This window comes from Coregonus clupeaformis, unplaced genomic scaffold (genome assembly GCF_020615455.1).
Source record: "Coregonus clupeaformis isolate EN_2021a unplaced genomic scaffold, ASM2061545v1 scaf1446, whole genome shotgun sequence".
NCBI classification, from domain to species: Eukaryota; Metazoa; Chordata; class Actinopteri; order Salmoniformes; family Salmonidae; genus Coregonus; species Coregonus clupeaformis.
Window position 1 is genome coordinate 1 of NW_025534900.1, and position 55,688 is coordinate 55,688.

Genomic DNA, 55,688 nt, shown 5'->3' on the forward strand with positions numbered 1-55,688 from the left:
AGAGAGAGAAAGTGTCTCTTATTTGCGTAATTCCATCATGGAAATTGACTTTTAAATATAATATTCAATTTCTGCACTCCTTGAGCACACAAGCGAGCCTTGCTTTTTTTTGTTAATAATAATAACAAGATAATGTGCTTGCGACATAAAAGCAAATGAGGAGAGTAGGGCTTTAGAAGGTGGGGGAAGCATTTCCATGCAACACAAACAGAGTGTGACGGCCTTCTGAATCAAGAGAATTAGTTCCACCCTGGCCTTTCAGAACAAGCCAAACCTCTGAATATCAATGAGACATGACTGCTGCAGACAGACAGCATGCTGTACGGATATATGGAGGTACACTGCAATACCCATTGTGATTAGGATGTATATCCAACAGATATTGTATATAAAAGCCCTATGGATGACTTTTGAACAGAGTAAGTAGGCTTTTACATGCATTGCTCAAAGCAGGCAATGAACCTCATCTGTCTGTCTCTGTGTGTGTGTGTGTGTGTGTGTGTGTGTGTGTGTGTGTGTGTGTGTGTGTGTGTGTGTGTGTGTGTGTGTGTGTGTGTGTGTGTGTGTGTGTGTGTGTGTGTGTGCGTGCGTGCGTGCGTGCGTGCGTGTGTGTGTAGAAGGAGCCTGCAGTCTGGCAGAAAGCTAGGTTATTGATCCACCATAGAGAGTTAACCCATCAGAGTCTAAGCCAGACTGCAGGCTCCCTCTACTAAGCTATATAGAATTGTTTTAAGAAGGTCATACCAAGGATCATTTAGCTATTTGAGTTTGAATTTTAAAACCCCTTGAAGTATCCCCCACCCAAAAAAAGTATATATATATACACTGTATATAAAGAAATTGGCCTTACTGCTATTAGCCCGTACAAACGCATTGAATAACAGATTCACTACATGGAACAACAGATAGTCCCCAAAATATATCAAAAGGAAGTGTGTTCTGAAGTGACTCTCCTATATCTGAGCGATATAAGAGAGATCAGGAAACATTGTATTTTCTTATTTTATTTTTTTTACATGTATTTAACCCCATATTTTTCGCATTAAACAGTTTCCATATATACTTCCATTAATTTTTTCAACTGTACCGGGGGATGAGTCTTCTGAGGCCTGTGGGCGTCCTAGAGCAAAACAACTGACATGTACATGTTCATCAGAGTATCACCTTTGTACAAAAGGGTCATATGTGTGTGTAGCCCAAACAGTTCGGACGCTACAGACAGAAGTTGGCATATTGGCTGTACCGACTTCAGACGAGTCTCCTGACGCTTGCGGAGGTTGTAGAGCAAAATGGAGAACACCATCGTGTTCGTGAGAGTCGCATCTTTCCATAGAGGGGTAGTTTGTAGGCCAAACCGTTTGGACGCTACAGACGATTTTGTGAGAAGACCAAATTTCGGGATGTCTCATGGTCGAACAAACACCGCTCGAGCTCTGTCACCTTTCACCACGGATGCGGTGGATTGAGATGCATCCAATGATATCTCTAGCTTAAATTGATGGATTTTTATGGGGATTTTTGTATTATGCTGATTAGATTGCCGCGGGGGCGTGGACATCGATCTTAGGGTTAAACAGTCTCCTCAGTAAGGTTCCTAATCACTAGATTATCCCACTCAATACCTCATTACACACTAATGATACAAGTAACTTGGTCTTACTTACCCAGTAAGTGGGTCAGGTGAGGTGACAACACAGCCGATCGATCACTTTGATCGATAAATCAAGTGCAAGTGAACCCTGCAAACACACACACACAAAGGTCCCTTGAGGCCGTTTGCTTCAGCATGAATAAACACAGTAAAAACAATGACCCACTTAACTCCTGCAGCAGAATCGATGCGAGCGCTCACACACACACACACACACACACACACACACACACACACACACACACACACACACACACACACACACACGTCCCTTACAGCAGAATCGATGCGTGGTCCATATAAAACAAACAAGATATGATAGATCTCCTAAGCACATATACAGACTTGTTGCTATGCTGTTACCATGAAACACAGGTGCAGCACTGGTTCAGGTCGTCACAGAAACACACACTCTGAGCTCCAGCGGTAATCAGAGTGTTTATACGGAGTGTGGGGAAAACCTGGGGTCACTGACAGAGAGAGAGAGAGTTGGGAGAGGAGAGGAAGGCAGGGATAACAGGCCTAGACCCCACAACCATCTGGTATCCACCACACTATAATACCATAGCCACAGCAGGGTTCCCCAACTGGCAGTGATTTTATTTAAGTTTTCTGTGCGAAAATAATAATATATATATACAGTGCATTCAGAAAGTATTCAGACCTCTTGACGTTTTCCACATTTTGTTACGTTACTAAAATTGAATAAATTAACATTGTTCCTCATCAATCTACACACAATACCCCATAATTACAAAGCGAAAACAGGTTTTAAGATTTTTTTGCACATTTATTAAAGATAAAAAAAACAGAAATACCTTGTTTACATAAGTATTCAGACCCTTTGCTATTAGACTCGAAATTGAGCTCAGGTGCATCCTGTTTCCATTGATCATCCTTGAGATGTTTCTACAACTTGATTGGAGTCCACCTGTGGTAAGTTCAATTGATTGGACATGATTTGGAAAGGCACACACCTGTCTATATAAGGTCCCACAGTTGACAATGTCAGAGCAAAAACCAAGCCATGAGGTCGAAGGAATTGTCCGTAGAGCTCCGAGACAGGATTGTGTCGAGGCACAGATCTGGGGAAGGGTACCAAAACATTTCTGCAGCATTGAAGCTCCCCAAGAACACAATGGCCTCCAACATTCTTAAATGGAAGAAGTTTAGAACCCCCAAGACTCTTCCTAGAGCTGGCTGCCCGGCCAAACTGAGCAATCAGGGGAGAAGGGCCTTGGTCAGGGAGATGACCAAGAACCCGATGGTCACTCTGAAAGAGCTCCAGAGTTTGTCTGTGGAGATGGGAGAACCTTCCAGAAGGACAACCATCTCTGCAGCACTCCACCAATCAGGCCTTTATGGTAGAGTGGCCAGACGGAAGCCTCTCCTCAGTAAAAGGCACATGACAGCCCGCTTGGAGTATGCCAAAAGGCACCTAAAGACCCTCAGACCATGAAAAACAAGATTCTCTGGTCTGATGAAACCAAGATTGAACTCTTTGGCCTGAATGCCAAGTGTCACGTCTGGAGGAAACCTGGCACCATCCATGAGGTGAAGCATGGTGGTGGCAGCATCATGCTGTGGGGATGTTTTTCAGCGGCATGGACTGAGAGGATCGAGGGAAAGATGAACGGGAGCAAAGTACAGAGAGATCCTTAATGAAAAACCAGCTCCAGAGTGCTCAGGACCTCAGACTGGGGCAAAGATTACTACAAAGGAGAGACCTGGAAATAGCTGTGCAGCGATGCTCCCCATCCAACCTGACAGCTTGAGAGAATCTGCAGAGAAAATGGGAGAACCTACAGTGTGCCAAGCTTGTAGCGTCATACCCAAGAACACTTGAGGCTGTAATCACTGCCAAAGGTGCTTCAACAAATACTTATGGAAATGTGATATTTCAGTTTTATATTTGTAATACATTTGTAAAAATGTCTAAAAACCTATTTTTGCTTTGTCATTATGGGGTATTGTGTGTAGATTGATGAGGGAAAAAAACTATTTAATCAATCTTAGAGTAAGGTTGTAACGTAACAAAATGTGGAAAAAGTCAAGGGGTCTGAATACTTTCCGAATGCACTGTGTGTTATTAAATTTTTAATTTTTGGCCATAAAATACTGTAAAAACACCAGCAAATCCACGCATAATAGAGAGATATACACTGAGTATACCAAACCTTAGGAACCTTCCTAATATTGAATAGCACCCCCCTCTTTGCCCTTAGAACAGCCTCAATTCGACGAAGCATGGACTCTACAAGGTGTTGAAAGCGTTCCACAGGGATGCTGGCTCATGTTGACTCCAATGCTTCCCACAGTTGTTTCAAGTTGGCTGGATGTCTTTTGGGTGGTGGACCATTCTTGATACACATGGGAAACTGATGAGTCTTGACACAAACCGGTGCGCCTGGCACCTACTACCATACACCGTTCAAAGGCACATAAATATTTTGTCTTGCCCATTCACCCTCTGAATGGCACATACACAATTCATGTCTCAAGTGTCTCAAGGCTTAAAAATCCTTCTTTAATCGGTCTTCTCCCCTTCATCTACACTGATTGAAGTGGATTTAACAAGTGACATCAATAAGGGATCATAGCATTCACCTGGTCACTCTATGTCATGGAAAAAGCAGGTGTTCTTAACCGTATACAAATGCAAGCAAGGTTTGAAATTATTTTGTTTTACTATATCTGTTTGGGCTTCTTGCGGTCAATTTGCAGTCTACAAATGATTTGTAATTATGTTCCAGCCCCCTGCCCTGACCATCCGCACAAGAAGAAAGAAATCCTGCGGCTGAATCTAGTTGATGATCCCTGGCCTACAGTAACGAAGACTGATGGAGGGAACACAGACAGGGGAGAGAAGACAGAGACAGAGGAGTCAAACATAGAGTGTACAAACGAAAGGGTGGAGGAAGCGGAGAGTAACAATGAGAGGAGGAAGCAAAGGGATGAAGTCCAGGAAGACCCTGACAGATATGAAGGCTTTCCCTTCCTGAGAGGTAATATAGAGAGATTAGTGAGAGAGAGAGAGATAGAGTGAGAGAGAGAGAGAGAGAGAGAGAGAGAGAGGTGAGAAGGGGAAAGCAAGAGAGAAAATTCAAAGAAAAATATGGGATTGGAAGTAATGTAAAAAAAATATATTATGTTCTGAAAAAACCCAAACACTTCTATTTTTTTTGCTCTGCCATGAACATTCTCATTCTCTCTTTCTCTCTGCCCCTTCCTGCTCTCCTTCTCTCTTTCTCTCTTCCCCTTCCCGCTCTCCTCTCTCTTTCTCTCTGCCCCTTCCCGCTCTCATTCTCTCTTTCTCTCTGCCCCTTCCCGCTCTCATTCTCTCTTTCTCTCTGCCCCTTCCCGCTCTCATTCTCTCTTTCTCTCTGCCCCTTCCCGCTCTCATTCTCTCTTTCTCTCTGCCCCTTCCTGCTCTCCTTCTCTCTTTCTCTCTCTATGTCTCTGATATGTTATGTTCTCTCCAGCCAACAAATAAAGGTGTAATTTATGTCTGTGGGGCTGGTTCTCTGTGTTTTATGGCTCTGCTGCATGGAAGCCGCAGCAAAAGCTACATGACAAACCAGACCACTTATTTAAGGGCTGGACACACACACACACACATGCCCACGCCCACGCCCACACACGCACACGAACAGATCCAGACCAATTGTTTGAAAGGTTGGTACTCTGGGTAAATCTGTGAGGAGGTGGAAATGTATATTTTTTCTGTCTGTCTCACTACACACTCAGTCAGACACACATACACAAACAGGACTTTACAGTCACCAGCCAGTGAGGGGTGAAGGAGGGTTGGAAAATCATATTTCTCCAGACACAGGTTTATGTGAGGGACTTCAGCCCTTCTGCTGGTTAAAGAAGATGGGAATAAACAGCCTGTTCAGAAGACCTGGCTGTGTGTGTGGAGATCTGGGGCCATATCCACAAAGCGTCTCAGAGTAGAAAATGTGTCATAAGTGCTGAGAATAGAGACATTTTACTCCTACTCTTATGGGTAAAAATAAAAGCTATGCATGAGTCCTCTCTAGTCATGACTTCCACCTAGTCGACAGATACTGTATTTAGGAGACCTCGTGAGCTGTCCTAACCAGTTAAGCGTTACCAGCTGGTGTGTTGATTATAGAAAAAGGTCAGTGGTTCCTGCACCATAGTTGTTGAAATAATGTTTAGATATTCTTATATGATCAACCCATAAATAATCTAGACCTACATGCGACAGTAGCCTATTTCTTGCGCTTTTGACAATGATTTCAAATTAGGCATAATTCACATGATATGCCTAAATACTAGGCTAATAATCACATATTTTTATTTTTATTATTTTTTACTTACATGTTCAAGTTATCCATCTGAAGCACAATGCCACATTGTTAAAAAATATGCCTATATTGGGTATGCATATAAGTTAGGCAATTGAAAGCATCTACGGCCTATGTTAACTTAAATTATATTCTGTAAAAATGATAGACCTTTAAGCGTTTTATGCAACATTATCAGCAAGTGACTTGATGCCTACTGTGCCAACGTGAACGGGAGTGACTAGTGTGTTGATATAACGGTAATATACTCAAAATTCAGTGCAATATGCCAATCACATTATAAAAAATATCAGAACTGGTTAAAAAAGGTTTTGCATGCCAACATATTATTCAAGAATTAAGAGTAGGCAAAGTGACCATGTCAGGGAAAAATTATATCAAACGTTGTACCATTACAACATTTGATGTACTGTCATATTCACCGGGTTGTCTGTTCACAGCTGGCGATGCCTCATTGAAATTGGTTATTCCCCATCCTTTACAACTTGGCCAATGAGTGTCATCACTTTCCTTTGCGGTAGCTCAAACTGTCATGATTCCCAGCTGAGATAAACTTTTATGAGTTGATTTTACTCCTGGATCAGTGTTTTTCTGAGCAGTATCTTAACATCATCCTAAAACCTACTCTCAGCTAGGAGTTATTTTAGTCTTAAACCAGGTGTTAACAGGATTCCTAAGACTTTTTCTGAGACACTTTGTGGATACGGGACCTGGCCAGCAGCATTACATGCGATTGCAAGAAATCACTTGGTTCACCTTTATTCCTCTCAAATGTATGGAGCACAGACATACTCAAAACACACACACACACACACACACACACACACACACACACACACACTTCCATTGCATGTTCTTACATTCCTTTACACCATCAATTGAATGAATTACACTTGATATTACAGAACGTTATTTACCTGATAGGTCTATTGTACTGTCATAGTTTAACGCTATAGAATTCCTACATCATGTTTCACCAGGCGTATGAAAACAGGTACACATTACAGATGAAGCCATTTGAATATAATCACACCTGTCTGTCCTGATGAGAGTCGGCCTACAAATGACGAGTTAGTCAGAGAGGGAGAGAGAGCACACACACAGACAAGGGGGCTTCATTGGCTGAAGAGCCTCTCATCTTCCATCAGTGTACTCTGCAATCTGCCTGTCTGTCAGACTCTCTCTCTCTCCTCTCTCTCAACTCACACGCCTCCCAAGTCCCACGCTCTTTCCATGAGTAATTGTACCTTGTGCTTGTGATGATATTGATATTGCTCTTGTATATCTTACATTGACATATTACCATTTTGGAATCGTATGTTGAAGTAATTAATAGACAAATTGTGACATTGAAATTGAAAGGAACATCGTAAATATCATTAGATGCTGTACATGTACATGATAGCCCCAGGAGTAATGGCTCAGTTGAGTCACTCACTGTAGGATAACATTAAATAATCTAACAGGACAGCTGTACTCTCACTCCCTGCACATTCTCTCGTGTTTATTTGGATTCACTGTTCATTACATACACTCCACGTGTATGACTGTGACTGTATGACACTCTATGTGTACTTGAGCCAAGTTTAGCCCCCCTATTTCAACTGCCACAACAGACTTTTATTGGTGCCGATTTGAAGGGGTACTACTGTCAGTGGCGACATCACACACACAAGCAGCAGCAGTAGAGTAAGGCATTAACATAAATTCATTAGAGGGCCTGGGCAGTGTTTATAAACACGTAGAGATGTTGTTTAAAATGTCTGGCTGAACAGATTACTGATATAAACGCTTGCTGGAGGAAACAGTCAAGACATACTCCATGTTTACACTAGGAGATGGAGAGGGAGGGCGGAAGGGATGAGAGCGGGGGGGGATAGAGAGGTGAGGGGGGAGTGGAGAGATGGATAGAGAGGTGAGGGGGGAGTGGAGAGAGAAGGGGAGGGAGAGAGATAGATGGAGAGGGGAGGGAGGAAGATGTAGGGGAGGGGAAGAGAGGGGAGGGGATGGACAGAGAGGGGAGGAAGAGGTATGGAGGGGAAAGATATGTGGGTTGGAGGGAGAGCGAGAGAGAGGGGGGGGTAGAGAGAGGGAAAAGCGGAGGAATGAGTAAACATATCACTCCCCAGGTCTCTGAGTGGCATGTTTTACAGAGTGAAATAAACATCCAATAAAATATACACCAGTGCACTCTGCTCTGCATTGCTGCCCCGCGCTGGACTGGACTGGACTGGGCTCCATTGGGCTGGGCTGGGCTCTACTGGGCTGGGCTGGACTGGTCTCTACTGGGCTCCACTGGGCTGCACTGGGCTGGACTGGGCTGTGTGCCACTGGGCTGGGCTGGACTGGGATCCACTGGGTTGGGCTGGACTAGGCTGGGTTGGGCTCCACTGGGTTGGGCTGTACTGGGCTGGACTCCACTGGGCTGGGCTGGAATGCACTCTGGGAGACCACAGGAAACCTACCTTTTTGTTTATGTGTGTCTGAGGAGGAGTGTTGGATGCAGGGTGGGAAAGGATGGTTGAGGGGTGCACGAGAGAGGGGAGGGAGTTGGTTGGTGGTTTTGGGGCACTTACCTTTGTGTCTCTGCCTCAGATGGGGGTGCTGCTGGAGGAGGTGGTGGTGGGGTAGTTGTTGAGGGGGCGAAGGGTGCAGGGTGGGGTGGCTTTGGTCTCTGGTTTCCAGGAGTCTGTCTGTACACCCTCTCATCTGTCAACCCCTCTGGTGCTGCCGGGGAAAAACACTGCTGGATGAGTTTCAAAGCTGTTTCTTTTGGTCACCGCAAACACACACACAGTAATGCTGAGAGAGAGAGAGAGAGAGAGAGAGAGAGAGAGAGAGAGAGAGAGAGAGAGAGAGAGAGAGAGAGAGAGAGAGAGAGAGAGAGAGAGAGAGAGAGAGAGAGAGAGAGAGAGAGAGAGAGAGAGAGAGAGAGAGAGAGAGAGAGAGAGAGAGAGAGAGAGAGGGGAGAGAGAGAGAGAGAGAGAGAGAGAGAGAGAGAGGGAGAGAGACAGAGACAGAGACAGAGAGAGAGAGAGAGAGAGAGAGAGAGAGAGAGAGACAGAGAGAGAGAGAGAGAGAGAGAGAGAGAGAGAGAGAGAGAGAGAGAGAGAGACAGAGACAGAGACAGAGACAGAGACAGAGACAGAGACAGAGACAGAGACAGAGACAGAGAGAGATGAAGTTACAGCAATAATGGAAGATGCCTTTAAGGCTGTGAGGAGGCCTCTTGGCCCGGCACTAAGGGAAGCATACTAAAGCAGCACTTCAGAGGGGGAATAAAACTCACACTCAATTAAGGCAAAGACATAGTTAAACCCACAGATAACACCTGGCGACAGCTACAGGTACTCCCTCAAGCTCCAATCATCTCAGTAGTGAAGGGGGGTATGTGTGAGTGTGTTACAGTTATTCCAGTGACTCATACGACAGTCAATACTGTCCCATACCTAACCGTAAGAGACAGGGTGTGCTGTGGGAGAGAGGGAGGAGGAGGAGGAGAGAGGGAGAAAAAGGAAACGCAGACAGGTTGTTCTGTGAGAGCACACAGACGCACTTTGTTTAATGTCTCCCTGACATTTCTGCAGCCCCCCTCTCTCCCCTTTTCTCACCCACTCTATGGAGACAGATGGGCAGAAGGGAAAATGAAAGGGGAAAAGAGATCCAGACAGGCTTAGAGGTCAGGGTTCACAGCAGGGCCAGCCAATCCGAGGGCAGCAGAGAAGGTGGGATCAGGTTTCACTCATGATGATGCTTTCTCCCTCTCTCTTTTCTTCTCTCATACTTTCCCTCTCTGCTCTTTCTCTCTCTTTTTATTCATTTTTTTCTTCTTCTCTCTCTCTCTCTCTGACTCATCCTCTCAGAATCTTTCCCTCCTTCTCTCCCCCTCTCTGAAGCCTACAGCTGCTATCTGAGAGGGTCTTTCAAAAGCATCTTGATCCTTGTCTACTGGAAATACTCCACAGTACAATAAATCCAATCCCTTCTGTAGTATCCTGCCTTCTTCTATAGGGCAGCTTTTACGAGAGGCTACCTAATATGCTTTCCTGAAAGTCCTTGAGTAAATTCTTGGTGCATTCTGTCACTCGCTTAGCGATTGTGTTCCCCTGCTGTCACTAATGCAAGTCTGTTGTTAATTTCACTACTTTGAAACAAACAATTTGTGTCTAACTGACAGACCTCGCTACACAGAAATACCTAAGGTAACACTTTATTTGGATAGTCAGTCCATATGTAGATGCTCTACAGACTATCTACAGTCTATCAGTAACATGTCAACTAACTATCTAATAACCCTTACCTTACCTTAAGTCTAACCTTAACCCTTACCCTGTGGTGTTTCAATCAGTGGTGGGTTTAAGAGGTTAAATCCAGTGGCCTCGCATTGATAGACTATCACAGTCTAGTATTTAGCACATTAAACTACAGAGGAGGAACCTCACCCCAGTGAGCAGACAAGCTGCCGTCCAGCTGTTTTTGGGCCACGTCCCAAACCAAACAACTGAAACTCAGAGCCTGCCCTCCACTTTAACCCTACATAGTGTACATACCTGGCCTGGCCCTGAAATCTACCTGGCTCTATCAATACCAGTCAGCAAAGTAGGATGAAGTTGCCCCTAGATGCTGACCTTAGATGAGTTTTGCATTTAAAAACTTGAATGGTTAAGGTGAGGATTTGGGGAGGGTAGCTGAGATCTAGCTGATCCTAGATCTGTGGTTACGAGTAACTTGAACATGGAGCCTTTTACCTATTGACGCCAGTGCTTCTCACCTGTCAAAGCCCTGGCACTAACACACACACTACACCCTCAACACCCTAGTCCTACTGCAGACACTTTACATAACCTGCACCATAACAAATAGTGGCCTGATTGCTTCCCCATGTCCCATCTGGGTTCCACTTTGCAGAGGGGGGTTTTGAAACATGCTATTGACCAGGCAGGGGCAATTACTGCCAATAGGCACTGTTGGCGGGACCGCTTTCCCCCGTCAATAAAATATTTTTGTTGGGACGGCTCGGAACAGTGTTGAGCAGAGCCGGAGCCAGAGAGATGCTCGCCCAGAGTTCTGACATTCCAGATCGGAAGCATGCAGCGTTTCAAAGCTGGCAAATAAAGAACCCTCTGATTTAACAGAGGAAATCCAGGAGAATGTAGCCACAGTCTGAACGAATAAACTGTGTGTGTGTGTGTGTGTGTTTGTGTGTGTGTGTGTGTGTGTGTGTTTGTGTGTTGTTTGTCGTTTACAGTGACACTGCTTCCAAATGCAAAACAAACTCCACTTAGTGTGATGTTTCTTTACTCCTGACAGTCTTTGGCCCTGCATCCTCTAATGTTATAACCCAAAACCAAATTGCCCCTAGACTCTGATCTAAATGCAGTTTGGGCTTTTCCCCCTGATGGTAAAGGTTAGGATTTGGGGACAGTAAGCTGATCCTAGATTTGTGCCTGAGGACCACCTCTTACATCTGGGGCTGTAAGGAGGGCCACCTGATTTAACCCATAAACTCTGACCCCTTACCCCTGACACCTAACCCTCCACCTGTTTGTGGTCAGACTGTTTGTACAGGCCACAACAGCCAAGTGTTCCATGACAACAATATTCTGATTCACATTCGTACTAGTACTGAATTGTCTTAGAGCTTTTTAAGCCAACATGGTGTCCATGAAAATGATGTATCTCAATCAGAGTAAGCCCAAACTCTCTTGGGCTCTAGTCCAAACTGCAGGATACCAATGGTACTCGGTGACTTGGTGAAAATGTTTAACCATTACCTATAGGATTGTCATCATGAGGAGCACTAGTGCGTTACAAACACTGAGATTGTATTTTATTCAACTCAAACTGCAACCACGAAACAAAAAATCCCTCTCAATCGCTGGTATGTAAACATTATTCCCACTCTCACTCAACCCTCCACATGCATAGAGTCAAACTAAAATTGGGTTAGAGTTAGGCCCTCTGTCATCCTTCCCTCCACTGACTCTTCACCACCACTTACCCACAGCACCACCTTCTGGCCATCCTAAGCATAACAACAGGCTATAAAAACAGGCATTTATGCAATCATAGCCTCCAGTCGGTTCCAGTTCAAAAGTTTAACTTATCACTTTTCCCCCCAATACAGTATGTCATTTTTCATTCTCTGTCCAGACATGCATGTAAGAAAACATGCAGGCACAGTTCCTATCCTCCTTCCTCTCCCTCCCTCTCTACCATATCTCCCTTTACCTCTCACCATCTACCCTCTCTCCCCTCTCCCTCTCTTCGTCCTCTCTCTCTCTTTCCCTCTCTCTCCCTCCCTCCCTTCTTGGCCTGTCTACAGTTCACTGCCAGGAATCTTCCAAACAGCAGGACAATAACAACTGTTTGTTGTCACCATGGATACACACTTCCATCCCTGAGCGTTTTCTGGGAGCATCTGGCTATTGTTAGCCGTAGCTGCCATCTCCCTAACCCCGGACTGCCTGTGTACTCAGCATGTGTGTGTCTGTTTCTATCTTTCACCTGAGACAGATAGCCAGGATTAAGGCCTGATAAGGACGGTGTCTGTCTCTGTCCCTGGCCACACTGCCCTCTCCTCTGTCCCTGGCCACACTGCCCTCTCCTCTGACACACACACAGGTGGCTGGTGCCACCTTAATTGGGCAGGACTTGCTCATAGCAATGGCTGGAACAGAGTGAATGTGTTTGATACCATTCCATTCACACCATTCTAGCCATTATTATGAGCCGTCCTCCCCTCACCAGCCTCCTGTGACCAGGCACGTGCACAGATGGGGCTCTACCTGTGCAGAGCGCATGCCCCTTTGCCCTTCCAGTCTCCAAAGTGCCCTTTTTGGGCATTATTTTTTGGTATTAATGTTTTCACATTCAGAATCCGTCGTTGTCAAGTTCGCCACACCCACCCTATCCTTTAGTTGTGCCTGTTCTGGAGCTTGCGCACCCGGTTGCGCCTTTTACCCAGTCTGCCCTGTATGGAGATTGCGCACTCGGTATCCAAACATGCATGGCTTGAGAGATGCGGTCGCTGGTCAGTGTGTGTAACTAGCTACCTAGTTTAAATATCTACAGTACTGCCACAGAAGCATACCATTTGATTAACACTTGATAACACTTGATTTAGCCTACATCATCATCAATATTGGGTCTGGTTGGCTGATATGCGCAGCAGAGAGACTGAGAGACAGAAAGACATAGAGAGGAACGGCTGCATCAACGACTCTTCTTCAGTCGTGAGTTGCACATGTGTGTCAGGGAAGCAGAAACAAAGGCAGTCTACAAGCTAACCACCATATACTAAAATATCCACACAAGCCACGAGCCAGCCAGCCATATATCATGAGTTAGAAGATTATGAATATTATATAATGAAGTTATTACTTGATAGGAGCATTCAGATTAATCAATCAGTAAAATAAATGGAGCTAGCTAACAGCAGCGTTACATCAATCATCAACGTCAATTATCAGTTTATAGCCCACCCTCTTTCCTGATGTCAATCATGGCTTTGGAAGCACTGTAACTAGCTTGCCTCCAATGTGTGATGATTATGATGAGTGAGTGTGTTGTTGTTGTTGTTTTTGGGGTTATTTTTTTCTCGCAAATATATACAGTGGGGAGAACAAGTATTTGATACACTGCCGATTTTGCAGGTTTTCCTACTTACAAAGCATGTAGAGGTCTGTAATTTTTACACGACCCATCTTCAATGCTCATATTGAGGGAAGGAGGTTGTTGGCCAAGATCTCGCAATACATGGCCCCATCCATCCTCCCCTCAATACGGTGCAGTCGTCCTGTCCCCTTTGCAGAAAAGCATCCCCAAAGAATGATGTTTCCACCTCCATGCTTCACGGTTGGGATGGTGTTCTTGGGGTTGTACTCATCCTTCTTCTTCCTCCAAACACGGCGAGTGGAGTTTAGACCAAAAAGCTATATTTTTGTCTCATCAGACCACATGACCTTCTCCCATTCCTCCTCTGGATCATCCAGATGGTCATTGGCAAACTTCAGATGGGCCTGGACATGCGCTGGCTTGAGCAGGGGGACCTTGCGTGCGCTGCAGGATTTTAATCCATGACGGCATAGTGTGTTACTAATGGTTTTCTTTGAGACTGTGGTCCCAGCTCTCTACAGGTCATTGACCAGGTCCTGCCGTGTAGTTCTGGGCTGATCCCTCACCTTCCTCATGATCATTGATGCCCCACGAGGTGAGATCTTGCATGGAGCCCCAAACCGAGGGTGATTGACCGTCATCTTGAACATCTTCCATTTTCTAATAATTGCGCCAACAGTTGTTGCCTTCTCACCAAGCTGCTTGCCTATTGTCCTGTAACCCATCCCAGCCTTGTGCAGGTCTACAATTTTATCCCTGATGTCCTTACACAGCTCTCTGGTCTTGGCCATTGTGGAGAGGTTGGAGTCTGTTTGATTGAGTGTGTGGATAGGTGTCTTTTATACAGGTAAAGAGTTCAAACAGGTGCAGTTAATACAGGTAATGACTGGAGAACAGGAGGGCTTCTTAAAGAAAAACTAACAGGTCTGTGAGAGCCGGAATTCTTACTGGTTGGTAGGTGATCAAATACTTATGTCATGCAATAAAATGCAAATTAATTACTTAAAAATCATACAATGTGATTTTCTGGATTTTTGTTTTAGATTCCGTCTCTCACAGTTGAAGTGTACCTATGATAAAAATTACAAACCTCTACATGCTTTGTAAGTAGGAAAACCTGCAATATCGGGCAGTGTATCAAATACTTGTTCTCCCCACTGTATATATATATATATATATATATATATATATATATATATATATATATATATACATATACATACAGTGGGGAGAACAAGTATTTGATACACTGCCGATTTTGCAGGTCAATGGTCAATGACCTGAAGAGAGCTGGGACCACAGTCTCAAAGAAAACCATTAGTAACACACTACGCTGTCATGGATTAAAATCCTGCAGCGCACGCAAGGTCCCCCTTTCAAGCCAGCGCATCTCCAGGCCCGTCTGAAGTTTGCCAATGACCATCTGGATGATCCAGAGGAGGAATGGGAGAAGGTCATGTGGTCTGATGAGACAAAAATATAGCTTTTTGGTCTAAACTCCACTCGCCGTGTTTGGAGGAAGAAGAAGGATGAGTACAACCCCAAGAACACCATCCCAACCGTGAAGCATGGAGGTGGAAACATCATTCTTTGGGGATGCTTTTCTGCAAAGGGGACAGGACGACTGCACCGTATTGAGGGGAGGATGGATGGGGCCATGTATTGCGAGATCTTGGCCAACAACCTCCTTCCCTCAGTAAGAGCATTGAAGATGGGTCGTGTAAAAATTACAGACCTCTACATGCTTTGTAAGTAGGAAAACCTGCAAAATCAGCAGTGTATCAAATACTTGTTCTCCCCATACAGTGAGGGAAAAAGTATTTGATCCCCTGCTGATTTTGTACGTTTGCCCACTGACAAAGAAATTACCAGTCTATAATTTTAATGGTAGGTTTATTTGAACAGTGAGAGACAGAATAACAACAAAAAAATCCAGAAAAACGCATGTCAAAAATGTTATAAATTGATTAGCATTTTAATGAGGGAAATAAGTATTTGACCCCCTCTCAATCAGAAAGATTTCTGGCTCCCAGGTGTCTTTTATACAGGTAACAAGCTGAGATTAGGAGCACACTCTTAAAGGGAGTGCTCCTAATCTCAGTTTCTTACCTGTATAAAAGACACCTGTCCACAGAAGCAATCAATTAATCAGATTCCAAACTCTCCACCATGGCCAAGACCAAAGAGCTCTCCAAGGATGTCAGGGACTAGATTGTAGACCTACACAAGGCTGGAATGGGCTACAAGACCATCGCCAAGCAGCTTGGTGAGAAGGTGACAACAGTTGTTGTGATTATTCGCAAATGGAAGAAACAGAAAAGAACTGTCAATCTCCCTCGGCCTGGGGCTCCATGCAAGAGCTCACCTCGTGGAGTTGCAATGATCATGAGAACGGTGAGGAATCAGCCCAGAACTACACGGGAGGATCTTGTCAATGATCTCAAGGCAGCTGGGACCATAGTCAACAAGAAAACAATTGGTAACACACTACGCCGTGAAGGACTGAAATCCTGAAGCGCCCGCAATGTCCCCCTGCTCAAGAAAGCACATAAACAGGACCGTCTGAAGTTTGCCAATGAACATCTGAATGATTCAGAGGAGAACTGGGTGAAAGTGTTGTGGTCAGATGAGACCAAAATCGAGCTCTTTGGCATCAACTCAACTCGCCGTGTTTGGAGGAGGAGGAATGCTGCCTATGACCCCAAGAACACCATCCCCACTGTCAAACATGGAGGTGGAAACATTATGCTTTGGGGGTGTTTTTCTGCTAAGGGGACAGGACAACTTCACCGCATCAAAGGGACGATGGACGGGGCCATGTACCGTCAAATCTTGGGTGAGAACCTCCTTCCCTCAGCCAGGGCATTGAAAATGGGTCGTGGATGGGTATTCCAGCATGACAATGACCCAAAACACACGGCCAAGGCAACAAAGGAGTGGCTCAAGAAGAAGCACATTAAGGTCCAGGAGTGGCCTAGCCAGTCTCCAGACCTTAATCCCATAGAAAATCTGTGGAGGGAGCTGAAGGTTCGAGTTGTCAAACATCAGCCTCGAAACCTTAATGACTTGGAGAAGATCTGCAAAGCGGAGTGGGACAAAATCCCTCCTGAGATGTGTGCAAACCTGGTGGCCAACTACAAGAAACGTCTGACCTCTGTGATTGCCAACAAGGGTTTTGCCACCAAGTACTAAGTCATGTTTTGCAGAGGGGTCAAATACTTATTTCCCTCATTAAAATGCTAATCAATTTATAACATTTTTGACATGCGTTTTTCTGGATTTTTTTGTTGTTATTCTGTCTCTCACTGTTCAAATAAACCTACCATTAAAATTATAGACTGATCATTTCTTTGTCAGTGGGCAAACGTACAAAATCAGCAGGGGATCAAATACTTTTTTCCCTCACTGTACATATACACATACATACATATAAATACATATACATACATATACAGTGGGGAGAACAAGTATTTGATACACTGCCGATTTTGCAGGTTTTCCTACTTACAAAGCATGTAGAGGTCTGTAATTTTGATCATAGGTACAAAAATCCAGAAAATCACATTGTATGATTTTTAATAGTGTTCTATTGTTTCCAGTACTTGCCTTATATTTTCTCCAATGTATCGTCCATGTAAAAAACCTGTCTGATTAGAATGAATAATGTCCGACAATACCTTTTTTATTCTATGCGCTATACATTTTGCTAGAATTTTTGCATCATAACACTGAAGTGTAAGGGGCCTCCAATTTTTTTAATGGACTGGATCTTTATATTTCCACTTGTATCCTGTTTCAGTAATAATGAAATCAGACATTCTTCTTGAGTGTCTGATAATCTGCCATTTACATAAGAGTTGTTAAAACATGCTTATAACGGTCCTCTGAGTATATCAAAAAAGGTTTGGTATACATCAACTGGTATGCCATCCAACCCTGGAGTTTTCCCGTACTTAAAGTCTTTAATTGCATCCAGAAGTTCCTCCTCTGTAATTTCACCGTCACATGAGTCTTTCTGTATGGCTGTTAATTTTACATTATCAATAGAAAATAAATCTCTACAATTAGCTTCAGTTAGAGGAGATGGAGGCGACTGAAATGAAAACATATGCTTAAAGTACTTTGTTTCCTCCTTCAAAATATAATTTGGTGAATCATGGTTGACTCCATTATTTGTAACCAGTTTCAGTAAATTATTTTTGGTAGCATTTGTATGTTGAAGATTTAAAAAGAATTTGGTGGATTTTTCCCCATATTCCATCCAGTTTGCTTTATTTTTATAATATGCCATGCTCAGTTGGCGCTTGCAACGCCGGGGGTTGTGGGTTCGATTCCCAAGGGGGGCCAGTATGAAAAATGTATGCACTCACTAAGTGTAAGTCGCCCTGGATAAGAACGTCTACTAAATGACTAAAATGTAAATGTAATGTTACACTTGATCTTTCTTGAATAAGTTTCTCCATTTCTTTTTGTTTTTCCTCTAATTTATTCTGAGCCTCTATGTTACAGTTTTTATTGCTATATATCTGTTCTAGTTAGACCTTCTATTTCCTTTGTTAGTATGGACTCTTTTGACCTAAATTGCTTTTGTTTTCGAGATGAGTACTGAATTGCATGGCCTCTAAAGGCACATTTAAAAGTGCCCATACAATGAGGGGATTTGCTGTACCTATGTTATGTCGGAAAAAATCAGTTATAAATTCCTCTGTCCTAGTTAAAAACAAGTTATCATCCAATAGGCTTTGATTACATTTCCAATATACCTTTCCTCCACAATCAACCATAAGATCAGATGCTCAACGGTTGTTACATCCCAGAACCAAACTCAAGAAAGGACCTGATTTACGAATGCATATACAGTTACAGCTGTTTGAGAAAGCATGCAAGATAGAGCAAAAATTGACAACAATGTGAGATTTGATTAATCTATGTAAAGTCCTAGGTGATGGAGATCAGATCCACCCTCTTCCCCTGAGACACAAACACTCTGGTCCCCCGAGTGAGTGTGTTGTTGCAGAAATAAATAGGCATATGCAACAACAAAAAATGCTACAGAGGCATTTGATATGCTATGAATTTTGAGATATGAATTATGAAAGTAAACTTTTTTTGAGCACCTGCCCCCTGAAAGTTCTGTGCATGGCCCTGCCTGTGACACGAACACACACACATACAGCGTCTCAGATAGATCCCTGACCAGTCTCCTGCCCTCTCCTCTGTCTCTCCTCTGTCTCAGCCAGGACAGATGTGGCCTCTTATCAGGAGATGGAAACCTGAGTGCTAATCATTATCATTTCCCCATGCTAGATTTATAGACCAGCTGGGATTTATAGTCCACTCCTGACAGGCTAGAATATGAGAGGGGAGCAGAGAGAGTCACACACCACCATGTCCTCTCGTTCCCCTTATCGCGTGCTTAGAACCTAAAAGGGTTCTTCGGCTGTCCCCATAGGAGAACCCTTTGAAGAACCCTTTTTGGTTCAGTTAGAACCCAAAAGATTTCTACCTGGAACCAAAAAGGGTTCTATCTGGAATCAAAAAAAGTTATCCTATGGGGAGAGCTGAAGAACCCTTTTTGAACCCTTTTTTCTAAGAGTGTGGGGATAGCCCTGCAGGCTTTAGCCACCTGCAAATTACAACTTAGTACTCCAAGAGTTAAGACTGTGTTCCTTCAGCCCATTGTGTGTGTGTGTGTGTGTCAGGGGGAGGGCCGTACAGCCTCTAGTAGAAAGCCTTTAATCCTGGGGCTGTCAGGCCCAAACCCGGCTTGACGTCCCATTGATGTGTAACAGAACAAAACACAGGGCCCCTCACTAAGCCCCCGACCCGGGCCCCTCGGCCCCCAGCCACCGCGACAATAACACAGGGGAGGGCATTTTTCAGCGAGTACACACACACACACACACACACACACACATAAATGCACGCACACAGGCACACACACAGGATAGGGCATTCCTCAGCCATCAGAGCCTCGTCTTAAAGGGGAAAAGGCAACCACTAAACAACACACATTCAGAGTAAATACATTACCCTACATAACAACACAAAGGAGGGACTTTCCATAAGAGCAACAATATTTTTTCCCATATAATTTGTTTATATTTGTATAAACAAATTAAGAGAGAGCGAGACCTGTGTCTATGTTAAGCTGTACTGTCTGCTGTTTGCAGTAGGCCTACACTTAAGGTCCTGCGCCTCAGTGCTTAGGCTATACTAGGCAGACACTCCTTCCTCCCAAAGTGTGCACTTGTTCACTTCCTTTTAATGACTGGTATAAGATATATGGTGGAAAATGCCTCTAGCCCATGCCTCCACCAATCCAATGCTTTTTTTTATGTGTGGGAAATATTGAACAAGTGTACACTTCAGGAGAAAGACAATATTATTGAGATGCATCCATTGACCCAGAGACAGCTTCTTTCAGTCCTACACAGCTCAGCCTACTTCACTTTCCGTTTCTCAACAGCCATATTGTTCTTAGATCCGGCCTTGCACAGCTTGGTCATTTCATCAATGAATGTTCCCCCTTATTGCATTGATTGTATTGTCTTCCTGTTATCGAATGTAGCCTATGCCTACACATTAGCTATTATGCTGTAAATGAATTAACCCCTGTAGTTATAACTTTATTAAAAAAGTCATTTTCTAACTAATATCAATTGATATTTTGGTTTGAGATAGGCCTTGCGTAACTTAATTCATGTTAGGCTATAGGCCTAGGCTACAATGTTTGGTTGGTTTCACCATAATGCTGTCACACAAGCATTTGATTTATGAAACTTTATTTAGCACTTAGTTTACATGATCCGCTAAATATTATACATTTTGCAGTCATTAAAGTCATTAATTACATACTTCAGAAATGTTAATCACCAGCTCATTGTTGCAATTTTCCCGCATGTCCGACGTGCACTTCCTAGTCCTGGGGGGGGTGACGCACCAGATTGGATCGGGTGCCCATAGAAGCAGGGTAGCTGACAACATCAATAAAATGATGTGCGTGCTTCAATGGGGCAGAAGGCCGTGTGTTGTTGTGATTCTGGATGGCCATATAGCTAGCAACAATGACAAGAAGCTGCCATGTGGGGAATCGTAGGTGGCTCGTTTCAGCTAGTTTTATCTTGTTCTTGATACCATGTATTGTTTCGGGTGTTAAAATTCGCTAGCTAGCTAACCAACAACTGTAACAATGTATTTGAGAGACAACAAGTGCTCATTGTGCAGATGTATTTATGTTTTCAATAAACATAACCTCCTGAGTGGCGCAGTGGTCTAAGGCACTGCATCGCAGCGTTAGCTGTGCCACTAAAGATCCTGGTTCGAATCCAGGCTCTGTCGTAGCCGGCCGTGACCGGGAGACCCATGGGGCGGCGCACAAGTTGTCCAAGGTAGGGGAGGGAATGGCCGGCAGGGATGTAGCTCAGTTGGTAGAGCATAGCATTTGCAACGCCAGGGTTGTGGGTTCGATTCCCACGGAGGGGCCAGTATGAATAATAAAAAATAATGTAAGTCGCTCTGGATTAAAATGTAAATGAGACAGAATATAGTTTACATGTTGTCAACAATGTAAGCCAACGCCTTCTGTTTTGTCACAGAATTGCGCACGTGTCAGTATTGTTGCTAAACAACCAACCCATCTATTGAGGGGATTCGATGAATTCCCCGGGGCTGCCTCAGGTGATTGCATTCGTTTTAGAACCGGGCTGCCTCCCAGACTTGAGCCAGGTGCTCCGTTTTGGCTGACGGCGAAGTCGGCTCAAAACAAAAGTGATATAGGTTAAGTACGTGGAGTAATGAGTAGGACTCTATGTCTTCACATGCAAAAGTGATTGCTTTTGATAAACACGCTTTATCTGCCTTTCCCGATAAAAACTAGTTTGAATATTCCAACATATATTTTATGGAAAAGAGATATTGTATGTTTCTGAATTATGTATCATGCTGCCTTGTTGACAACATGACCGGGCGGCGCAGATTACTGTTAGATTGAGAGGGCGCTCCTCCCTCACTGCTTTTGCCTGTTCACGTCACAGGTCATAGCCCAGTGCTCTGCGGTTCAGTTTAATCGAACTCCCTCATTCATACCCAATTGTGACCCGGATCTGCAGTTGTGCTGAGCTCAACGCTGGGGTCGCTGTTGAGTAAGTTTTAGAGGTGAATGTAGCACATGGGGATGTGTGAAACTTACTCCTTAGCCTGAAGTGTCGCCACTTGTGCTGTCGAATTGCTAGCTTTTCGCGTGATGCCTACGGGTAAAGGCGTCCGTATACATAGGTTCGGTTTGCTTCTAGCAGAACTCGGCTAGGCGAAACAACCTTCCTGAACCTATTATAACGCAGGGGCGCAACTTTGGTTTTAGAAGTGGGGGGGACATAACATTTTTTTTATCCAGCCGGATAAACACTCCAAACAGCCTACCTGACCGCTTGGAGGCATCCGCATGGTCCTAAAGCACACCATTGCCACGTTTTGTATCACATTCCAACGATAAAACTGGGGTAGACAAAAATGCAATTTCAGAATGTGGGGGGGACATGAAAGTTGGGCCCCTGCTATAACGAGAGTCCAGTCCAGACAGCTCACCCAATGTGGACGTGATGGAATTGCACTTTCTCTTCGGGGCTCTAACTAACCTTCCTAGAAACCCATTGGCAGCAGTCATGGGCTGACGAAAATATAGATTTTTTTCACAAGTGTAAAAAGTTTGGTGATTTTTTTTATTTTTTATGAACATTTACGCTATAGGCCTACTTTCATGATTAATACATTTTTGTAGGTGTTTATGAGACTGGCACGATTTAATTCCTGTTTACGTGACATACCCAACCCCTCCATCCTCTTTGTATCTGTCCTGTTTTGTCTGGTCCTTTGATAAAAAATGTACTTTGATTGATGCAATTGATTTTATGATTTTATGTACTGGACTTGCTTTTATGTAGGCCTAATTCTATTGTAAGATGTCTGCCAAATAAAATGTATTATTATAATTATAATTATTATATACACTGAGTATACTAATATTAGGAGCACCCCCCCCCCATGTTGATTCCAATGCTTCCCACAGTTGTGTCAAGCTGGCTGGATGTCCTTTGGGTGGTGGACCATTCTCGATACACACAGGAAACTGTTGAGCGTGAAAAACCCAGCAGCGTTGCAGTTCTTGACAAAACCTGGTGCCCTGGCACCTACTACCGTACCCTGTTCAAAGGCACTTCAATCTTTTGTCTTGCCCATTCACCCTCTGAATGGCACACATACACAATCCATGTCTCAATTGTCTTAAGGCTTAAAAATCCTCCCCTTCATCAACACTGATTGAAGTGGATTTATCACGTGACATCAATAAGGGATCATAGCTTTCACCTGGATTCACCTGGTCAATATATGTCATGGAAAGAGCAGGTGTTCGGGCAGGATGGGCCTCTGGATCTCGTCATGTCTCTGTGCATTCAAATTGCCATCGATAAAATACAATTGTGTTCGTTGTCCGTAGCTTATGCCTGCCTATACCATAACCCCACTGCCACCATGTGGCACAATGTTCACAACGTTGACATCAACCAACCTCTCACCCGCCATTCAAACTGTCTGCCATCTACCTGGTACAGTTGAAACCGGGATTCATCTATGAAGAGCACACTTCTCCAGCGTGCCAGTGGCCATCGAAGGTGAGCATTTGCCCACTGAAGTTGGTTACGACGCCGAACTGCAGTCAGGTCAAGACCCTGGTGAGGACGTAGAGCACACAGATGAGCTTCCCTGAAATGGTTTCTGACAGTTTGTGCAGAAATTATTTGGTTGTGCAAACCCACAGTTTCATCAGTTGTCTGGGTGGCTGGTCTCTGACGATCCCGCAAGTGAAGAAGCCGGATGTGGAGGTCCTGGGCTGGCATGGTTACACGTCTGCGCTATATTGCGACATAAGTTAAATACTCAATTTTGGCAAGTGTTCAGGTTTAGGCAAAGGTCGCCTTCCTAAACAAAGGTCGCTATTAGTTTAGAGGATTATTATTAAAACTCAAAACATTAACTAGCTTTAAACACGCTAAAGGCACTGCGGAAGAGAGGTCACGTTTATGGTCGCACCTTTCCTGCTGCTGCTCCAGTTCCCGGGTGGCTGGTGGTTCTTGCCTCCACCGGACTTGATAAACATGTTGGATGCCGGTTGTTTCCCAATAAAAACATTTAGTGGTCGGGGCGATAGGGACCGCATCAGAGCAAGAGATGCGCTATCCCTAATGGATTCATTAGCGCTCTCTGATTCCCCAGATTAGTTTATTGTAAGAAACAACTTTTATCACGCGACGTAATCAGCGGGCCCAGAAGAATAGAACATATGGACTATGTGAAGTTTTTCCTTTTGTCTTGTGTCTCGTTTGGGTAACAATAGATGGCTCACTACAATACCAGACTTCATCACACAATCATACCTGCAGCCATGTAGTAAATAGTGTGTTTATCTTCATTCCAAAACTCCATTCTGAAATCAGGGGATGCTTTTATCAAGAGGAGTAGGCAATAGACCAAAATGTTGTTTTTATCATTCTTACTATAAGGGATTAAAGTTTTCCAATGCCTATAGGCGAATGCATTTGTACAAAACACTCCATGTTGTGTTTCATGTTTAAATGATCATATTATCACTATTTAAATTAATTTCGTTCAATTATTCAGAAGATAATTTAAGCACTGGCCTCAATTGAAGTTTCATTTTTTTCAAAGCAATAAAAAGGTTTCTTCTTAATATGAATAATTTCGAGTGCTTATTATTCCAAATTGCTCACGAAATCGGATTCATTGAGTGAATCTTTATCATGCATTAACACCGTTAGATATTACTGTGCACATTAGGCCTATGACGGATGGACACTGTATATTAATGGGCGGATTATCAAGAGCTGGTTATGTTCGAGGGCACGGGCTTTCAGCTTTATGCAGTTTCCACATCCATGTCATGTGTGGAGTTGGTCACAGGGGTGACCTATCCCAGTTAATAACCAGAGGATGTATCAGTTTTTAGCTTCACCAAACCATACATATGCCTACGGGACTATAAGCGCATAGATTCATTACACCTACCTTTCAACGGCAGAAAACGTCAAGGTGAGCTCATGACATTGCAGAACTTGGAGTAAAAATAATAAAATGCTTAGTGTTGTCATTTATAGTTGACGGATTTGGTTTGTCGTTTAATTTATTCAGTAGACTAGGAAAATTGTGATGGTTCGGTATTTTACCGTTTACATCTTCACACTCACAGGTTGAAATAGACAAAGAAAACGTCAAACATGCCCGAGGCCAACGGCAGGCTAATCAGAACAATTGAGTGGGCTTTATTAAACCTCTTCCATATTCAATTATCTGTTGCCTAGTTCAAATTCACTTAGATTAACACATACATAAATACTACATCACTCAATTGATTCTCACCACAATTCGTTTATCAAAAATGCTATAGGCCTATGCATAGTATAAGACCTATAGGCTGTATAAAACCTATAGGCTACACATTGGTCTATGAGCATAACATTGTTATAGTAGCCTATGGCGAAAATTACTGTGACTGTGCCTAGTATGCCTTTGCTGCATATTGTTTATTTTCACGAATAAGACGATCATGCCAACCCATTATAATGGAATTGGATGTTGCTTTACTGTAAAAGACATTAGGCCTATATACTATTCAGCAAAAGCCCTACTTGACTGACTGATATTTTTACCTAATGGCTTTTTCAGTCTGTAAACGGCTGGTAAATTGTATGATTGCGTCCTCTGGTGGGTGATCTAGCAAACTACATCACTGATCGTAGCAGTCAAGTGCAGTATGCTGCACCTTTTAGTACATCTGGTTTAACTTAGTCACACACATCCTCAATTGTCAAGTCTTTATAATGCATTGTTTCACAATTTCAGCAGAGACATATAATTGCAATCATTCAATCAAACTAGTCTACATGCACATGAAATGTATAACAAACTAAACTGAATACATTATTGAAACATTAAACAGAATAAAGTTCACCGTCCCAGGTCCTGTCCCTGTCCCTTCCCTGCAGATCCCTGTCCCTCCCCTGCAGATCCCTGTCCCCCCCCTGCAGATCCCTGTTCCCCCCCTGCAGATCCCTGTCCCGCCCCTCCAGGTCCCTGGTCATGTTCCTCCTGAGGAGTTGCTTCAGCCCCCTCGAGGAAGGTACGGAAGTGCTCTGCTGTGTTGAGCTCAGGTTTCTTCAGCAGCAGGTGACATTTTGGCAGATAGTAGGCCACCATCAGCCCCATGTTACTGAGCAAACTGACAGATACATGAATGATGGAGCGATCCTTGTCATTCAGACCGGTGTAGATGGGGATAAAGACCACCCAAACCACACAGTAGGTCAGGGTGGAGAAGGTGATATCTCTGGCCAGGTTGTACTGTCGAACGGTCTTCACAGCCATGAAGGTGCACATGAAGGATATGAGGGCCAGGAGGCCATTGAAGCCCTGCATCAGGCCCAGACCTAAAATGGGCTCCACAGGGCATCGCAGGAACTTCCTCACAAAGGTCACCTTCATCTTGGCCAGGTACTGGGATAGAGAGGGCCCTTCCTGGACATAGTAGCCACAGATCCCTGCCTGCACACCACAGCAGGCCAATACCAGCAGCCAGCCTCCAGGGCCTCTTAGTGTATCCAGATGAAAATGAACTTTCCCAGGGAACTCTGTCACATACACAATCTGAGGGAGGAGGACAGAGAATTAGCTATTCCATGATTCACGATACTCTGGGTCTTCCTCACTCATATTCATCCAAATATCTCCTGAACTTTTGGATTTTTTAAATCAAAGAAAACCTATTTAGCTGTATAATATCTGCATGATTCATGTCTGTTTTGTGTTCTACAGGTCTAGGCCTTACCTGCAGTGAGTTGGCTAGGATGGTGGACAGGGTGACCGTGTGGAAAATGGAGTTGAGGGGAAGCTGCAGACGACACACCACCTCCCCCGGCTGGCCCAGGAACAGCAGCAGGCAGGCACAGCCCCCCATCAGGCTGAGCAGGGCCACACCACCCAGGGGCCCCCCAGAGGCCCTCACCAGTGGAGACCCCCGGTGCTGCAGGAGCAGGAACCCCACAGCTCCCTGACAGGCCAGCAGCACCAGTATGGCCAGCAGCAACACCAGGGACTCAGGCTGGCTCCAGGTAAGGAAGTCAAAGGTAGGTTCGGTGCAGTTGGTGCTACGTACCAGGGACCACTGGCCCTCTAGACACTGGGTACACTGGATGTCCACTTGGAGATAGAGAGGGAGCAGAGATGTGGTTAGAATGATAGGACCAGATAAGAGTAGAAAGTCTTATAAGACCACCACTCACATCTTTCAATTTTGTAAATGTATTGGGCATTTTTTAAACACAATGTTGGCAGTGTGTGACAAAGGTGTAAAGCTGAAACATCTGTTAGTTTCAGTATATTGCTCAAGGAAAATATCAAAGAAAGCTACAAAACCAAATCACAAGAGTGATGGCCTTTTTAATGCATAGATTGATAGAAGTCATGTCTGTGAGTGTGAATCACCCACTTGTGCCATTCTGGAAGGTGCCCGGTAAACATTCAATACAGTCATAGCAGCAGGAATGGAAGCCTTTCACTCTGTGCACCTGGCCAGGGCCACATTCAGAGGAACAGGTAGACTCAGGGGCCTGCAGCAGAGGTGGGGTCAGAGAGGATGTGGTGGTCAACACCACAGGAGGCTGCTGATGGGAGGACGGCTCATAATAACGTCCGGAACGGAGCGAATGGAATGGCATCAAACACATGAAAACCATGTTTTTTATGTATTTGATACCATTCCATCTATTCCGCTCCAGCCATTACCACGAGCCCGTCCTCCCCAATTAAGGTACCACCAACCTCATGTGGTAAACACTTAAATTAAGATTTTTGAATGTCAAATATTTTAGCAGCTTTAACCAATAGAGGTGAAAAGGGAGTTTGGTGCGTAAAAGGAAAATGCAATCTACTCTAGCTGAACATACCCTAGAAAAGTTACCACTTTGTGGAGCGTAGCTGGCACATTAAAAAGGCTTAGGTAAAAATGTGAAAAGCCGATAAAATCCAACATTATGTTTGATGAGGAGATGGGGCGGAGAATACCTTAGTACTGCCTGTATGCCATTGGATGAGGGTGTTGTTAATTGACAGGTTCTCATAGAAAGTGCCGACATCTTTGAAACTCAGACTGTTGTTTCCCCAGACCCACTGTAGTACGTTGTAGCCAATGTTTGGGTTTCCATTACTGTCAAACTCAAAATGACTTCCATTTAGACTGAAGTTTACCTTCTTCAGCACCTCCAACAGCTGCAGGGGGAGAGTGTTGTTAATTACATTTGTAAAAGTATCCTTGCACAGTCTCACATAATCATTGTCTGAAATAAAAGTAACTGTGTGAGGGAGATGTACCTGCCAGGGATAGACTTTGCTTTTAGCGCCCCTAAGGCAGCTATTGGCATTGCACCGGAGCATGTTATGCAGTGCGTGTGCAACACTGTAGATGGCAGCATAGACACTGAAAGCTGTCCTCTGCAGTATGGGCTCTGTCACTAGACTCATGTTGTCTGGGGACAGGTTCCAGCAGTCTGGGCACTGGTTCATACCATAGGTTGACTCTGTATCTGGACCTTGTATGGACTGCCTGGCCATCTCCTCTCTGATCCTGGAGAAGACTTCCCTGGTGTAGGGTGTGAGCAGGGTCAGGGTCTGGCTCTGGACTGCGAAGGCGATGATAGTGCCCACAGTGTGGATGTTTGGGAGAGTTGATACGTCTCTGTGCAGGGCCCAATCATCGCTGGCCACCCACACCCCTGTCAGATTCCTCCTGATCACCTGATCACAAACAGCATGTTGGTATCGTAGCAATGGTCATTGAAATTGTTAAAATGTTTTGAAAACAATTCTAGTAAATACAATAGTTGGAAAATAGATTAAGTAACTCCAAACTTGCATTTTTTAAATAATCTATCAGATATATATATTTATCTCCCGAGTGGCGCAGTGGTCTAAGGCACTGTATTGCAGTGCTAGCTGTGCCACTAGAGATCCTGGTTCGAATCCAGGCTCTGTCGTAGCCGGCCGCGACCGGGAGACCCATGGGGCGGCGCACAATTGGCCCAGCGTCGTCTAGGGTAGGGGAGGGAATGGCCGGCAGGGATGTAGCTCAGTTGGTTGAGCATGGCGTTTGCAACGCCAGGGTTGTGGGTTCAATTCCCACGGGGGCCAGTTAAAAAAAAAATATATATATATATATATATAAAAAATATATAATGTATGCACTCACTAACTGTAAGTCGCTCTGGATAAGAGCGTCTGCTAAATGACTAAAATGTAAATATTGACTGAATTATATATAGCACATAAAACATTTTACTGACACAGACAAATAATGAATGAAGTTCAGGGATTTTGGTGGGAATTCAAGTATTACATTTATTGTCAAATGTAACTTTTTAGCTTAGAATGCACTCATATATACATTTTCTTATTGCATCAGGTATTTTTTAAATATTATGTGTTAAAATAAAGAAAATGACATGTGCCTCAGTTCCATAAATACACTGGGTATATTTGCATATATGAAAACATTAACATAAAGGGGTGTAACAGGGCTGCAATCACCAAACAATTGCTCTGTCTACCCTACCTGCACTCATCTACGTTGTCTAGACTGCCCCATTAATTACTGTTGATTTCAACGTTCTCTTGCATAATTCAACAAGTGTGTCAATAGCAGGATACCCCCGGATTCAAAATCAACATGCTTGGCTCTAGATTACACCTGTCTATACAAACTTTACATTGTTTGCGAGATCAGACATAATATCACTATAATCAGAGTGTTCATTTTCGGAAGTTGTTTTAATTTCAGCGCATCTCATTTGTAAACACTATTCAATTATTACTTTTTTCAATTCCACAAAAATGAACACACATCAAAATAAAGTTATCTTTCTTCTCTTTCTTGTGATGTATGTGTCACGACGGTGCGTTAAATCCCAGATGAAGCTTTAGGGTTCTTATAAATGCAACGGAAAGCCAATGTATTCCATTGGGCCCATTTCAGCCATTACCGGGCTGTGTTTGACAGGTCATTACAAACATTTCCGTGGTGGTAACATTAACGGGGGAAAACGACAGGCACGAGCAAGAGTATGAAAGAGTCACAGGAGTAAAATTAAAGCAATCAATCCAGCGAGATTTAAGTGACAAGTGGATTTTGCACCCCTCAAACACAGGAAACAGATAGCTGAAAAAGACAGATCCTCAGGTGGGCGGGGCATGCACGTTGCTATTTACAGACAAATGTTCTAATCTGAATTTAGATACTGTAAATGAGTTGCATTACTGTACTTTAAAAACAGTTAAACCAATGGCTGCATAACGTTTTTTGAAAAGCTTGTGAGATTAAAAAGAAGTCTCTAGAACTCTTATGTGACTTGCTATCTCACTGACCTCAGTGAAGAAGGCTCTGGCAGGCTGGGAGAGGGAAAAGACCACCACCACTCCCACCTTGGTCTCTGCGATGTGGTCCAGGATCTCTCTGACCACTGGCTGTGGGTCGCTGTAGGTAGGGATTAACCCCTCGTACCCAACACAAATGGAGCTCTTTGCTGCCAGGGTGGAGAACTGGCGCTGGCCCTGGCGTCCATACTCATCCTCACTGCCCACCACGGCCACCCAGTTCCACTGGAACCTGTTCAGCAGATGCACCATGGCCTCCACCTGCCTCTTGTCACTGGGCACGGTGCGCAGGAACGATGGGTACATACTCTTGTCACTGAACTTGTCACTAGTTGCGAGGTAGCTGATCTACAGAGGACAGAGGGCAGATGGTAATGAGACATACAGAGGCTTGTGAAAGTATTCACCCCCCTTGGCATTTTTCCTATTTTGTTGCCTTACAACCTGGAATTAAATTTGATTTTTTGGGGGGGTTGTATCATTTGATTTACAATATGCCTACCACTTTGAAGATGCAAAATATTTGTTATTGTGAAACTATTCACCCCCCCCAAAGTCAATACTTTGATGTCTCTATAAGCTTGGCACATTTTTGCCCATTCTTCAAGGCAAAACTGCTCCAGCTCCTTCAAGTTGGACGGGTTCCGCTGGTGTACAGCAATCTTTAAGTCATACCACAGATTCTCAATTGGATTGAGGTCTGGGCTTTGACTAGGCCATTCCTAGACATTTACATTTTTCCCCTTAAACCACTCAAGTGTTGCTTAAGCAGTATGCTTAGGGTCATTGTCCTGCTGGAAGGTGAACCTCCGTCCCAGTCTCAAATCTCTGGAAGACTGAAACAGGTTTCCTTCAAGAATTTCCCTGTATTTAGCGCCATGCATCATTCCTTCAATTCTGACCAGTTTCCCAGTCCCTGCCTATGAAAAACATCCCGGTGATGAGCGGTATTGGGTTTGCGCCCTCCCTTGGCAGGTTTGTTATGGTGCCATATTCTTTCAATTTTTTAAAAATGGATTTAATGGTGCTCCGTGGGATGTTCAAAGTTTCAGATATTTTTTTATAACCCAACCCTGATCTGTACTTCGCCACAACTTTGTCCCTGACCTGTTTGGAGAGCTCCTTGGCCTTCATGGTGCCGCTTGCTTGGTGGTGCCCCTTGCTTAGTTGTGTTGCAGACTCTGGGGCCTTTCAGAACAGGTGTATATATACTGAGATCATGTGACAGATCATGTGACACTTAGATTGCACACAGGTGGACTTTATTTAACTAGTTATGTGACTTCTGAAGGTAATTGGTTGCACCAGATCTTATTTAGGGTCTTCATAGCAAAGGGGGTGAATACATATGCACACACCACTTTTCCGTTATTTATTTTTTAGAATTTTTTGAAACAAGTTATTTTTTCATTTCACTTCACCAATTTGGACTATTTTGTGTATGTCCATTACATGAAATCCAAATAAAAATCTATTTAATTTACAGGTTGTAATGCAACAAAATAGGAAAAACTCCAAGGGGTATGAATACTTTGCAAGGCACTGTAAGTAGCAACAATAGATACAAAAAACACAATTATGTCTGCACTGCAGTTGTATCTCGCATTTTCATATGTGTTTCACCACAGCACACAGTTAAATGAAAATCACATTCGAGGGATTGTCAAACAATGGACAAATCTGAAATCTTCATTTTGCTTCACATTATATATATGAGGATGGCATTGTTTTCATTGAAAGATAGCATTCCATCATGTGACCAAACTAACCTGTGGCATGAGGAAGAATCCCAGTAGTTGTCCTATAACTGAGACCATCTCTGAGGTGGATGGGCCGATGACAGCCACCACACGGGATACGTAGTCTGTGTAGTTACACTTGACGGCCAGCTCTCGGCTGGAGTCCTCAGTGAGGAAGAGGACAGTGGGCTTCACGATGACGGCAGACTGCTTGCAGGTGTCGAAGATCTCATAGCCCAGCCTGATGCCAGGGAGTAGGGTGGAGTTGGCGTTGATCTCATCCACTGTGTACTTCATCACAAGGGCCATACCTAGCCCATGCTCATTAATTCTGCCAGGCCAAGCACATACAGGGAGGCCCTGTTACTGCTGTACTATAATTCAATAATTCAAATAATTCTAACGAATGAGAAGCAAGCACTAATTAGAATGAGATATGCAGAATCTGCTAATATGATTACAGTATAAAGACACTTGACATAGGGCAAAATTCATATTCAGCAAAAAGTACATTAATAAGTGGGTCTTGAGTTACTGTACCTGTCACAGCTAATGTTGTCCGGCTTTACTCTGTAGCTCAGGTTGCTGGTGAGCTCGTTAATGGGGAAGAGCCCCCCGAGGAGGATGTCTCCTGAGGAGTTGAACAGGTTGGTAGTGATGTTCTGGAACCATGGTGGAGAGCTCTGACTACAACCTGCTCCAAACACCCAGCATAGAACCAGCAGTCTCAATGGCACCACCATGCTGCTGAGGGCAGGGAGACAGGCTAGGGGTCATGGCAAACATCACAGAGAACTTAAAGCAGGCATCGGTGAATGCCAGTGTAGAAAGATGCATTGAGAGAAAGAGAAAGGGTGAGAGGGACTGAGAAAGAAGAGACAGAGGCCAGGAGAAAGTGAGGAGTCAGCTGATGCTGCAAGAGAAAGGTAATTTGCCATACAACCAGTTACAGAGTAATGGAGAAGCTCACCTGTACGAATACCTTCACAGTCCAGCGAGTCGATGGGGAGAGCTGTACTCTCAGTCTGTCTGTACCTCCTGTGTCTCCTGTGTTATGATGGGTAGTGAATAAAGGATGTGGGGCCAGGCTGCCCTGTGCCAGAGTACAAGCCTCACCACAGGTGTGCCGTTGCTTTCAACATGATGCCGGAGGTGCATTTACATTTGTGGTACACATTGAAGATGTTTGAAACAAGACACAAACATATGGAAATTACCAGGTGACAGGTTCTTGTCAGACTTTTCCAGAGTATTTCCCTGACATTAGCTTGTGGTTGGCTGATTAGGCCTAGTCAGTATGGTGTGTGGTTAGGGGAGGTTAGAAGAGATGAGCGCTTTAATACCACATGCATAATTTGCACAGTTTATATAAGACAGTGAAACCTCACAGGTGGCCTTGTGTGTGTTTGATGAGTTCCTGTGGTGTCTTCATTTCATAGGCATATAATATTTAGGAAAATCAGGTGTCAGGTGGCAAATCAACAGAAACCTGTTTGTCTCTCTCCTGTCCTTTTCTGCTGCCGATACCACTCTGTTAGTACAAGTTGTTTAACATTTTCCAAAGTCAATATTAGCATACTTCTACCATTATAATCTTAAGGTTAAGTTGGAATTGGAGTTGAAGTGTGACAGTTGAAAGTTTATGTTTTCTCTCTCTATGACGTTTGCATATTTGTATTCAGCCCGGATACTCCCAGTATTTTGCATTAACCTTTGCATGCCATTTAATTTGTGCATTTGCATCAAGACAGAACATCACATTTCCAGGTTCTTCAGGTATTTTGCATGAAACAAATAAACACTTTTAACCTTAACACGCTCCCTTGAAAAAGTGTTACTCACTGTAGTGATCAGTGTGATAACTTCACCTTTGTACTGTATATAATAGGGCTGTACTTAAATGTACTTATTCACAGCTCTTTAATTGGGTGACATATGATCTGTCAAACAGACAGTGTATAGGTGTGTTTGGACACTAGTTAAAACAGGTACTGTAGTCTTTCCTCTATCTTGTCCGAGATCTTGACTTGAGCAGACACATGCTTGATGTTTCACTTTAGTACAGTTTGTCTACTTTCCACCCACGTTTTTCTTTTTTACGCCATGCTACTATTTCTTTTTTGTAATCAGTTTGTGATATAAAGTGAACTAAAGTGAAAATGCTATAAAACAGAGTGTTTTACATTTCTGTTCATATACTGTGCATTCGGAAAGTATTAAGACCACTTTTCCATATTTTGTTACATTACAGCCATATTCTACAATTGATTAAATAATGTTTTCCCCTCATCAATTTACACACAATACCCCATAATGACAAAGCGAAAACAGGTTTTTAGAAAACAGAAATACCTTATTTACATAAGTATTCAGATCCTTTGCTATGAGACTTGAAATTGAGCTCAGGTCTATCCTGTTTCCATTGGTCATCCTTGAGATGATTCTACAACTTGTGTTACAGTCACTAGCCCATTCAAGCTTAACATTCTTATCATTTATCGCCCTCCAGGTTCCCTTGGAGAGTTCATCAATGAGCTTGACGCCTTGATAAGTTCCTTTCCTGAGGATGGCTCACCCCTCACAGTTCTGGGTCACTTTAACCTCCCTATGCCTACCTTTGACTCATTTCTCTCTGCCTCCTTCTTTCCACTCCTCTCCTCTTTTGACGTCACCCTCTCACTGTCCCCCCCTACTCACAAGGCAAGCAATATGCTTGACTTCATCTTTACTAGTTGCTGTTCTTCTACTAATCTCACTGCAACTCCCCTCTAAGTCTCCGACCACTACTTTGTATCCTTTTCTCTCTCGCTCTCCTCCAACACTACTCACTCTGCCCCTACTCAGATGGTAATGCGCCGTCGCAACCTTCGCTCTCTCTCTCCCGCTACTCTCTCCTCTTCCATCCTATCATCTCTTCCCTCTGCTCAATCCTTCTCCCTCCAATCTCCTGATTCTGCCTCCTCAACCCTCCTCTCCTCCCTTTCTGCATCCTTTGACTCTCTATGTCCCCTATCCTCCCGGCCAGCTAGGTCCTCCCCTCCTGCTCCATGGCTTGACGACTCATTGCGAGCTCACAGAACAGGGCTCCGGGCAGCCGAGCGGAAATGGAGGAAAACTAGACTCCCTGCGGACCTGGCATCTTTTCACTCCCTCCTCTCTACATTTTCTTCCTCTGTTTCTGCTGCTAAAGCCATTTTCCACCACTCTAAATTCCAAGCATCTGCCTCTAACCCTAGGAAGCTCTTTGCCACCTTCTCCTCCCTGCTGAATCCTCCTCCCCTCCCCCTCCTCCCTCTCTGTGGATGACTTCGTCAACCATTTTGAAAAGAAGGTTGACGACATCCGATCCTTGTTTGTTAAGTCAAATGACACGGCTGGTCCTGCTCACACTGCCCTACCCTATGCTTTGACTTCTTTCTCCCCTCTCTCTCCAGATGAAATCTTGCGACTTGAGACGGCCGGCCGCCCAACATCCTGCCCGCTTGACCCTATCCCCTCCTCTCTTCTCCAGACCATTTCTGGAGACCTTCTCCCTTACCTCACCTCGCTCATCAACTCATCCTTGACCGCTGGCTATGTCCCTTCCGTCTTCAAGAGAGCGAGAGTTGCACCCCTTCTCAAAAAACCTACACTCGATCCCTCCGATGTCAACAACTACAGACCAGTATCCCTTCTTTCTTTTCTCCCCAAAACTCTTGAGCGTGCCATCTTTAGCCAACTCTCTTGCTATCTCTCTCAGAATGACCTTCTTGATCCAAACCAGTCAGGTTTCAAGACTGGTTATTCAACTGAGACTGCTCTTCTCTGTGTCACGGAGGCTCTCCGCACTGCTAAAGCTAACTCTCTCTCCTCTGCTCTTGTCCTTCTAGACCTGTCTGCTGCCTTTGATACTGTGAACCATCAGATCCTCCTCTCAACCCTCTCCGAGTTGGGCATCTCCGGCGCGGCTCACTCTTGGATTGCGTCCTACCTGACAGGTCGCTCCTACCAAGAGGCGTGGCGAGAATCTGTCTCCGCACCACGTGCTCTCACCACTGGTGTCCCCCAGGGCTCAGTTCTAGGCCCTCTTCTATTCTCGCTATAAACCAAGTCACTTGGCTCTGTCATATCCTCACATGGCCTCTCCTATCATTGCTACGCAGACGACACACAACTAATCTTCTCCTTTCCCCCCTTCTGATAACCAGGTGGCGAATCGCATCACTGCATGTCTGGCAGACATATCAGTGTGGATGACGGATCACCACCTCAAGCTGAACCTCGGCAAGACGGAGCTGCTCTTCCTCCCGGGGAAGGACTGCCCGTTCCATGATCTCGCCATCACGGTTGACAACTCCATTGTGTCCTCCTCCCAGAGTGCAAAGAGCCTTGGCGTGACCCTGGACAACACCCTGTCGTTCTCCGCTAACATCAAGGCGGTGACCCGATCCTGTAGGTTCATACTCTACAACATTCGGAGAGTACGGCACAGGTCCTAATCCAGGCACTTGTCATCTCCCGTCTGGATTACTGCAACTCGCTGTTGGCTGGGCTCCCTGCCTGTGCCATTAAACCCCTACAACTCATCCAGAATGCCGCAGCCCGTCTGGTGTTCAACCTTCCCAAGTTCTCTCACGTCACCCCGCTCCTCCACACACTCCACTGGCTTCCAGTTGAAGCACGCATCAGCTACAAGACCATGGTGCTTGCCTACGGAGCTGTGAGGGGAACGGCACCTCCGTACCTTCAGGCTCTGATCAGTCCCTACACCCAAACGAGGGCATTGCGTTCATCCACCTCTGGCCTGCTAGCCCCCCTACCTCTGCGGAAGCACAGTTCCCGCTCAGCCCAGTCAAAACTGTTCGCTGCTCTGGCACCCCAATGGTGGAACAAGCTCCCTCACGACGCCAGGACAGCGGAGTCACTCACCACCTGCCGGAGACACTTGAAACCCCACCTCTTTAAGGAATACCTGGGATAGGATAAAGTAATCCTTCTACCCCCCCTTACCCCACCCAAAAAATAAATAAATAATAATAATATTGTAAAGTGGTTATCCCACTGGCTATAAGGTGAATGCACCAATTTGTAAGTCGCTCTGGATAAGAGCGTCTGCTAAATGACATAAATGTAAATGTTAAAATTGGAGTCCACCTGTGGTCAGTTCAATTGATTCTACATCTGCATTGCTTGCTGTTTGGGGTTTTAGGCTGGGTTTCTGTATAGCACTTTGTGACATCTGCTGATGTAAAAAGGGCTTTATAAATAAATGTGATTGATTGGACATGATTTGGAAAGGCACACACCTTTCTATATAAGCTCGCACAGTTGACAGTGCATGTCAGAGCAAAACCAAGCCATGTGGTCGAAGGAATTGTCCGTAGAGCTCCGAGACAGGATTGTGTCGAGGCACAGATCTGGGGAAGGGTACCAAAACATTTCCGCAGCATTGAAGGTCCCCAAGAATACAGTGGCCTCCATCATTCTTTAAATGGAAGAAGTTTGGAACCACCAAGACCCTTCCTAGAGCTGGCCGCCTGGCCAAACTGAACAATCTGGGATAATGGCCTTGATCAGGGAGGTGACCAAGAACCTGATGGTCACTCTGACAGAGCTCTAGAGTTCCTCTGTGGAGATGGGAGAATCTTCCAGAAGGACAACCATCTCTGCAGCACTCCACCAAAAGGCACATGACAGCCCACTTGGAGTTTGCCAAAAAGCACCTAAAGGACTTTCAGACCATGAGAAACAAGATTCTATTGTCTGATGAAACCAAGATTGAACTCTTTGGCCTGAATGCCAAGCGTTTTGTCTGGAGGAAACCTGGCACCATCCCTACAGTGAAGCATGGTGGTGGCAGCATCATGCTGTGGGACTGGGAGACTAGTCAGGATCGAGGGAAAGATGAACGGAGCAAAGTACAGAGTGATCCTTGATGAAAACCTGCTCCAGAATGCTCAGGACCTCAGACTGGGGTGAAGGTTCACCTTCCAACAGGACAATAACTCTAAGCACACAGCCAAGACAACGCAGGAGTGTCTTCGGGACAAGTCTCTGAATGTCCTTTAGTGGCCCAGCCACAGCCCGAACTTGAACCCGATCTAACATCTCTGGAGAGTCCTGAAAATAGCTGTGCAGCGACGCTCCCCACCCAACCTGACAGAGCTTGAGAGGATCTGCAGAGAATAATTCATACCCAAGAAAACTCAAGGTTGTAATCGCTGCCAAAGGTAAAGGGTCTGAATACTTATGTAAGTGTAATATTTCAGTAGTTTTTTTATATGCATTTGCAAACATTTCTTTGTCATTATGGGGTATTGTGTGTAGATTGTAAAAAATCAATTTAATCCATTTTAGAATAAGGCTAACGTAACAAAAATGTTGAAAAAGTCAAGGGGTCTGAATACTTTCCGAATGCACTGTATATGTTTTGGGATGTTTGCATGTGTACACTCCTATGAGGTGGGTTTTATGTGTGTGCATCTGTGCACAGTGTTCCTGTGTTGCAGCAAGACATTGTTCGGGCAGTAGACTCAGATTAACACCTTGTTCGTGAATGGACGTTTTTGTTTGTTCTTCGGTAGCCTAAGCCATGAATCCACCTCCAGCCTTCCTAAAAGTTTCCTGTGATAAGGTTCCAGGACACATACAGTGGGGGAAAAAAGTATTTAGTCAGCCACCAATTGTGCAAGTTCTCCCACTTAAAAAGATGAGAGAGGCCTGTAATTTTCATCATAGTTACGTGTCAACTATGACAGACAAAATGAGGAAAAAAAATCCGGAAATGACATTGTAGGATTTTTAATGAATTTATTTGCAAATTATGGTGGAAAATAAGTATTTGGTCAATAACAAAAGTTTCGCAATACTTTGTTATATACCCTTTGTTGGCAATGACACAGGTCAAACGTTTTCTGTAAGTCTTCACAAGGTTTTCACACACTGTTGCTGGTATTTTGGCCCATTCCTCCATGCAGATCTCCTCTAGAGCAGTGATGTTTTGGGGCTGTCGCTGGGCAACACGGACTTTCAACTCCCTCCAAATATTTTCTATGGGGTTGATATCTGGAGACTGGCTAGGCCACTCCAGGACCTTGAAATGCTTCTTACGAAGCCACTCCTTCGTTGCCCGGGCGGTGTGTTTGGGATCATTGTCATGCTGAAAGACCCAGCCACGTTTCATCTTCAATGCCCTTGCTGATGGAAGGAGGTTTTAACTCAACATCTCACGATACATGGCCCCATTCATTCTTTCCTTTACACGGATCAGTCGTCCTGGTCCCTTTGCAGAAAAACAGCCCCAAAGCATGATGTTTCCACCCCCATGCTTCACAGTAGGTATGGTGTTCTTTGGATGCAACTCAGCATTCTTTGTCCTCCAAACACGACAAGTTGAGTTTTTATCAAAAAGTTCTATTTTGGTTTCATCTGACCATATGACATTCTCCCAATCCTCTTCTGGATCATCCAAATGCACTCTAGCAAACTTCAGACGGGCCTGGACATGTACTGGCTTAAGCAGGGGGACATGTCTGGCACTGCAAGATTTGAGTCCCTGGCGGCGTAGTGTGTTGCTGATGGTAGGCTTTGTTACTTTGGTCCCAGCTCTCTGCAGGTCATTCACTAGGTCCCCCCGTGTGGTTCTGGGATTTTTGCTCACCGTTCTTGTGATCATTTTGACCCCACAGGGTGAGATCTTGCGTGGAGCCCCAGATCGAGGGAGATTATCAGTGGTCTTGTATGTCTTCCATTTCCTAATAATTGCTCCCACAGTTGATTTCTTCAAACCAAGCTGCTTACCTATTGCAGATTCAGTCTTCCCAGCCTGGTGCAGGTCTACAATTTTGTTTCTGGTGTCCTTTGACAGCTCTTTGGTCTTGGCCATAGTGGAGTTTGGAGTGTGACTATTTGAGGTTGTGGACAGGTGTCTTTTATACTGATAACAAGTTCAAACACGTGCCATTAATACAGGTAACGAGTGGAGGACAGAGGAGCCTCTTAAAGAAGAAGTTACAGGTCTGTGAGAGCCAGAAATCTTGCTTGTTTGTAGGTGACCAAATACTTATTTTCCACCATAATTTGCAAATAAATTCATTAAAAATCCTACAATGTGATTTTCTGGAGAAAAAATTTCTCAATTTGTCTGTCATAGTTGACGTGTACCTATGATGAAAATGACAGGCCTCTCTCATCTTTTTAAGTGGGAGAACTTGCACAATTGGTGGCTGACTAAATACTTTTTTCCCCCACTGTACATACACACGCGCGTGCGCACACACACACACACACATGATTATTATTATTATTAATATAAATGCGTATCACATTTCCACCAAAATAACATGATTTACAGATGTAAACCTGTTCCCCTAATATCAGACCGCCCATAATTCCAGGCCCAACATACAGGCACCTTGTCAGACGAAAGACAGATCTGTAGCTACATACACTACATGACCAAAAGTATGTGGACACCTGCTTGTCGAACATCTCATTCCAAAATCATGGGCATTAATATGGAGTTGGTCCCCCCTTTGCTGCTATAACAGCCTCCAATCTTCTGGGAAGGCTTTCCACTAGATGTTGGAACATTGCTGTGGGTACTTGCTTCCATTCAGCCACAAGAGCATTAGTGAGGTCGGGCACTGATGTTGGGCGATTAGGGCTGGCTGGCAGTCTGCATTCCAATTAATTTAAAAAGTGTACGATGTGGTTGAGGTCAGGGCTTTCTGCAGGTCATTATTCCTCCTCCACCAAACTTTACAGTTGGAACTATGCATTCGGGCAGGTAGCGTTCTCCTGGCATCCGCCAAACCGAGAGTCGTTCGTCGGACTGCCAGATGGTGAAGCGTGATTCATCACTCCAGAGAACGCGTTTCCACTGTTCCAGAGTCCAATGGCGGAGAGCTTTACACCACTCCAGCCGACGCTTGGCATTGCGCATGGTGATCTTAGGCTTATGTGCGGCTGCTCGGCCATGGAAACCCATTTCATGAAGCTCCCGACAAACCGTTATTGTGCTAACGTTGCTTCCAGAGGCAGTTTGGAACTTGGTAGTGAGTGTTGCAACCGAGGACAGACGATTTGTACGTGCTACGCGCTTCAGCACTCAGCTGTACCGTTCTGTGAGCTTGTGTGGCCTACCATTTCGCAGCTGAGGCGTTGTTTCTCCTAGATGTTTCCACTTCACAATAACAGCACTTACAGTTGACCTAGGCAGCTTTTAGCAGGGCAGAAATTTGACGAACTGACTTGTTGGAAAGGTGGCATCCTATGACGGTGTCACGTTGAAAGTCACTGAGCTCTTCAGTAAGGCCATTCTACTGCCATTGTTTGTATATGGAGATTGCATGGCTGTGTGCTCGATATTATACACCTGTCAGCAACGGATTTGGCTGAAATAGCCGAATCCACCCATTTGAAGGGGTGTCCACAACACAACACAGCATGCAGTTTTAACACTAGGTGTCAGATGTGGGTTACAACACACTGACCGTCCACAGAAAAACACTATGAACTCTTTACGTAGGGAGAATTGCCTGTAACATATTTTGATGTGGACAGTATTTTTCATATTCACAGATGTATGATATTTATCTTATTCTTAGGGGCCAGAGCCCTGATGTGGTGAGGGAATCAGAGTCCATGTGGTGGTGGTGTGTAGGTGGAGGTTAAGGGGGCTTCCCAGGGTCGCTGTCTGTGTGGGTAGTGGGTACACAGTGGATATGTTTGGACAGTTGATAACAGAGGTGATTGGACCTGCTTACTGGGAACCTGTGGTTGTTTCTCCTCACTGGTTGCTCTGGTTGTTCTGAACAAACATAATGGTCCTGCAAACGAAAACATGTTTTGATTAGTCTGTTGTTTTCCATTGGTCAACTTTATGACCTGCATAAGAGGATTGTGGCTATTGGTCTATTGCAGACATGTTTTACAGATAAATAGTTTATTTCCAACTCTATATCCACCAATTTCTCACATTTATGTTTTTTCATCAGAAATGATGGCTCACGTGTGTGTAAAATATTACTCTTCTCAGATTTTTAATTAATAGATTTGAGATATTTTAGAAAATATTGTTGTTTTTTGTTGCAAAACGCTATATATTGATTGTTTAACTGGAATGGATTGTTTGTGTCTTCTATATCTGACTGTGATATGTGGTTGTCTCACCTAGCGATCTTAAGATGCACATATGGTAAGTCGCTCTGAATAAGAGCATCTGCTAAATGACTCAGATGTCAAATGTAAATGTTTTACATACAGATCTCATATTACTGTATATAATTATTTATTTTTTACATGTAATAAATATTGATGTCACAAATTTATCTTTTGTACAGTTCTTTATTAAAAATGTTGTTATTTGATCCATTTGACTGGGTAAAACCTAGCAGTACTACTTATTTATCTGAGAGTGAAGCAGATATATAGCATTGTCTCATTGTCTCTCAAGTGATAGATTTTAAACAAATACATGTACATGTCTGTCATTGAACAAACCCATGCCATGATTAGATAGTGAAACATACCAATCTATTTCATAACTTATTTAAACAATCAAATCTAATTTACTAACATTTCTGAAAATAGATATATAACGTTTTTGAATGGAACTTTTCAGATGCAACAGAGAATACATTATTGTTCATTTACATATATGTTTTTTTTGAGGAATGGGTACACTCTTATCAGTAATTGATTTAGTTGGTATTCACTTAAATGTAGTGTCCTTATGTGTTATTGTGCTACTAGTATGTGTGTGTTCATACCAGTGTTTACAGAGCTGGCCTATAGATACTATGGCACTAGCGCTCTGCGAAGGCTTTGAGTGTTACAAAACACTGTGACTGTGCCATTTACTCCTCTGTGAGCTGAGACAGAAACAGGCATAGTGCCCCCCCCCCACACACACACTCCCCCACACTCACCCCCTGGCCGCAGAATGGCCGGATCAGCCTCGCTCTAATCTCCTTCGTTGGCCAGAGGAACAGTGTGCCCATTGTCGACATGCTGGCCTCATACCCCACAGGACCTGACAAATTATTAACCAGGCAGAGCAGAGCATAGCAGAGGACAGCCAGCCAGTCCAGCCCAGCTAGGCAGTGGAATACTAAAATGTGCTGCTGGACATGAGGCCATCTATCTTGATCAGCTCCAGTGCCTAACACTGCATGGGGAAAGTGTGGGAAAGAGGGGATCCTGCTGTGCCAAGACAGGGAGGCCAAGCAGCACCAACCCAGCTGTGCTGTAGAGTAGTATACGCCATGCAGCTCACATTATACTGCTCACATCTACTGACTACATCAACAACAGTATATCAAACCAGCCCAGCAGTATAGACCAGCCTGTCCTTGACAAAAAAGCTAAACATTACTTCCCTGCCTCTACGGCTTAAACATTGTGCCTTTTACCCTGCCTCGAAGGGTTAACATCCTCGCATCCTGCCCCCCTCCTCTTCATTGGTCCAACCTGTTCTTCTGCCTTTAAAGAGTGTGTGTGTGTTGGGGAGTTTGTATATTTATCATATATCATACTGTATAGCTGCAGTGTGTATATATGAATTTGCACATGCATGCACATCTCATATGCAAATATACTTTTAAGTCAGTTCCACATGAATGCATACCCTTGCATGCACTCTTACATAGAGTTGGAAATATACTGGGACAGCTTGTTGTTTTAACTTGATGCTATGCTATAACCATACCAATTAACCAAATTCTTAGAATCCACTTTGGCTGAAGTTGTTACATCATGTCAACGACCTAGGACAAATCCTGTTTGCACTATAGTGGCTAACCTGCCGGTTAGGGAGAGGTTGCCATTGGCGCTTACCTCACAAAACAGTTTGCAGTCAAACCAGGGATATGTGTGTAACAAGTGTGTGTGACTCCATCTCTGCCAGTGGTTTCTGTACCTTGTAATCTACTACAGTAGAGTAGAGGGTGAGTGAGTTCATTGACCGTTGTGTTGTGGGCACTGAAAAAAAGGTTCTTAGCTCTTAAGGTACCTTAGAGAACTCTTGCACGACAACGAACCTTTGAGTTAAGTGTGGGGTTCTTGACGTGGCATCTACGGTTCCTCATAATTCTAAAAGGTTCTTGAAATGCTTGGAAGCCTGCAGATGTGTCCCTTTCTGTCAAGGTGTGCTGTAGGTGTAGTGGCGGAATCAAATGCAGGACGCAGACGGATAATCCAACAAACTTGTATTGAGCCGAAAACACGGCAAACGGACAACTCTTGCACGAAGGCTAAATACGCACGAAGGCGAAAATGAAACAGAACAGCGCACAAACAGGTGCGTAACTCCAGCGCAGTGGAGAGAAGCTCAACCGAGCGAAAACACGTCTGACACAAAACAATAATACACAACACCTGACACACACAACGGGAACTAAATAGGACACTAATGACACTGAATGAAAACAGGTGTGACAACACTTAGACAGAAGCAAACGAACATGAAACATACAACGGTGGCAGCTAGTACTCCGGAGACAACGAACGCCGAAGCCTGCCCGAACAAGGGAGAGAGGCAGCCTCGGCCGAAACCGTGACAGTACCCCCCCCTTGACGCGCGGCTCCAGACGTGCGCTGACTCCGGCCTCGGGGACGACCCGTGGGACGCGGAGCCGGGCGCGTCGGGTGTCCACGATGGAATTCCGTCAGGAGAGACGGGTCCAAAATGTCTCCCCTCGGCACCCAGCACCGCTCCTCCGGACCGTACCCCTCCCACTCCACTAGATACTGGAGACCCCCCATCCGACGTCTCGAATCCAAGATGGACCTCACGGAGTACGCCGGTGCTCCTCGATGTCCAATGGGGGCGGAGGAGTCTCCCTGATCTCACTGTCTTGGAGTGGGCCAGCTACCACCGGCCTGAGAAGGGACACATGGAACGAGGGGTTAATACTTTTATATTCAACAGGTAGCTGTAATTTATAACACACCTCGTTCAACCTTCCCAGGACTTTAAATGGCCCTACAAACCGCCGACCCAGTTTCCGACAGGGCAGGCGGAGGGGCAGGTTCCTGGTAGAGAGCCAGACTCGATCACCAGGTGCGTACACCGGTCCCTCACTGCGGTGGAGATCAGCGCTCGCCTTATGACGTCGGAGGGCCCGCTGCAGGTGGACGTGTGCAGCGTTCCATGTCTCCTCCGAGCGCCTCGCCCACTCATCCACCGCAGGAGCCTCGATCTGGCTCTGCTGCCAGGGTGCCAGAACCGGCTGGTAACCTAACACACATTGGAAAGGGGTTAGGTTAGTGGAGGAATGGCGTAGGGAATTCTGGGCCATTTCGGCCCAGGGAACGTACCTTGCCCACTCCTCCGGCTGGTCCTGGCAGTATGTTCTAAGAAACCTGCCCACATCCTGGTTTACACGTTCCACCTGCCCATTACTCTCCGGGTGGTAACCCGAGGTGAGGCTCACCGAGACCCCCAACCGCTCCATAAAGGTAAATTGGGGACCCCGATCAGACACAATATCCTCGGGTACCCCGTAGTGCCGGAACACATGGGTGAACAGGGCCTCGGCAGTTTGCAGGGCGGTAGGAAGGCCCGGCATGGGGAGCAAACGACAGGCCTTAGAAAACCGGTCCACAACGACCAGTATAGTGGTATTCCCCTGTGAAGGAGGAAGGTCAGTAAGGAAATCCACCGAGAGGTGGGACCATGGTCGTTGTGGCACGGGCAGGGGTAGTAACTTACCCCTAGGCAGATGTCTAGGCGCCTTACACTGGGCGCACACCGAGCAGGAGGAAACATAAACCCTCACATCCCTTGCCAACGTAGGCCACCAGTACTTGGCACTAAGACAGTGCACTGTCCGGCCGATACCCGGATGTCCAGAGGAGGGTGACGTGTGAGCCCAATAGATCAATCGATCCCGAACCTCGAGCGGAACGTACTTCCGACCCTCCGGGCACTGTGGTGGACTAGGGTCGGTGCGTAACGCCCGCTCGAGTTCAGCATCGACCTCCCACACTACCGGTGCCACCAGACACGACTCCCGGATGTACTCCAGGTTACGGTGGTCCGTCAAAATGAGGAAAGGGTGTTGAGCCCCCTCAAGCCAGTGCCTCCACACCTTTAAGGCCTGTACCACGGCTAACAGCTCCCTGTCCCCTACGTCATAGTTCCGCTCCGCCGGACTGAGCTTCTTAGAATAAAAAGCACAGGGGCGGAGTTTAGGTGGCGCGCCAGACCGTTGTGAAAGCACGGCTCCTAGACCGGCCTCTGACGCGTCCACCTCTACCTGGAACGGCAAAGAGGGATCCGGATGCGCCAGCACCGGGGCCGAGGTAAACAGGTCCTTCAGCCTCCCAAACGCCCTGTCCGCCTCGGCCGACCACTGCAGACGCACCGGACCCCCCTTCAACAGAGACGTGATGGGAGCTGCCACCTGTCCAAAACCCCGGATAAACCTCCGGTAGTAATTCGCAAACCCCAAAAACTGCTGCACCTCCTTCACAGTGGTTGGTGTTTGCCAACTACGCACGGCCGACACCCGGTCTACCTCCATCTTCACCCCTGACGCAGACAACTGATACCCCAAAAAGGAGACCGACTCCTGGAAAAACAGACACTTCTCTGCCTTCACATACAGGTCGTGCTCCACCAGCCTCCGCAACACTCTACGCACCAGGGCCAAATGCTCGACACGGGTAGGCGAGTACACGAGAATGTCATCAATGTACACAACCACCCCCTGCCCCTGCATGTCCCTGAAGATCTCATCCACGAATGATTGGAAAACTGACGGAGCGTTCATCAACCCGTATGGCATGACCAGATACTCGTAATGGCCCGAGGTGGTACTGAAGGCTGTCTTCCATTCATCGCCCTCCCTGATGCGCACCAAGTTGTATGCGCTCCTGAGATCTAATTTTGTGAAGAAACGCGCCCCATGCAACGACTCAGTCATGGTCGCAATCAGCGGGAGTGGATAACTGTACTTCACCGTAATCTGATTGAGACCACGGTAATCGATGCACGGGCGCAAACCACCATCCTTTTTCTTCACAAAAAAGAAACTCGAGGACGCAGGGGAAGTGGAAGGCCGTATGTATCCTTGTCTCAGAGATTCGTCTATGTAAGTCTCCATAGCCTTCTTCTCCTCTTGAGACAGAGGATACACATGGCTCCGTGGGAGCGCAGCTCCTGCCTGGAGGTCTATCGCACAATCTCCCTGCCTATGGGGCGGCAACTGCGTCGCCCTCGCCTTACTAAACGCAATAGCCAAATCCCCATACTCAGGGGGAACGTGCAATGCGGGCACCTGGTTTGGACTCTCCACCGAGGTAGCCCCCTACGGAAACGCCCAAACATCTACCCACACACTGAGCAGACCACTCCATCAGAGCCCTCTCCTGCCACGAAATGGATGGGTTATGGGTACTCAACCAGGGCATGCCCAGCACCACCGGATACGCAGGAGAGTCAATCAGAAATAGCTGAATCATCTCCTGATGACCCCCCTGCGCACACATCCTAAGTGGCGCCGTGACCTCCCTGATCAAGCCCGTACCCAACGGACGGCTATCTAGGGCATGAACGGGGAAAGGAACATCAACAGGAAGAAGGGGAATCCCTAACGCTAAACAAAACTTTTTATCAATAAAATTCCCAGCCGCGCCTGAATCTACCAGCGCCTTATGCTGGGAATGAGGTGCTACCTGTGGAAAACGCACAGGCATACAAAAATGTGCAACAGAGAGCTCTGGGTGAGTGGGGCGCCTACTCACCTGGAGGGAATCCCCAGTGCGGGACCTGTCGTCCTCTCCCCTAGGAGGCCATCCCCAGCACCTAGCCGCGGTGTGTCCTCCCGACCACAGTTGGTGCAAGGGATGGACCCCCTAGTAAGCCGACCCCTCCTCTCTCTAGCGCCAGCACCCCCGAGCTCCATGGGGCACGGCTCGGAAGCGCTGGAGGGTGAAATGGACGGACCCCCTCGGAACGCCCGCGGGTAGCTAGCAGGTTATCCAGCCTGATGGACATGTCGACCAACTGGTCGAACGTGAGGCTGGTGTCCCTACAGGCCAGCTCCCGACGGACGTCCTCTCGTAGACTACACCTGTAGTGATCGACGAGGGCCCGATCATTCCACCCTGCATCTGCCGCTAGAGTACGGAATTCGAGGGCGAACTCCTGAGCACTCCTCCTCCCCTGCCGGAGGAAGACCAGACGCTCCCCCGCCGCTTTCCCCTCCGGGGGATGGTCAAACACCGCCTTGAAGCGGCGGGAGAACTCGTTGTACGTGATGGTGTCCGCGTCGATCCTCCTCCACTCCGCATTGGCCCATTCCAACGCCTTCCCGGACAGACAGGAGATCAGGGCGGACACGCTCTCATGTCCCGAGGGCGCCGGATGCACGGTGGCCAGGTACAGCTCCACCTGGAGAAGGAAACCCTGGCACCCGGCTGCGGTCCCATCGTAAGCCCTCGGGAGCGAGAGTCGGACTCCTCGGGGTTCTGGTGCGGGACTAGGCTGACTGGCCGATGGTGCTGGCACGGAGGGTGGCGGTGGAGGCGTCCCCCAGCCTCGGATGGTGGTGATCACCTCCTGCAGGGCGGTCCCCATCTGCAGGATCTGGTCCCCTTGCTCCCGGACCCTGTCCTCCAGAGTCGCCTGGGCTGCTGCGGCTCCTGCTGATTCCATAGGGGGTGTATTATTCTGTCAAGGTGTGCTGTAGGTGTAGTGGCGGAATCAAATGCAGGACGCAGACGGATAATCCAACAAACTTGTATTGAGCCGAAAACACGGCAAACGGACAACTCTTGCCCGAAGGCGAAATACGCACGAAGGCGAAAATGAAACAGAACAGCGCACAAACAGGTGCGTAACTCCAGCGCAGTGGAGAGAAGCTCAACCGAGCGAAAACACGTCTGACACAAAACAATAATACACAACACCTGACACACACAACGGGAACTAAATAGGACACTAATGACACTGAATGAAAACAGGTGTGACAACACTTAGACAGAAGCAAACGAACATGAAACATACAACGGTGGCAGCTAGTACTCCGGAGACAACGAACGCCGAAGCCTGCCCGAACAAGGGAGAGAGGCAGCCTCGGCCGAAACCGTGACACTTTCATAGCACACAGCAAATGGCCAGTGTTAATTTATGTTGATTTTTCAGTGTAACATATCTAGTGTTGATTCAAAAGTTAAATTAACACTGTAAAGAGTTTAATTGACACTCAGTGGTGTAAAAGAACCCCAGTGTTGGTGTTAAAAGAAAAACTAGAGTCGATGTCCGGGCCCCCGTGGAAATCGAATTAGCATAATAAAACAATCCCGGTACCAGTTAAACAATTTTTATGTAAGGTATACAGTACCAGTCAAAAGTTTAGACACACCTACTCATTCAATGGTTTTTCTTTATTTGTATTATTTTGTACATTGTAGAATAATAGTGAAGACATCAAAACTATAAAATAACACACATGGAATCATGTACTAACCAAAAAAGTGTTAAACAAATCTAAATATATTTTATATTTGAGATTCTTCAAAGTAGCCACCCTTTGCCTTGATGACAGCTTTGCACACTCTTGGCATTCTCTCAACCAGCTTCACCTGGAATGCTTTTCCAACAGTCTTGAAGGAGTTCCCACATATGCTGAGCACTTGTTGGCTGCTTTTCCTTCAATCTGCGGTCCGACTCATCCAAAACCATCTCAATTGGGTTGAGGTCAGGGGATTGTGGAGGCCAGGTCATCTGATGCAGCACTCCATCACTCTCCTTCTTGGTAAAATAGCCCTTACACAGCCAGGAGGTGTGTTGGGTTATTGTCCTGTTGAAAAACAAATAATAGTCCCACTAAGCCCGGGATTCTTGTTCCGGAATCCCGCTTAAGAGACAGGTTGAAGCCTGCTTGACAGAGACGCAGTTGCAGTTAGTTTCAGAGTGGGTGGCAAGGAATAAGTTAGTCCTAAATATTTCTAAAATTAAAAGCATTGTATTTGGGACAAATCATTCACTAAACCCTAAACCTCAACTAAATATTGTAATAAATAATGTGGAAATTGAGCAAGTTGAGGTGACTAAACTGCTTGGAGTAACCCTGGATTGTAAACTATCATGGTCAAAACATATTGATACAACAGTAAGATGGGGAGAAGTATGTCCATAATAAAGCGCAGCTTCAACTTCTTAACAGCACTATCAACAAGGCAGGTCCTACAGGCCCTAGTTTTGTCACACCTTGACTACTGTTCAGTCGTGTGGTCAGGTGCCACAAAAAAGGACTTAGGAAAATTGCAATTGGCTCAGAACAGGGCAGCACGGCTGGCCCTTGGATGTACACAGAGAGCTAATATTAATAATATACATGTCGATCTCTCCTGGCTCAAAGTGGAGGAGAGATTGACTTCATCACTACTTGACATGTTGGTGCACCAAGGTGTTGACATGTTGGGTGCACCAAGCTGTCTGTTTGAGCTACTGGCGCACAGCTTGGTCACCCATCCATACCCCACAAGACATGCCATCAGAGGTCTCTTCACAGTCCCCAAGTCTAGAACAGACTATGGGAGGCGCACAGTACTACATAGAGCCATGACTACATGTAACTCTATTCCACATCAAGTAACTGATGCAAGTAGTAAAATTAGATTTAAAAAACAGATACAAAAACACCTTATGGAACAGCAGGGACTGTGAAGCAACACAAACATAGGCGCAGACACATGCATACACACACACGATAACATACGCACTATACACACACGTACACATGGATTTTTGCACTGTAGATATGTGGTAGTGGTGGAGTAGGGGCCTGAGGGCACACAGTGTGTTGTGAAATCTGTGAATGTATTGTAATGTTTTTAAAATTGTATGAACTGCCTTAATTATGCTGGATCCCAGGAAGAGTAGCTGCTGCCTTGGCAGCAGCTAATGGGGATTCATAATAAATACAAATTCAACAATATAAATAACACACTATTCCAATCTGTTACTTGGACTTATTGCACCCATTACTGAAATGGTTGTTCCAGTTTAGATGTTTAAGGCAGTCTCATATCTTAGTCTTCCCAACTCTGGCATTCATTCTGAATGCCGGTTTCATGTGAATAAAAATTCAAAACGTTGGATATGCCCACTGTGGCTGGATTCCAATAGGAATTACACATACCTTTGCAAACCAGCATAATGTGACTTGTAGGACTGATGTATGAGTCTATGTGTTTCAGGTCACTGTATTAGGGTAAAACTAGGCCCTCAAAAGAAGGCCTTATGAAATACTGTATGTATTATCTTAAAGAATGCAATTTTAATGACAACATATTAATTTAGGATCTCACTTGGTGAAGGCCACAGGACTAAATATGAACGACTGCAACAAACATGTCTCTGTCACTAGCAAACGCAGTCATGGGTGGTTCCCATATGGCATCGCTCTCACATTTACATTTACATTTTAGTCATTTAGCAGACGCTCTTATCCAGAGCGACTTACAGGAGCAATTAGGGTTAAGTGCCTTGCTCAGGGGCACATTTACGTCATTTAGCAGACGCTCTTATCCAGAGCGACTCACCAATGGGTGCGTTCACCCTATAGCCAGTGGGATAACCACTTTACAATTTGGGGGGGGTAGAAGGATTACTTTATCCTATCCCAGGTATTCCTTAAAGAGGTGGGGTTTCAAATGTCTCCGGAAGGTGGTGAGTGACTCCGCTGTCCTGGCGTCGTGAGGGAGCTTGTTCCACCATTGGGGTGCCAGAGCAGCGAACAGTTTTGACTGGGCTGAGCGGGAACTATGCTTCCGCAGAGGAAGGGAGCCAGCAGGCCAGAGGTGGATGAACGCAATGCCCTCGTTTGGGTGTAGGGACTGATCAGAGCCCGAAGGTACAGAGGTGCCGTTCCCCTCACTGCTCCATAGGCAAGCACCATGGTCTTGTAGCGGATGCGAGCTTCAACTGGAAGCCAGTGGAGTGTGCGGAGGAGGGGGGTGACGTGAGAGAACTTGGGAAGGTTGAACACCAGACGGGCTGCGGCATTCTGGATGAGTTGTAGGGGTTTAATGGCACAGGCAGGGAGGCCAGCCAACAGCGAGTTGCAGTAGTCCAGACGGGAGATGACAAGTGCCTGGATTAGGACCTGTGCCGCTTCCTGTGTAAGGCAGGGTCGTACTCTCCGAATGTTGTAGAGCATGAACCTGCAGGAGCGGGTCACCACCTTGATGTTGGCGGAGAACGACAGGGTGTTGTCCAGGGTCACGCCTAGGCTCTTCGCACTCTGGGAGGAGGACACAGCGGAGTTGTCAACCGTGATGGCGAGATCATGGAACGGGCAGTCCTTCCCCGGGAGGAAGAGCAGCTCCGTCTTGCCAGGGTTCAGCTTGAGGTGGTGATCCGTCATCCATACTGATATGTCGGCCAGACATGCAGAGATGCGATTCGCCACCTGGTTATCAGAAGGGGGAAAGGAGAAGATTAGTTGTGTATCGTCAGCGTAGCAATGATAGGAGAGGCCATGTGAGGATATGACAGAGCCAAGTGACTTGGTGTATAGGGAGAAAAGGAGAGGGCCTAGAACTGAGCCCTGGGGGACACCAGTGGTGAGAGCACGTGGTGCGGAGACAGCTTCTCGCCACGCCACTTGGTAGGAGCGACCGGTCAGGTAGGACGCAATCCAGGAGTGAGCCGCGCCGGAGATGCCCAGCTCGGAGAGGGTGGAGAGGAGGATCTGATGGTTCACAGTATCAAAGGCAGCAGACAGGTCTAGAAGGACAAGAGCAGAGGAGAGAGAGTTAGCTTTAGCAGTGCGGAGAGCCTCCGTGACACAGAGAAGAGCAGTCTCAGTTGAATGACCAGTCCTGAAACCTGACTGGTTTGGATCAAGAAGGTCATTCTGAGAGAGATAGCAAGAGAGTTGGCTAAAGACGGCACGCTCAATAGTTTTGGAAAGAAAAGAAAGAAGGGATACTGGTCTGTAGTTGTTGACATCAGTGGGATCGAGTGTTGGTTTCTTGAGAAGGGGAGCAACTCTCGCTCTCTTGAAGACGGAAGGGACATGGCCAGCGGTCAAGGATGAGTTGATCAGCGAGGTGAGGTAGGGGAGAAGGTCACCGGAGATGGTCTGGAGAAGAGAGGAGGGGATGGGGTCAAGCGGGCAGGTTGTTGGGCGGCCTGCAGTCACAAGTCGCAGGATTTTATCTGGAGAGAGAGGGGAGAAAGAAGTCAAAGCATAGGGTAGGGCAGTGTGAGTAGGACCAGCAGTGTCATTAGACTTAACAAACGAGGATCGAATGTCGTCAACCTTCTTTTCAAAGTGGTTGACGAAGTCATCCACAGAGAGAGAGGAGGGGGGGGGGGAGGAGGAGGATACAGCAGGGAGGAAAATGTGGCAAAGAGCTTCCTAGGGTTAGAGGCAGATGCTTGGAATTTAGAGTGGTAGAAAGTGGCCTTAGCAGCAGAAACAGATGAAGAAAATGTAGAGAGGAGGGAGTGAAAAGATGCCAGGTCGGCAGGGGAGTTTCGTTTTCTTCCATTTCCGCTCCGCTGCCCGGAGCTCTGTTCTGTGAGCTCGCAATGAGTCATCAAGCCACGGAGCTGGAGGGGAGGACCGAGCCGGCCGGGAGGATAGGGGACACAGAGAGTCAAAGGATGCAGAAAGGGAGGAGAGGAGGGTTGAGGAGGCAGAATCAGGAGATTGGAGGGAGAAGGATTGAGCAGAGGGAAGAGATGATAGGATGGAAGAGGAGAGAGTAGTGGGAGAGAGAGAGCGAAGGTTGCGGCGGCGCATTACCATCTGTGTAGGGGCAGAGTGAGTAGTGTGGGAGGAGAGCGAGAGAGAAAAGGAAACAAAGTAGTGGTCGGAGACATGGAGGGGAGTTGCAGTGAGATTAGTAGAAGAGCAGCATCTAGTAAAGATGAGGTCAAGCGTATTGCCTGCCTTGTGAGTAGGGGGGACGGTGAGAGGGTGAGGTCAAAAGAGGAGAGAAGTGGAAAGAAGGAGGCAGAGAGAAATGAGTCAAATGTGGACATAGGGAGGTTGAAATCCCCCAAAACTGTGAGGGGTGAGCCATCCTCAGGAAAGGAACTTATCAAGGCGTCAAGCTCATTGATGAACTCTCCAAGGGAACCTGGAGGGCGATAGATGACAAGGATATTAAGCTTAAATGGGCTAGTGACTGTGACAGCATGGAATTCAAATGAGGAGATAGACAGATGGGTTAGGGGAAAAATTGAGAATGTCCACTTGGGAGAGATGAGGATTCCTGTGCCACCACCCCTCTGACCAGATGCTCTCGGGGTATGCGAGAACACATGGTCAGACGAGGAGAGAGCAGTAGGAGTAGCAGTGTTTTCAGTGGTAATCCATGTTTCCGTCAGCGCCAGGAAGTCGAGGGACTGGAGATTAGCATAGGCTGGGATGAAGTCAGCTTTGTTGGCAGCAGAACGGCAGTTCCAGAGGCTGCCTGAGACCTGGAACTCCAGGTGTGGGGTGCGTGCAGGGACCACCAGGTTAGAAAGGCAGCAGCCACGCGGTGTGGGGCGTTTGTGTAGCCTGTGCAGAGAGGAGAGAACAGGGATAGGCAGAGGCATAGTTGACAGGCTGTAGCAAATGGCTACAATAATGCAGAGGAGATCGGAATGAAATGAACTAAACATCTGGGACAGTAGAGAGCAGGGCCTCCCTCACCAAAAACTTCTACTTCTAACAACTATAATTGTTTCACTGAACCACCCGAACAAAAACTCTACCAACTTCCACCTTTAGAAATCAGAATTGTTGTGAACCACAGCGGTTCAATGTTTAAAGGAATAGACTCAACCCACTTTATTCAGCTAGCTAACTATGACACCATAGCTAACTAGCATGCTAGCATCCAAAAACACACAGTTTAGCACCAACACTTGCATCCAAAAACACACAGTTTAGCGCCAACACTTGGTCACAACAAACCACCAATAGTGTGTTAACACACTAAGCAGATAATTCGTGTCCGTGTCTGTTGGCTAGCTAGCAATGGCCACTGTGTTGACCTTGTTTGAAGAACGGCTAGCTAGCTAGCTTCGTGCTACCCCCGGCACCGCCGAACAACAATGCCAACCCACAGTAACTAACCACAACAGCCCACGATGCCTAGCTATGACGCCATAGCTAACTAGCATGCTAGCATCCAATAACACACAGTTTAGCACCAATACTTGGTTACAACAAACCACCAAGAGTGTGTTAACACACTAAACAGATAATTCATGTCCGTGTCTAGTTTCTTTCGTAACGCAGCAAAAAATTAAGCGTTGGTTAGCTAGCACATTAACATTGGAAACAACTCTCCACCGTTGCACTAAACAGATAAGTACCAATAAACGTTACCAGTAGCTACCCGCTAGCTAGCTAGCATACCAAGAGGGTGTTAACACACAAAACAGATCATTCATGTCCGTGTCAAGTTCCTTTCATAACGCAGCAAAAAATTAAATGTTGGCTAGCTAGCTAGCACATTAGCTAGCACATTAACATTGGAAACCACTCTCCACCATTGCACTAAACAGATAATAACCAATAAACGTTACCAGTAGCTACCCGCTAGCTAGCTAGCCTCGTGCTTCGCCGGGCTCCGCCGTAACAATACTTAAACAATACGTAAACAATACTTACCTACAATAATTGCCTACGGAAACCTACAATAACTACCTAAATAAACTACCTACCTACGATCTAAATACATGGTTTAAGCTTTACTCAACACCATATGAGAAGCCAAGCTTACCTCCTGCTAGAGAAAAACACAACCTCTCCCGACGAAGTCAGCACCAAGACCCTCTCAAGAGCCTTATTTGGTTCCAACTTGCACCTTTATTTTTAAGAGTGTATGAGAGGGTGTGAGAGAATACTTTAG

The 55,688-nt window shown here is 45.7% G+C and overlaps 1 protein-coding gene across 5 annotated transcripts; it reads right to left on the bottom strand.

Annotated features, from left to right (window-relative positions):
- Positions 1 to 25,476: 25,476 nt before the first annotated feature.
- Positions 25,477 to 43,230, bottom strand: LOC121577701 (taste receptor type 1 member 3-like). Of its 5 annotated transcripts, none has more exons than XM_041891503.2 (11): positions 42,746 to 43,230; positions 41,582 to 41,644; positions 32,806 to 32,882; positions 32,376 to 32,579; positions 31,866 to 32,166; positions 30,088 to 30,444; positions 28,042 to 28,464; positions 27,736 to 27,939; positions 27,161 to 27,281; positions 26,501 to 26,871; positions 25,477 to 26,319 (listed from the first exon to the last, which is right to left on the bottom strand). In XM_041891503.2, the coding sequence occupies exons 4-11, from the start codon at positions 32,576 to 32,578 to the stop codon at positions 25,624 to 25,626; spliced, it is 2,676 nt and encodes an 891-aa protein (XP_041747437.2). In that variant the 5' UTR covers position 32,579; positions 32,806 to 32,882; positions 41,582 to 41,644; positions 42,746 to 43,230; the 3' UTR covers positions 25,477 to 25,623. The 5 variants fall into 5 exon arrangements, with proteins under 5 accessions (XP_041747437.2, XP_041747436.2, XP_041747434.2 ...); XM_041891502.2 differs by having other exon boundaries at positions 32,376 to 32,582; XM_041891500.2 differs by having other exon boundaries at positions 32,376 to 32,882; positions 41,574 to 41,644.
- Positions 43,231 to 55,688: the final 12,458 nt, after the last annotated feature.

Excerpts from the sequence above, each read along its gene's own strand:
- LOC121577701 (XM_041891503.2), bottom strand. The coding sequence starts at position 32,578 with ATGGTGGTGCCATTGAGACTGCTGGTTCTATGCTGGGTGTTTGGAGCA. Across the intron at positions 32,167-32,375 it reads GACAACATTAGCTGTGACAG|AATTAATGAGCATGGGCTAG; the intron begins GTACAGTAACTC and ends TTGGCCTGGCAG. Across the intron at positions 27,940-28,041 it reads GCAAAGTCTATCCCTGGCAG|CTGTTGGAGGTGCTGAAGAA; the intron begins GTACATCTCCCT and ends CTCCCCCTGCAG.